At 45.2% G+C, this 71,721-nt stretch overlaps 1 protein-coding gene and 1 long non-coding RNA gene across 2 annotated transcripts; one reads left to right on the top strand and one right to left on the bottom strand.

Annotated features, from left to right (window-relative positions):
* The first annotated feature begins 15,611 nt into the window (after positions 1-15,611).
* On the top strand, positions 15,612-28,019 carry LOC111751497 (uncharacterized). Its single transcript, XR_002786604.2, has 3 exons — positions 15,612-16,000; positions 16,896-16,971; positions 25,832-28,019. It is a non-coding gene; the product is annotated as an uncharacterized LOC111751497 (long non-coding RNA).
* FHAD1 (forkhead associated phosphopeptide binding domain 1) lies at positions 24,425-66,616 on the bottom strand. The gene is made up of 15 exons (XM_064281324.1): positions 66,424-66,616; positions 61,556-61,663; positions 57,259-57,366; positions 53,580-53,687; positions 48,103-48,276; positions 44,889-45,114; positions 43,231-43,330; positions 40,637-40,743; positions 38,942-39,101; positions 37,390-37,522; positions 33,685-33,814; positions 32,712-32,839; positions 26,306-26,401; positions 25,686-25,906; positions 24,425-24,956 (listed from the first exon to the last, which is right to left on the bottom strand). Exons 1-15 carry the CDS (start codon positions 66,568-66,570, stop codon positions 24,758-24,760), a joined length of 2,145 nt encoding a protein of 714 aa, XP_064137394.1. The 5' UTR covers positions 66,571-66,616; the 3' UTR covers positions 24,425-24,757.
* Positions 66,617-71,721: the final 5,105 nt, after the last annotated feature.

Raw genomic sequence — 71,721 nt, 5'->3', positions numbered from 1 at the left:
CTTAACCTGTCTATAAACCAAAACCAAGCCCAGTGTCATTGAGTAGATTCCGACTCATAGCAACTCTATAGAACAGGGTAGAACTGCCCCATAGGGTTTCCAAGGCTGTAAATCTGTATGGAAGCAGACCGCCACATCTTGCGCTTGGTGGAGCGGTTGGTGGGTTTGCACTGCCAACCTCGCGGTTAGCAGCCGAGCGCTTTAACCACGGCGCCACCAGGACTCCTTAACTTATCAAGCTCTCTTTTTGTGGTTACCTTGGATACTATGAAACACCACAATCTTCTTTCAAATTAGTTGCACGTGGCCAACTGGATGTGCTGGAGAAACCAAAGCTGAGCTTCTTTTCTGCTTCTGTTAAGTCACAGGCGGTTGCAGGGCACTAGTGAAACTCCTAAGACGTGTGTGTGTGTGTGTGTGTGTGTGTGAGTCAGAAATCAGCAATGCTTCTGCAACGCCCTCCTGGATCCGTTCCAAGGATGTGATAATACATATAGCTGAGTGTGATTTTTATCCACGCACCAGCTATCCTGTGAAAGCAGGGTGCTCCTACAGTCAGACAATCAAGACATGTTTATTAAGTGTGTTGGGCACTGGACAGTCATCCTGGTCGTGGGCAAGGCGGGGGTGAGTTGGGGGGTTGCATGGGCCAGCCAGCTCGAGGAGTGAGATTTGTTGGATCCCACACTGGGAGACTGAGAGAGCCTACAACTCTTCCAGCTGAATCCCCCTCTGACTTGGACCCAGCACTTAACACAACCTGTAATGACGCTGTTAATAAAATATCTCACATCCCCAGAGAACCCAAGTTTCCTGAGGGAAGAGACCTCTGTCAGGTTCAACTTTGAATCCTCAGAGCCCTGCCCAGTGTGTGGCTTGAGGAAAGCGCTGGATAAATATTTGTCGAATGAACATGTGGCCTAGCTCTGGGCTGGGGACAAACTATTTTCTCAGTGTCCTCTCCAGAGCATCCTGTGGCCCATTTTTAGGTCTCAAGGTCACTGCTAAGAAAAGGAAGCTGCTAAAGTGACACTTCTATGCACCCACATGACTCAACACAAAAGTTAACAGGAGCTCTTAAAAAACAAGCCTCTCAAGTGTCTGTGTCCTATCTCCTCTGAGGACAGCGTCAGCGGCATCAGATAGGGATCAGGCCCGGGTGACCTGCTGGTCCTTGGGCATCAGTATGGCCCAGAGGTCATTCAAGCAGCTCTTTGCTCAGCAGAGAAGGCAGAAGGAATAGATGGAAGGCACGTGGCCTCTGCACAGTGACTGAGAACTTGAGAAACTGTAACAGTAACGCATAGTGGACCAATGCAGGGATATACAAAGTCAGTTTAAAGAACTAGCATGGTGCCTAGGCCAGGGACACCTGACCTACAGTGTTAAGTGAAGAAAGCAAGTGACTCTCAGAAAGGGGTCAATAAACCAGGATGCTTAGAGGAAGGGGCGTGTCATGAAGCCAGCATCCATTCAGGCTTGGTCCAGGGGAAAGCAGGTCTTCAGACCCACTGTTGAAGCTCTCCCTATTGTGAAGATGCACCTCTCTGACAGTGAAAGGCAGTGTTGTATAATGGTTAGAAGCTGTATTTGAACACCAGCAGGGTGACGTTGGCCAAGTTACTTTACTTTTCTAGCCTCAGTTACATCGTCTATAAGATGGGGCTACCTATCTCCTTCCTCACTATGAGTGGGAATTGACTCGACGGCAACGGATTGGTTGGTCAGTGGGATCTCCTTCCTGAATACTTAAGAGGATTAAACGAGAAAATTTATATAAAGTGTTTAGGGCGAGGTGTGCACATAATAAAAGCTCCAAATGCTCTCAGTGATGAAGATGACGATAATCTGGCTTCCCGATAGTCATGTGGTAGGCAATAACCATGCCGATATTAATAGTCTGGTCTAGATGAGAGTTTACATGGGATTGGTAAACTGTGGCCTATGGGTTATATCTGGCCCACTGCCTGTTTTTGTAAATAAAGTTTTATTGGAACTCAGCCACGCTCATTCATTTACATATTGTGCTACAATGCCAATGTTGAGTAAAGGCAATAGAGACTGTATGGTCTGCAAAGCATAAAATATGTACTATCTGACCTTTTACAGAGAGTTTGTTGACCCTATTCTCATGGATTAGTAGACAACTAGCTGGTTCCTGGACTTCACTTTGGGAAGCAATATATGGGAGCAGTCAGGAGTAGGACATCTGAGCTCTGACATTTGCTCTGTGACCTCGGGCAAGTTGCTTACCTCCTCTAGACTCGTTGCTTTCCTAGGTAAAACAGGAGTGATGCACACAGTGAGGGTTAAGTGCGATAATGCCTGGACTGTGCTTAGCACACACCTGAAGGCCAGTCAGGATGCTATACAAGGTAGTTACCATTATTAGCTATTAAACTTCAACAGTTGAAAAGCACATGCAAACTCCGGGAAGAGGGTCATCACTGCATGCAGCTCTCTCTAAAGAGCCCCCTGCAGTTATGTGAACGTCACACACCCAGAGGTAGGTAAACCAACTTCTTTCCAGTTAGAGCAGCAGGTCAGAACATGAAAAGACAGGGGAGCGATGGTCAAGGCCATCAGTGTCTGGCACACAGTTGTTATTAGTTGCCATGATGTTGGCTCTGATTCATGGTGATCTCATGTACAACAGAATGAAATGTTGCCCAGTCCTGTGCCATCTTCACCATCTGGCACATAGTAGGTACCCAATATTTCTTGTCTGATTGAAGGCTTTGCTTAACCAAAAAAGCAATTTATCAGCCAAAGGACACCATTGACTTCTATGATGGTAAGACCACCGTTAGCCAGAGGATGAAATTTCTGCCCCTAATAATTTTTTTTTTTTTAAATAATTTAGGGTCTAAGGAATGAAAGCAATATGCTAAAGGTGAAAGGAAACTCAAAACAAGGAGCCTGCTAACACTTCTCATTATAGGAAGGAGGCATTGCAACAGATTCCTGGGGAACAGATGGGCAAAGAAAAACGTTTAAAAACAAAAGCAGGCACATAAGGTCATATATTGGCCCAAAATAACTTGGGACACTGAGCGGACGGATGTGAGCGGCACATCTTGATGGAAATGAGGCCAAGTTGATATGCTGAAATAGTCTACCCTCAGCGGGCACCCTGACCCCTGCTTCAGAAGGGCCCTCGGCAGGGAGAAGAGGAACACATTAGCATCAGTAAGTTTTGGGTTTCCTCTGTCATTTGCATATTGCATTCATTCCTCAGACCCTAAAAAATTGGAAACCATTCTACTTACCAGGAGCACACTTTGGAATTCAGATCCAGAAGCTATTTTTTTTTTTCTCCAGACATTTCATGACTCTAGTTTCCACAACAGCAGGCGCTGATGAAGCTGCCAAGTTGCAAGAGAAGGGCACCTTATCGGCAAAGTCACGAATCCGAGAATCCAAATGGTCTGCCATTGGCAAGGGAGGAAGGAAGTTGTCTGCCTTAGCTTCTTGGGGAATCAGAAGAAGATTGGGAAGTTTTGGGGGACTGCAGGTATGTTGTACCTTGGTACAACCCCAGGGGAAAGTTGTTGGTAGCTTCTCAGAATTACCAGTGGGGTCTGTGTAGCAGAGTATCTTAGTAAAGGCCAGTTTGGTTGCAAATAACAGAAACTTAAGCCAGCTGAAGCAAAAATGGAAAATCTATGGGGAAAGAAAAGTCAGTTCCCGATTGTTTAAGTCTGACGCTTCTGCTTTGTTTGCCCCTTGATTCTCTGAACTTCTTTATTTCCTTTCAATAAACTCCCCTTCTGCTTGTTAGCCACAGTAGGCTTCTGTTGTTTGCAACCAAAGAATGAGTGGTTTGCAACCAAAAAATAAGTGATACAAAGGGTCCCAGTTGGACCAAAGGGCACGAATTGGAACTGACTCTCACAGGGAAAGGAAGTAAGAACCAGAAAGTCATGAGGAATCAAGGTAACTGTTTTTCCTTTTGTGTCAGTTGAGAATGCATTTAGCTTAAAAAACGGAAAACCTGTTGTGGGTAGAATGTAAAAAATTGGGGTCCCTCCCACACTTACTCTGGCCATGTGACTTGCTTGGTTCAATGGAGTATTAGCAAACACAAGGTAGACAGAGACGTGAAAATTTCTTGTGCATTGGGGCTTGCTCTCTCCTGAGGTACTTGGGAACCGGTGACCACCACCATGTGAGTGACCCTGGTCTAGCCTGCTGGGTGATGAGAGACCATGTGGAGCAGGGAACTGTCCAACTGAGAAAGATCTAGACCAGGGTTTCTCAACCTCAGCATGACTGACATTCCGGACCAAATGATTCTTTATTCTGGAAGCTGTCCTGGGTATTGTAGGATGTTTAGCAGCATTCCTGGCCTCTACCCACTAGATGATAGTAGCACCCTCACCCCCAGTAATGACAACCAAAAATGCATCCAGACATTGTCAAGTATCCCCTGAGGGGCGAAATCACTCAGGTTGAGAACCACTGCCATAACCCACTTGCCTGCCAATGACCAGGCATGTAAATGAGGCCATCTCAAACCATCCAGCACCAGCCAAGCGAGCCCAGACTGGCAAAAGTGCCCAGCTTGACCCATGGACTCATGAGCAGTAATAAATACTCGTTATTTTAAATCACTAAGTTTTGGGGTGGTGTGTTCCACAGTACAGATGGATATACTTGACCACAGCCACTTAAATAGGTAGAGATTTATTTGTCTTACACGACCAGAAGCATAGAGGTAGGAAGTTCAGTCAGGGTGCAGAGCTAGTGATGCCATCAGGACCCACCCAGGTCTCTCTTGACTTTCCACTTCATTGTCCTTGGAAGGTGAGCTCGTTCGTCCTCTTGTTTGTTGCCTGATGATCCCCAAGATGGCAGCTCCAAGTCTGAGCTCCAGGAGTGGAGGGGAAAAAAAAAAAAAAAAGCAAAGGGCAAAAGCTTTTCCCCAGGGAGGCCTTACTTTTTATTCCAGGAGGATACCCTCCCCAGGAGCTTCCACTTATCTGTCATTGGCCAGCCCTAGCTGCATGGGAGGCTGGGAAATCAAGCAGGTTAGTTTTCAGCCTACACAGTAAAGAGAGGACTAGGCAGCTTGTGAATGGCTTTGGGGCAGCCAAGCTCCAGTATCTGCTGCACTGTCTCTCTGGGGTGCCATGGCTTTTTGTCTCTACTTGTTACACATGTACTGCGGCCTTCTCTCTTTTTGAAGTCTGGCTTTGTTTCTCTGAACACAAGGGCCACCCCAGTCCTGGAACTGCATCAAGACGCTCCAGCACCACTAAAGACCTGAGTGGCATACCAGTGTCCCACTCCCAAATACCAAGGACAGAGGTGCTGAGTGGCTCATGCTTGAGTTAGGAGAAAAATCTGATTGGCTTGGCTTAAGACGGATATCTACCACTTAGCCAATCAGCTATGACCACGAGATCAGCGTACGTAGGGCAAACCTCAAAGTGGATGTGTATCCTCAGAGAAAGTGAAGTGACACTCACGGACTACCTAGTTCAAGGGATGTAGAAAAGAAGTTGCCATCCTGGTTGTAATGCTAATATGATAAAAATTAACATAACCTTTGAAAGACCTAAAATATAGTGGCATTATACAGGCATTACATTTAATTTACGCAGATTCAAACATACGTGCTCAACAAGTAAAGTATTTTTCATTTAATTTGGCTCCAAACATGAGCCACCTACCCAAACTGCTGTTTAACCAAAGTGATCTATTCCAAGACTGGAGGGTAAATTGACTTCTTTGGATTTGGGGGATAGGGCACGGTATAAATAATTTAAAAAACCTGTGCTTTATGGAAAATTTAAGGGGTTTTCAAGAGTATTTCTGAGGTCAAGTAATGTTCACCTTCCTCACTGACTTCAAAGCCTAACTTTGTGTAAGATATACTTTTACTGGAGTGTTCCACAGAGAGTTTCTTTTATTTTCCCTTACTTCTAGTCCGTATAAAGAATACATTTGGTTTTGAAATATCAAAATATTTTTATTGTGGCTTTTAAAAAATAAAGGTAAATGATATTCACGAATTCTGGCTCTTCCTCCTATTTTGTTTGGCCATCCTGGCCATACAAGAAAGGTAGTCAGAGGAGGAATGGGTGGAGAGAGGACAGAACATGGGAGAAGCAGAGAGTGGACAAGGAAAATAATGGCCTCTCCAAACACTGTAGAGGAGGAGTGTGCACCCCTGGGCAGTGTCTGCTCTTTGGTAATTGGGAACTTGCTTTGTCCTTATGGTCTCGGGGCTTCAACTATTGGGCCACCTTGGTGTAGCAGAAGGGGCAGTATGAGTTAGAAACCTGGGTTTAAGACCCAACTCTTGAATTTACTAGCTGTGTAATTTTGGGCCAGCCATTTAACCTCTCTTGGTCTCAACTTCTTCATCTGTGAAATGGGGAACATAATACTATTTATATCTCAGGGTTTAGGGAAGGATTAAAAGAGAAGTGTTTTGAAAACTGCAGGGTGCCACATAAACATTAGCCATCCTTAGGGAAGTGATAAAACTGATTGGCATTCTAACTATTATTATAATACAATCAAATGTAATTGCAGGGTACTATGGCCTTGACAGCCCCAAGATTAGCATTCTGTCCTGTGACTGCAGTACAAGTCTTGAGTTTTCTCAGAACTTGGTCTTGGACTTGGGTCTTTTGGAGCTCCTTGGAGGTGTGATGTTTGGGTACATCATGATCCAAACATGGAGCCATGTAAATTTATCTACTGATGCCTAGGAGTCTGGGTTACAAACTTAAATATATTCTTCATATGCATGAGTGTATATACACTCATAGATAACATTTTTAAAAAGAACTCCTCTCCCCACATACTCCAAAATACTGTATTGTACAAAATACCAGTCTAGAAAGCAAAACTCTAGGCTAACAATCGTTAAAGTCCTATAAAAGCATCTTAGTATTTTGACACAAAGAGTCAACCTGACTCACAGAGGATCACGGGAGGCTCGGTGGGATGATGTTTCCCTAGTTCCTTCCACCAGGCTTAGCAAACAAGAGATTCTGGCTAGATTTGCTCGCTGGTGAGTCTTTCTTCAGCATCTCCCTTTCTTGGTCCATCTTTGGGGTAGTTTTCCTGGCTCCAACCTTTAACAAGCAAGAGAAACACACAAATTCTATAATTGCAGCGAGAAGCCCAAAACGTTCCCAGCAATGGCTTTTTTAGACAAAATAAAACTTTTGTTGTGAAGTAGGGGGGAAAAAAAAAGAACACAGAGATGAGGAAAAAGATATAATGATTCATTACTAATGCCTACTCAAAGACAAGCATTATTAGTGTTTTGGCATATACTCTTCCTTACCCTGGTGACACAGTGGTTAAGAGTTATGTCTGCTAACCAAAAGGTCAGCAGTTTGAACCCACCAGGCGCTCCCTGGAAACTCTATGGGGCAGTTCTACTCTGTCCTATAGGGTCGCTATGAGTCGGAATCGACTCAATGGCAATGGGTTTTTTTGTTTCGTCTTCCTTATCTGCATATATATTTATTTATATTTTTGCAGTCTAAATTTCACTTTCTCTTTTTACAGTTTCATGGTTTTGAAATCAGGGGCTTCTTATGATGGCTACATTCACGTGATGGAGCTTCTTTCTCCTGAAAAGCTGTTACTGACTTGAATGTGTCTTATGTCTCTGATGTCTCAGAAGGAAAAAATGAAGGCTATTTGAGGGGTTCTGTCTAGCCTTCTGCTTACCATGTTACCCCTTCGCACCCCAGGAAGGGCCACCTGGCTGCCATATGGGTGACCCTGCCCCTGGCTAGAGTTGATTGGATACTTGGCATGAGCTGAGCTATTAAGATGATCACTCCCAGGTCTTGGGGTTATGGGCTCTGAGATGCTACTCGCCCCCTGGGCAGGTCCCTTGAACTGGGGGCCTGTGAGGTAGTCCCTTCCTGTCACATGACTGGAGTAGAAAAATCAGATGTGTGAAGAGATGCAGAGGACATGTGGCCTGTGTGTGTGTGTGCCTGTGTGTACACGCACGTGTGTGTGTGAAGACGGTGCATGGCGTCTGACAGCTGACCAGTTCTTTTTTAAGGCCTCATTCCCTTTTGGCCCTTTTAGCTTTTAGGAGGCACCACTCCTATATCCTTATAATAACCTCTCCTTCTTCCTAAGTGGGTTTCTGTTATTTATAACCCAAGAATCTCACAGGCTCTGTACATAACATAGCTACTATTGTAACTTGCAGGTTTCTTTCCTACAGGGTTTAAATGGCCAACTCTATCTCCTAAAGACTTTTGGTTCCAACCATTAGGACCTTGAGGGGAAGAGGACATGGGGTGTGGAGTTTGAGTTTCAGCTCTGCCACTTCTATGTGACTCTTGGTTTCCTCATCTGTTAAACAGGGATCGGGATACCTGTCCTGTCTTCCTCAGCAGGCTGAGGCTAGATTCTGGGAGAACTCAGTGGGAGGGGCTGTTAGGACCAACTCTTGAGCAATTTTGACTTTAAGACAGGCTTAGAAATCACCTTGACTGCATTTTGAGCCTGAGTTCAAAGTCAATTCAGGGTGGGAAAGGCTAAAATCTCTGCATTAGCCCACAAAGTAAATACTGGTTGGAACGGCCAGGGAGGAAGAAAACGCAGCACATTTGGAAAAACTTTCGCTTCTAAACAACTTTTCCTTTATTTTCCTTTTCAGATGGTTCCCAAACTCCAGTGTCTGGGCTAGGTGTGGGATTGCCTGTCTGAGTTGGAGCCAGGGAGTTTGTTAAAAATAAATTCCCATGTGCTCTTGCCCCCCCTTGCCCCCACCGCCCCCAGGAATGCCAGGAGTTTGGGGTGGGGAGCATCACAGAGCAAGCTTAGATTCACTATTCAGAGTGACAAGGGAGGGGATAGCAGAAGGCCAACAGGCTGGCTGACCTGGAAGAAGATGAGGCTGGGGAATGTGAAAATGCAAATGTTGTGGGCAGGAAGGGCTGGGGAAACCTCGCAGAGTCCACCGTGAAAAGACAGCCACAGCTGAGCTATTCTGACATTCGGAACCATGAGCCTCACCCTTGGAATGAAAAAGAGGGATTGAAGCCGGTCATTTGCTTTTTGACACCCAGGTGTAAATTGCTCGTGAACTGCCCTGTCACCCTGCGCTGGGCCACCCCATGCACAACAACATCTGACGTTATGATCCATAGGGTGTTCATTGGCCCATCTTTGGAAGCAGATGGCCAGGCCTTCCTTCCTAGCCCATCTTAGTCTGTAAGCTTCGCTGAAACCTGTTCATCATCACAGCAGCTCAGGCCGTACTGCAGTGGCTATTTCTGGAAACTGCAAACTTAGGCTCTAGAAAGGCCCCAGCTCGCTCCCGCACAACCTCAGGTCTCAGTTTAAACATCCCTTCTTCAGAGGGGTCTCCAGTCCCCTGGGCTGGGGGTGGGGTCGCTGTGAAATATGCTCCCTAGTTCACTGGCCTTTGCCCTCAACACTTTGCATGATGAATTATTTAATTAATTACTTGTATTTAATTTTTTAAAAAATGTCCCAAGAATGTAAGCCAGGAAAGCAGAAATTTTTGTCTGTTTATCACTGGTCTAACCCAGTCTTTCTCAATCTTTTCTTCATTATCGTCTCCGACTCATAGCGACCCTATGGGACGGAGTAGAACTGCCTCACAGGGTTTCCAAGGAGCAGCTGGTACGGTCAAGCTGCCGATCTTTTGGTCAGCAGCTGAGCTCTTAACCACTGCGCCACCAGGGCTCCCTTGCCCCCCTTAAGGAGCCTTTTTACTTTGGACATTTCATCAGGAAAGACCAATTGCTAAAAAAAAAGGACAGCATGGTTGATAAAGTAGAGGGTCAGTGAACATCAGGGACCCTCCATGAGATGGACTGACACACTAGCTGGGACAATAGGCTCCAATATATCAAAGATCATGAAGATGACAATCTTTAGTTCTGTGATATATAAGGTCACTGTGAGTTGGAGCCGACTCGATGGGACTAACAACAAGAAGGAGCCTTTTTAGATATTTTTCTCTTAATTGTTCCCCATGTCCATGAAATTTTAATATCACAGATAAAACTGTATGTATATCTATGCTTTACACATAAAAAGAGTAGGGTTTTTTTTTTGCCCTCTCAAGGATGAATTTTTGCCCCTGTTGAGAAGGCATGATCTAACCCCAATTCCTGGGCATTACCAGCCACATGGTAGGCTCTCAATAAACATTTTTTGAGTGAACGAAGGCAGGGATAGTGTCTTTTTTTGCTGAATTTCCATCCCTAGGGCCTAGCACAGTATGTAGCCTAGACTAAACCAAAAATCAAACCCGTTGCCATCAAGTCGATTCTGACTCATAGTGACCCTATAGGACAGAGTGGAATTGCCCCATAGAGTTTCCAAGGAGCGCCTGGTGGATTCGAACTGCCAACCTTTTGGTTAGCAGCTGTAGCACTTAACCACTACGTCACCAAGGTTTTCAGCCTAGAGTAGGTACTCAAAAAATATTTGTTAACTAAAAAATTTTCTTCTTTGGTATACAACCTACAATCAAACGTAAAAGACTGTTAGCCGCAGCATACCAACAATCATGAAGATGGTGCAGGACTGGGCAGCGTTCTGTTCTATCATATATAAGGTCACAATGAGTCGGAGTTAACTCAATGGCAACTAGTAACAACAACAACAAGCTGCAAAGGAAAAAAAAATCAATGGATGGCATTTTGGAAGGCATAAAACAAAAATCTGCAGGGCCTTAATAAGAAAGGAAATCCTAGTTCTGAAGCTTGCTAGATAGAGAGGGAGGCTCTTTTATGAGTAGAAAAGACTGCAAAGAGCAGATTTTACAAGTCCCGTCTTTTCCAGGGGGTCACAATGATGACATCACTTTGAGGGCTCAGGGCACAATGTAGAGGAAGAAGACCCCAAACTATACTTTTTGAGGAACCTGGAGGAAATCCTTCTGTTTCAAGGAGATCCCAGACACCAAACCTCTAAGCCTCAGCTGGAGAAGATGGATGAATTGAAGGTCACTCTTTGCTCTTAGCTTAAGCACCATCTGACCCCCATTCTATTAGGCCCAGTAATAATATCAATAATACCAGGTGCTATTGAGTTGATTCTGACTCATGACAACCCCATGTGTTACGGATTAGAACTGTTCCACAGGGTTTTCGAGGCTGTGACCTTTCAGAAACAGATTACCAGGTCTTTCTTCCGGAGGAGGCCTGAAATTCCAGGAGGCTTCATATCTCAGAGAAGCACAATATTCCCAAGCACAAGCCCATCCTGATATCTCCTCTGTCATCTTAAATCCCCAGGTGGTTCTCAGCCAAAATCTAGCTGCTGGGTGGTTTCCTTCCGCTTCCATTTCTCCCATGTGCATCAATGAATAAGCATCAGACCCCAAACTCATTCCCACTGCAGAGTGGCAAAGGTCTCAGGTCTAGGGGGGCCTCCAGAGGCACTCTATCCTCCTAACATCCTGCTTCTCAGCAGAAACGATCTTCTAGTCTTAGAACAAGGTGGTTGGTTGAGAAGAGGCTTCTGTTTTTCAAAATGTTGCTTGGACATAGAATATCTTCGGTTTTTCCAATGATAATTTTGTCTCAGAACAAATTGTGGCTTTTTATCTAACTCTAATATATCTCCCCTCTCTTAGATTCATCTGAAATGTGCTGGCTTTCAAGCTTCCTGAGAGTTCTCCTCTACTTTTTGCAAAGTGGGAATATAAATTGGGCCAATTCCAGTTCCAGGGTAGAATTGAGAATGGCAATGTTTCAACAGGCTTAAGATTTCCTAGGCTTGATTCTCAACTCGTAAGAAAGAATAAATATTCTAGGGGATGTTTCCTTGAAATCCAAGCGAAATGTCACCTGAGGTGTATCAGGTTTATTACCCCTAAAGGAGGGTAAGTTGCACTTACCTGCAGGGCAGGTCTGCATTTGAATTCAGCTCTTCTACTTAGCTGTGTGGCTCTGGACAAATTATTTAAAGTCTTTGAGCCTCAGATACCTCATTGCAAGTTGAGGATAATAACAATACCCACCTCATAGGGCTGTTGTGAAGATTAAATGAGATAATGCGTGTCAAGTGCTCAGCTCTATGCCTGGAATATACTAAGTGCTCAGCACATAATAGATCTGGTGCTACTGTCCGCTGGGTTTCCCACTGATGTTTACTGTTGAGGTGCAGTGAATTACTTAATATGGTCCTTTTAGCTGTGCATGGTCTTAAAACTCCCACACAGTGACTGGGTGGCACTACGTAAATAAGGTGCATGTGGCCCACTAAGGGGATTGAACAGCTTGCTAACCATGCAAATAAGGTGCATGGAACTATTGTGGGGGTGGGGCCATGCAAATAAGATGTATGGAATCCTAATAAGGGAATTGGTCAGTCTTGCCATCCTGTTAGACTTAAAAGAGAGCCAATCTCAGAGACTAGAGGGGGGACCTTATTACCATCAAGAAAGAAGAGCCAGGAGTGGAGTGCATCCTTTGTTCCCAAGGTCCCTGTGCTGAGAACCTCCTAGACTCAGGAGACAGAGAGAGCTGGAACAACCGGAGATGGCAAGAAGCAGTGGAAAGCACGGCAGGATCCAGTGGCAGAGAAATGACTGCAGCAGAACTAGAAGGCTGATGGGAGATGGCATGGTGGGCTTCCTGACCCCCAAGCGAGGTAGCTACAGTGAGCATGCAAACCCACAGAGCAAGTGAGCTGAGAACCTTCGGGTCTGAGGTTTCCTGGAGGAGTGGGGTGCCTCTGGGTACTTCCTGGCAGAGCTAAAGAGCTTTGTGACACTTGCCCGAGCAGGGGAGAGGCCAAGCTGAGGGGGCCGAGCAAGGATGGATTATCGAATAAGGTAAGCATGTACTTAGGACATCAACAAAACAGGGGAACCAGTTGTCCAAAGCAAAGACCCATAGATGCCAATTAGACAGGACACAAGGAAAAGCAAGTGCCACAGTGGAAGGGAACTGGCAGGGCACTAAATGACATTGATACCAGCTTCAGTGTGTGACAGTGTACCACCAGAAACAAAGTTCATGCTGGGTCATGAGGGGGCCCACACACAAGGCTGTATAAGCTAGGAGGACCCTATTACTGCAACACTGTCACTGGTATCTGTCTCCTACAGTCCCTTCCTGCATAACTGAAGCGGGTCTCTTGGGAGTATACTATTTCTTTCTAATACACAAGAGGTGGAGGTGTGCTGTCGAGTCAACTTGCTACATCCACCAAACGTGCAACTGGATCCAACATGAGTGGTTACGGGGCAAGGACAGATTATATTAATAGATAACAGGTTTCTGATCCACTTTGAAAGAACAGTTTTGTACATCCACGTCTGCTGGTCCAGCAACTCCAGCCAGGAGGGCCAACAATGCTCTTTGCCACGATACAAACGTAAGGTATACTCTTGCACATGTCCTGATAAACAACCAATGGGAACTCCAGTCCCAGATGACACACAAAAGTGAGGGAACTCGAGTAAGTCAACCATTGCAATGAATTCAGTCGTTATTTTTTAAGTGTATAGCATTTATGTACAGTTATGTCCTAAGTTTTGTAAACAATAATATTTATAACTTTAACCTTAAAATTATGTTTGGCATACACACAAATGCGATCTAGCATACATTTAATACAATACTAACATAGCAAACATCCAAAAAATACTGGAAATATTAATATTTATCTAACATGAAAAGTTTTAATTTACGTAGAAAGTGAGTTTCATTTTTTATTGTCTGTTGTGTGGGACACAGTGCTTGATATTACTCTCTACATGCTAATAAATTATATATATATATATCCCATTTGGATGCATGAGTGAACAGAGGAGCGAGCACCACAGATTATCAGTGTTTAGAGCCCTCACGTGTCTTAATCTGCTCCTGGGGCTCAGAGAGGAAGCCCATCCTGAGAGGGCTGAAAGGAGCCTGTCCCAAGGGGGCTGAGAGGAGACTGTCCCAAGGGGGCTGAGAGGAGCCTGTACTCAAGGGGCTGAGAGGAGACCTGTATGGTCCAGAGGAGCTGAGAGAAATGTCTTGAACTGAAGAAGGGGGCCTTTGCCTACATGCTTCCTGATCTTGATCCCGAGTTGTAACCTGTTGATCCTGATCCCAGATAGTAACCTGGTACTCCCCTAACAAACCCCATAATCTTGAGTATTGTCTGTGAGTTCTGTGTGGCCATGGCAATGAATTACTGAACCCAGCAGAGAAGTAGAGAATGCCATGGGAGGGGTAGCTGGTGTTAGAATTGGTAAAAAGGTTGGAGGGTAGAGACAGGCTTGAGGAATCAGCCTTGGGGTACTGATCTTGATTCTTCTCCATCCTTGTGAACTTGGAGGAAATCAGATGCCCCCGACGTCATGTCATTTTTACAACTGCTTTCTCTCCCCTCTTTCTGGCTCACCTGGAAATTTGAGCTCTGCATCTTGCTCTTCACCATCTCTACAAATATTCGTCTCTTTAATACAGAAAAAATAATGGCAAAATTTAGCTGATATTTCTCTTTGCCTATTGAATCAAAGAAAAAATGGATTTTCCTCAACTTTCAGAGGCTACTCATTTGGAACGTTGGGCCTTGTTAGGGGTAGGGAGTGAGAATGTGGGTCTGCAGGGAGAACGGTTTCGGGGGCAATGGTACACTGTCCTGCTGAGTCTCTTGGAATCCCTGCTCCAGATCCCAGCAGCAGAGGAGGTTGGCCAACTGAGGGTCTGTGAGAAACACCATATGCTCCTTGGAGGACAAATCTGCTTTAGCTAGAAGCAGAACCTCAAAGAGCAGGTAGAAGAGGCTGCAGACCTCCAGTGGCTTCTACCTAAACATCCCAGTGGCCTGAATGTATGAGACCCACAGTGGCTGAACTCTCAGTCAGGGACTGCAGGGATGCCTGACTGGAAACCACCATCACCCCAAATCTGGAGCGTGCTTTTTCCCTGGGGTTTGATTTATAGATGCTGACCTTATTATCCTCTGGGCCCTGTCTTTCAGGGACCATTCACTGAAGAAAAATTGTTCCCTAGGCACTGGGGATACAACAGCGAATGAGAGAGCTGGGACCTCCCTCATTGCCTGACACTGAACCAGGTGAGTGGGCAGCAGTGTGGGCAAGAGGATGTTCTCAGAGAGCCCTGAGCTTTGGCTGGGGTCACCAACCTGATGCCTATAGGGAAGTAAAAGAAGTGGGCTGGTAGGGATGGCAGCAAACCAAGGAGTATGGATCTTCTCTAAGGGGGCCAGAGGATGGTGATCTTGTGGGAATGTGGGCCTAGTGTCACCAGATTTTCCAAATCTCTTAAAGAAGCTGGAATCCAGAGTGTGTCATGAAAATGCACTATTTTGAAATGTTACTTAAAAAAAATAATCCCATGAGCCAAATGAAATACATTTGTGGGTTGCCATTTTATAACATGTGCCTCTGAGCCTGACCCGTGGCTTCCAGTTGGTTCTCAGTAAATATTTGTGGGTGGGGTTGCCAGAGAAGATACAGGATACCCAGCTGAATTTGAATTTCAGAATTTAGACAATTTCTTTAGCATAAGTTTATCCCATGTAATATTTGGGACATACTTATACTAAAAAAGTATTTATTATTTATCTGAAATTCAAATTTAACTGAGTGTCTTGTTTTTTTAACCTTAAATCTGGCAACCCTATTGGTTGGGATTACCAAAACTCAGAATAAGGTTGTCTTTTGGGGCAGGAGCGTAGGTGCTTGTAAGTCTCTTCCACTCTCACAACAGGATTCTATTTCTATCCCTAGCAGAACTGTCCTAGAAGGCTTATGGGCCTGTATTTAACTGATACTTGTCCTCCAGGCATTTTTCATGGAGAAGACCTTAAGCCTGCAGCCACTCAATATTTACCACAAACTCATTTGAAAGAAACTAAGTTTATAAGATAGTCACCATGCAAACTCTCAGACATTATAAAGCAGTGTTTTTGTTTGTTTTTCAGTAGAACCCATTATCCAAGCAAAATCCCTTGAGGAACCTGGCATATAAAACAGATAAAGGGGAACTGCTCTGGTGGAAGCAGGGTACGTGTGTGGATGTTCATAACCACACCCTTCTATGGAACCTAAGGGCTCTAGGGAACACTAGTTTGAACATTGCTCCAAAATACATTCCTGGATTAAGCCTGATCAGTGGACAGTGAGTACCACAAGGGCAGAGTCTGTCCCCAGAGATGCTTCTACTGAACTTTACTCAATTCACCGGGATATGATGGCATCGGTCTGCTAAGGATATTCTTAGAGATGTTGTATATTCTGTCACACAGTGTCCCATCCAGGGAAAAATCCAGTATAGTCTTTGTTCTAAGAACACTTCTGAGCATCACATCCAATGTATCTCTTGGACACTGTGAACCATGGACCAAGTTGGGTTCTCCATTTCTCATTGGCTGCCAGGAAGCTCGGAGTCAAATGCACGGCTCCCCCTTGGCACGTGTGGAGGTCATTACAGTTGGCACTTCCATCCCCATTCCTGGCTCTATTTTGTACCCATCTTTTTTTTCCTTCTTTCACCCTGCTTATTTCATTCTTAGAGCAGGGAGCCTTTTACCTGGAGTTCCCCCAGCCCTCCCTTCTCCCCTTGTTCTTTTCATATGACCTTGTCTCGAAGTCTTCAGATCATTTAGTGCCTAGGATGGTTGCTCCATTACCCAAAATTACACTTGCATTTCCACTGTGCCTTATTGTACCTCAAAATACTGGGTTGGCTGCTTGCTTGTCTTTGGGGCCATTTGTTCAAATTGCAGGTGGGGGAGCGGTGGATGAAGGGAGAGAGTGAGTGTGTGTGGATGTTCCTTGGGGAGCACAGGTTGGCAATTACATGCCATAAGCTCTTACCCTTTGGAAATACTGGCTCTACTTTGTGCCTGGTTGCAAGATTGACAAACCACTCCATACCTGCCTCTCTTTCTCTTTGAAGGAACAGTTGCAAGATGTTGATTCTTTTGCATTTCTCTGTTGGTGATCCTCTAAACGTTCCTGAGTGAAAATATCAGGTGAGTAAGAAAGTGTTTAGTGTACCCTTACTTGTTCAATTCTGTGATACCACTATGGGGTTTCTAGCAGTCGTTGGGATTCACTGGGATTGGTGGGCAGAAGATGGGAGGGGGGCTCAGGGTCTTTTTCTTCAGCCTCATCTACCCCTACACTGTACTACCCTTACCATATTTTATTTCTTCATCTTTTTGTGGGCCCAAGGGTACCAGCCCCGAGCCCCCCACCCATTTGCATCCTATGCAACATCTGTCAATTTCTACTCTTTGGTCAAAAACATTCAAATGACACTGAGGAAGTGAGGGTCTTATGAATATCTGGGAGCAAGAGAATCTTGGAAAACTGTGAGTTAAATAGAACAATGATGATGATGGTATAAAAGCACCTGTCGGATAATCTTGTTCCCCAGGTCATCTGCTAAGGGTTTTATATTCATGCTACCATTGAATCAGACCCTATGAGTTAGGTGCCATTTTAATTCTTATCTTCAAGGGGAGGGATCTGAGGTAATTAAGCAGAGGGAAAGTTAGGGGCCCCAGCCCCCAGCTCCAGCCGAAATCCTGGGTACAAAGCTGTGGCCACGCCCCTGGCCGGGTTTGATTGGTGGGAGCCTGAAGGAGTGCTGAGCTCTTTCCTCAGCCAGAACTAGCCATACACTTCCGCCTTTCTCACTCTTCAAACCCTAATAAAGGGCTAAGAAAGGGCTTGCATGCCTCTGAAATAGCAACTTCTGTGCATTTAAAGATCTATTGAAAATTCCAGTCTTGACCTATTCACAAAAAGCATCAAGCTCTTTCTTGGCTGTAGCCCTAGTGTTATTCACCAAACAGAAAAGAGAGCTTTACAAAAGAGCTGCCAGCTTTAAGAGGACCAGGGAAGAGGTCTTAGGGTTTGCTGAATACATCAGCTGGCAGGAAGCTCCCTGAAAGAGATACAAGACTCACCCCTCACCCATCCATGGGTTGCCTTTCCCTCTTCCATAATAACTGAGTAACCAAGTGCTTGCTACATGCTGGGCACTGCATACACTGTGTCACTTAGCCCTCCCCACGGCCCCTTGACGAAGATCAAAGACCCCAGCCTCCATTATGGATTATACCTTAACATAAAGAAAACACAAATCCTCACACCTGGACCAATTAGCGACATCAGAGTACGGTGAAAATATTGAAGTTGTCAAGGATTTCATTTTACTTGGATCCACAATCGACGCCCACGGAAGCAATGGTCAAGAAATCAAACTATATATTGCATTGGGCAAATCTGCTGGAAAAGACCTCTTACAAGTGTTAAGCAAAGACATCACCTTGAGGATTAAGGTGTGCCTGACCCAAGCCATGGTATTTTCAATCGCAAGGTATGCACAGGCTTACTTGTGTTTACTTACTAATCTGTAGTAGATGTGGCGAAACCCATGTGAAATTGCTCACTACAGATTAGTAAGTAAACACAAGTAAACTGGTGTGTACCTTGTTTCACGTAGGTTGGTATGTACGTTGCTTTCTGGTTAATTCACCCATGCTCATATGCACGAGAAAGCTGGACGATGAATAAGAAAGACCCAAGAAGAACTGACGTTTTTGAATTATGGTGTTGGCAAAGAATATTGAGTGTACTATGGGCTGCCAGAAGAACGAACAAGTCCGTCTTGGAAGAAATATAGCCAGAGTAGTCCTTGGAAGCAAGATTGGCGAGACTTCATCTCATGTACTTTGGACATGTTATCAGGAGGGACCAGTCCCTGGAGAAGGACATCATGCTTGGTAAAGTAGAGGGTCAGTGGAAAAGAGGAAGACCCTCAGCAAGAGGATTGACACAGTGGCTGCAACAATGGGCTCGACCTTAGCAATGATTGTGAGGGTGAGGCAAAGCCAGGCAGTGTTTCGTTCTGTTGCACACAGGGTGTCTATGAGTTGGAACCGACTTGAAGGCACCTAACAACAACAACAACTGTCCCATGAAGTAAGTCCTGTTATCATTTTGTTGTTGTTGAGGAACCTGAGATACACAGATACACTTACTGAAGGTCACTCAGGGACAGAGGGGGGCTCAAACCCCACTTTGTTTGACTCCCCAGTCTGCCTCTTAACTCCAAGACACACTGCTGCCTTTTCTAGTGATGTAGTAAGTACACTAAACTGAACACAGCCTGGGCCACTGTCACTGTCACATTGTCACATGGAGAGACGGACGGGCCTAGAACATTCCAGAATCAGAAGGCCAATGACCACAAGGGTCTCTGTGAATGCCTGGTACAGAGGTTTTCCCCAACATTTTATATCGAGCCTCATTTTCACAACCATGTATGGAAGCATGACTTGATTCTAGAAAGCTCTGCTTAGTAATGAGTTGTTTAAATATTAAAACTTCATTGATTGGTGGGGGATGGGGTGGTTCTGAGGCTCAATTATGATTTAATAAAACTCTAAGGTGAGTAATTTCATTTCAATCATCCCATCTTTATGAAGGATAAACAGTTATAAAATTTTATGACTTCGAAAAAATAAGGCTCCTTTGTAAAACTCTTTTTTTTTTTTTGAACTTCCATTTTAAAACTGAAAATATACTCCCAGGAAGGAACTGGTAACAAGATAGATACATACACATTCCCTTCAGAATCATGTAAAACTTTTTTTTTTGTAATTCAAAAATAATTTTTATTTTAACTAACATGATTGAAACAGCGACGAATACAAATGCCACAAAACTAAAAGCGTCCTCCCCACCGCCACCCGCCTGTAAAACTTTAAAATACCCATCTATATCTGGAAACCCTGGTGGCGTAGTGGTTAAGTGCTACGGCTGCTAACCGAAAGTTTGGCAGCTCGCATCTACCAGGCGCTCCTTGGAAACACTGTGGGGCAGTTCTACTCTGTCTTACAAGGTCTCTGTGCGTCAAAATTGACTCAACAGTGACAGGTTTTTTTTTTTTTTTTTTTTTTGATATCTATATCTATCTCCATATATCTATATCTCTCATCTATGTGTCTATCAATCTATCAATCTATCTTCCTGGCAAACAGGAATTTCTGACAAGCCTTAAAAGCAAAATTGAGCCATGGAATGAAAACCCCAGGAGCAATGGTGAATGGAGTAGGAAGGGACACCTCAGCAAGGGAGATGAAGAGAGAACACGGGCTGGGAAGGCAGGAGATCTGGGTGGGAAGCCCATTTCTGCCGCCAAGTAGCCAGGTAACATTATCTCCCCCTCAACCTTGGTTTTCTCATCTCTCCAGTGGGCCAACACTTGGAAGCATCTCTCTCAGGGCTGATGGGAGAGACGGCGTGCGTGCGGAGAGGCGCAGGTCCCTGCCATTGATGCCCATTCAATAAACAACACCATCAGTGTTGCTAGGATGGTGGTCATAGTTCTTATCAAATCTTCCCCAAATTGTTAATCCCACAAGTTTGAAAGTTCCCAGCTCTGGCTGTTGTATTTCTGGAGACCCTTGAAACAGGTTTAATGCGGCCTTATCAGATGCTTCTCCCATTGAGGGATGCCTAGCGCCAAGCAGGCTGGCACAGCCCCTGCATTGTGTAGGAAAGAGGCGGTTCATGAATAATGCATCTGTAGCCTGATTATGTAAATCCTTGGGTCTCTTACATCTTCAGCCAGCACATGACAATGGGCTTTTGGGGGCCCTTTGCTGTCCTGTTCTGGGGTTTGGTATCTCTGCTTTGGGGACTAGCTCGCCAAGGCGGGAGGTGGGGTTCACCTAGGGAAGGAGTGGACCCTGCAGAGGTCACATCAAAGGGGAAGTCAGACCTCTTTTACTACCCCAGCTCTCCCTGGCGGCAGGTGCTCGGTGTGAAACTGTCCTCTGCCCAAGGCAGCCCCGTGGCACAGGCAGATGGAGGCCTGTGATGTTTAATTCAGAGCGTGAGTGCTAGAAGGGCCTCAGAAGCAGGACACTGCTTTCGTTTCTGGGGCTGGAAGACAGGGAGCCCGTCCTCTGAATGGAGGGCAAGGTACTGCAAGGAACTCGCCAGACCAGCGCCTCTGGCTGGGGAGGGCACCCTTCTCTGGGGGCTTGGCCTCCTTAGTGCTCATGCAGGCAGCATACACACACTCACACACGTGTGTACACGCACACACTCAAACATGCACACATACACTCAAACATGCACACATGTGTACATACTCCCTTGCACACATGCCCACACACTGCCCATTCATACACATGCACACACAGCCACATACACTTACATGCACACATGCCCGTGTCAGAAAAGCTAAGAGTTACAAGGAGGACAATTGAGGTTAACCCAGCACAGAGCACAGGTCCTAGGCTCAGAGAGAGCTGGGGTCAGGGCCCAGCTCTACCATTTATCAGTTACTGTGTAGAGGTTTGAGTCCAACCAGGTGCACCTCAGAAGAAAGGCCTGCTGATCTACCTCTGGGTAATCAGCCACCGGAAGCCCCACGGAGCACAGCTCTCCTGTGACACACATGAGGTCGCCATGAGTTGGAGTCAACTTGATGGCAACTGGTGCTAGTGGTATTCGTGTGAACTTGGGCAAATCACTTAGTTCTCTGAGGCTCCGTCTCCTCATCTGTAGAATGGGGATCATTGTACCAACTAGGCAGGTCTATTATAGGCATTAATAAACCTGATCATGGCTGCAAAGCATGGATGGAGCCCAGTGTCTGCCTCTAGATGGTTCTGAGACATGGTGGTTATTTTCCTTGTTTGCCTGATCCCAGCCGTGAGATCTGCTCTACCTTACGCAGGAGTCAAGGAAAAGGAATGATTCTGATTTTACTTAGAAGTCACCATCCCAGTGCCTGGCACCAAGTAGGCCCAAAGACACACTTGTCAACTGCAGGAGTCGATGGATATAGGTGTCAACTGCAAAGCAGACAAGAAAGCCCCTCTGCTGACCACGTGCACAAGGCTGCCAGAAGCTTCTGAAGTTGTTTGGGTACTGGTCCTGCATGCCTCACTGTGGGGGAAACTTTTTAGGAGGGACTCTTCTGGGTCTGAGGCAGAGCTCACTCAAGACCCCGCAAATGCAGGCAACTGGCAAGGGAGAAGAGCAGCATCCACCTGCTGAGCACCTTCCAAGTGCCAGGCCCTGGGCGGGCTGCTTTAGAACAGCACAGGCATTTCTCATCATCTGAAACCATATGGCTCCTGAGTTCAGACAGTGAGAGTCTGCATCGTGGGGGATACCTGCATTGTATCTAATCCTTAGAATAATGCTGCAAGGCAGGTGCTGTTAGCTCCCATTACAGAAGAGGAAAGCAAGGCCCAGAGAGGTGAAGAGACTTGGGTGAAGTCACACAGTAATTCGGACACAGAACTGACTGACTCCTGTGCCATGTAACAGGTGAGATACCAGGGTGGGGGCTGGAGGTGGCTTTTTTGGCTGGGCCACCAGCTTTAGTCTGGAATCTTGGTTTCTCAAGCCAAAGCTATTACAACTCCATGCCAGGAAGCACACACATCTCTTTGACTGTTTCTCATCTTCATGTCTGTCCTCTGTGGTTCTTTCAGCCCGGAATGTTCACCTGACCATCCCTTTGGAGGGCAAACTCCAACTCCCCAGATGTTCTAGGCTGAGATGAGTGCCCTTCTGTGGCTCACATAGCTCTAAGCATCCTTCTAACAGAACACTTACCCGTTAAATCAGCCTGAAGTCAGCTCTTTGCCCGTCTGTTTTCTACTAAAGCATATGTTCTCCAAGGGCATCCATCCATCTGCCCACCCACCTGTTCATCCACCCAGCCACCCAGCCACCCATCCATCCATCTTTTTATCTATCATCCATTCAAAAAATATTTATTGGCATCTACTGTGTACCAGACACTCAGAATAGTGAACTCAAATCCCTGTTCTCAGAAAGTTTATTCATCTATGTATCCCTGGCACATGGAAGAACAGTAAGTATACGAATAATAAACCAAAAAACAAAACAAAAAACCCACAAACTCACTGCTGTCAAGTCCATTCTGACTCGTAGTGACCCAAAGGACAGAACAGAACTGCCCCATAGGGTTTCTAAGGCTATAAATCTTTATGGAAGTAGACTGCCACATCTTTCTCCAGTGGGTTTGAACTGCCAGCCTTTTGGTTAGCAGCTGAGTGCTTAATCACTGTGCACCAAGTCTCCTTATATGAGTAATATCCACTGTCATGGATTGAGTTATGTCCCCTGAAAAATGTGTGTATCAACTTGGTTAAGCCATGATTCCCAGTATTGTGTGGTTGTCTTCCATTTTGTGATTGTAATTTTATGTTGAGAGGATTAGGGTGGGATTGCAATACCGCCCTTACTCAGGTCACCTTCCTGATCCAATGTAAAGGGAGTTCCCCTGGGGTGCAGACTGTACCACCTTAAAAGGAAAGGGAAGCCAGCAGAGAGTTGGGGACCTCACACCACCAAGAAAGCTGCACCAGGAGCTGAATGCATCCTTTGGACCGTGGGTCCCTGTGCCTGAGAAGCTCCTTGACCATGAGAAGATTGAGGACAAGGTCCTTCTTACAGAGCCGATAGAGAGAGAGAAAGCCTTCCCCTGGAGCTGATGCATTGAATTTGGACTTTTAGCCTACTTTACTGTGAGGAAATAAATTTCTCTTTGTTAAAGCCATCCACTTGTGGTATTTCTGTTATGGCAGAACTAGATGACAAAGATATCCACAATTCAAAAAATGTACAGATGAATACCATAAGTCTCATAGAGGTTAAGAAACCTGCCTAAGGTCACACAGTAAGTAGTAGAGCCAGAGCCTAAACCCAGGTCTGTCTGATACTAAAGCTATTCTGCCACATTCCATTGCATCAGTAAATGCGTTCTGCAGTACCTCGGCCCTCCTTGGGCCACATTTCGCTATTTCTTCTTTTTTATTTTTATTGTCCTTTAGATGAAGGTTTACAGAACAAACTAGTTTCTCATTAAATACTACACATACTGTTTTATGACATTGGTTAACCACCCCATGACATGTCAACACTCTCCTTTCTTAATTTTAGGTTCCCTATTACCAGCTTTCCTGTCCCCTCCTGCCTGCTGGTCCTTGCCCCAGGGCTGGTGTGCCCCTTTAGTCTCGTTTTGTTTTATGGGCCTGTCTAGTCTTTGGCTGAAGGGTGAACGTCAGGAGTGACTTCATTGCTGAGCTGATAGGGTATCCGGAGGTCATACTCTCAGGGTTTCTCCAGTCTCTGTCAGGCCAGCAAGTCTGATCTCTCTTTTTGAGTTAGAATTTTGTTCTATATTTTTCTCCAGTTCTGTCCGGGACCCTTTATTGTGATCCCTGTCAGAGCAGTCAGTGGTGGTAGCCAGGCACCATCTGGTTGTAATGGACTCAGCCTGGTGGAAACCGTGGTAGATATGGTCCTTTGGACTAATCTTTCCCTTGTATCTTTAGTTTTTTTTATTCTTCCTTGCTCCCGAAGGGGTGACGCCAGTGGAGTATCCTAGAGGGCCGCACACAGGTTTTTAAGACCCCAGACGCTACTCACCAAAGTAGAATGTAGAACATTTTATTTATAAACTATGTTATGCCAGTTGAGCTTGATGTTCTCTGAGACCAGGGTCCCCACAGCCCTCAGACCAGCAATTCGGTCCCTCAGGAAGTTTGGATGTGTCTATGGAGCTTTCATGACCTTGCCTTGTACGAGTTGAGCTGGCTTCCCCAGTATACTGTACTGTTTTACCCTTCGCCAAAGTTACCACTTATTTATTGTCTATTTAGTGTTTTTCCATCCCCGTCCCGCCCCCTCCCTCATAACCATGAAGGATTGTTTCTTTTGGGGGTTATTTCTAACGGGAGCTGAGGGGCAGCCTCAGAGGTTCTGCTCCAAACAGGTAGCTCTCACCTTCTGCTGCCTGATCGCCCTATTGAGCTTCTTCTCCTGGCACAGCTGTTGCTCCGTGCGCTCCAAGGCCTCCTTTAGTAAGGCCTTTTCTTCTGCCTCTTTGTAGATTTCATCTTCCAGCTTGGCCACCTGTGACTGGTACACCTGAATGGACACTTTGCTCTGCCTGGGCATACGGGAAAGACATAGTCTCTTTTCTCCTTATCTTTCTCATTTATCAATATCCCAAACCTGGGAGACCCTCAAAATACTTCCATATACACCTAACTTAATGGTTTTATTAGGAGCAGAAGGGAATAAAAAAGAATTTGGGGAGCAGAGGGCAGAACAAATAGTTAACTAGCAGGATAAGTTTAGCCCGAGGGTGGTAAAGGATGTGAAACCCTCCTGCCCGACTTCCAGAAAGGGAGGCAGGGACACTGTTGAACATGTGATGGGACTATTAAAAGTACAGAAATGGTGAAACGGAAGTCAAGATTCACAAAAGGCTGAGCTTCTTCATTGAGAATGCAGAAAGGAGAGAACTGAATGCTTCCATGACCACTTTCTCATGGAGAGATTTGCCTCTACCAGGCCCTCACCATTGCCCCTTCCCAATATTTTAGTTATGCCGCTCTAGGCTTTCTGTCTTCTGCCACCAAATGAAAACCAGACCCGTTGCTGTTGAGTCGATTCCGACTCATAGCGACCCTATAGGACAGAGTAGAGCTGCCCCTCAGGGTTTCCAAGGAGTGGCTGGTGGATTCGAACCGCCAGCCTTTGGTTAACAGCCAAGTTCTTAACCACTGTACAACCAGGGCTCCATCCTCTGTCACAGTTCTAGGTATTTGCTGCTGCCCTGAGGGTTAGTCAGGAGAAGGAACACTGGGCCTTTCGGCTGGGCAAGGGGCTGTACCTGAGCTGTTCGATGTCTTTCTCATAGCCTCTCAGAAGCTCCTCTTTTCTCTCTAGCCGGTTCTTGAGTTGGGTGATCTTATCAAACACCAGCTCAAGGTCCCTTTGTCGAAGCTGGTTTACTCTCTCCCTTTCTTTTGCGGACAGGTACTTCATGGACACGTGGCCTGACATATCCTTGATGTTCATCAGACTCCCGAGTGTTTTACTCATGTCCAAGTACTGCAAGGCAAGTGCGCAGATAAGAGGTACTTCCTAAGGTGTCTTATTCTAGCTCATTCATTTTCTGCACTTGCAGAGAACAAACAAATGCTCTGGAAATGATTGCAATTGGGGCATTTATGCCACTAATTTTCCCCAAAGCCATTTACACAATGCCTTTTCGAGAACCGAGAAAAAAAAAAATGACAACAGATATAAATATTTATTCTAACAACCCAAATTTTTAAGGAATTCAGTTATGCAATTTCTGACCCATGCTGGGATGGTAGATGGGTCTTGCAAAGCTATTGTAACAGGTACATAGGTATATAAAGCTTAGTTAAACTACCCCATGGTGAACACTGACTGTAGGGGACCCAGGCTTTGGGCAGAAGGGGCGCGGATGGGATATGTACATACCAGTTTTTCACTGAGATCCAAAGCCTCAGATGCATCTGTTTTCCCTGACTTCTCAATGGTCAGAATGGGCCCTGAGTTGGAAAGGCCATTTTGAGGCTGAAATAAAAAAGAGATAAAAATTCTCTCTCGGCATGCCATCATGAATTCCTATAACCAGAAGTCAAAACATTGCGTTGTTATGGAATAGTAACTCAAGAGAATTGATTTTCATTTTGGTTTCCTGACTATTCAGTCCGAATCTGATTTCCTTTCTCATCTGCTCTCTTAGTTCTGTGTTCCCACCCTTCAGAGTACCACTCTCTGTTTGAAGTTATACATCACCTGTCTCATTCTTTGGTCACTGACTGTCTCCCCTTCTAGGAGGCATTTGGCAATATCTGGAGATAGTTTTGGCTGTCACAACTGGATGTGGGGGTGTGCTACTGGCAACTGGTGAGTAGAGGCCAGGGATGCTGCTAAACATCGTACAATGCACAGTTAAGAATTGTTGTTGGGTGCTGTTCATCAATTCCGACTTATAACGACCCCGTGTGACAGAGTAAAACTGCCACATAGGATTTTCTTGGCTGTCTTTCTCCCGCAAAGTCACTGGGTGGGTTTGAACTGCCAACCTTTTGGTTAGCAGCCGAGCGCTTAAATGTTGAGCCACCAGAGCTTCTAAACCCAACCAAATTCGTTGCTGTTGTGTCCATTTCCACTTACAGAGACCCTACAGGACAGAGTAGAACTGCCCCATAAGGTTTCCAAGGCTGCAACGTGTACGAAGCAGACTGCCACATCTTTTTCTCGCAGAGTGGCTGGTGGGTTCAAACCTCTAACCTTTCGTTTAGCAGCCGAGCGCTTAACCACTACACGACCAGGGCTCTTCACTAGTTAAGACTTATCAGGCCCAAAACATCGATAGTGCTGGGATAGGTAAACCCTGCTTTAGATAATAGAAACAAGGACCATGCTATGCTGCTCTTTGCTCACTATCTCACCCCTTGTGCTTAGCATGGCACCTGGTACGGAGTGGCACACAGTAGGCACGTTTGGGGAATGAATGTATGAAGGTTAAATAGCAAAATCCCCCTTTTATTAAAGGAACCACATCTTTATGCAAAGGAAATTATGCCCTCACAAAATGTGGCTAAATGTTCTCCTAATGCTGGAACCTGGTGGATGAGCCTTGCTTCAGACCTGCCCAGAGACAAGGCAGAGTAACGCTTACCGCTGCGCATCCACTAACACGCTGATCAGCCAGCTGGCTGCTGAGAACCTTGACCTCCTGCATGGCAAACCCAACATACCAATCAAGGAGTCTGAAGGACCACAAATAACCACAATGTTGTTGTTGTTGTCAGGTGCTGTTGAGTCGGTTCCAACTCATAGAGACCGAAACACTGCCCGGTCCTGAGCCATCCTTAAAATCATTGTTATGCTTGAGCTCATTGTTGCAGCCACTGTGTCAATCCACCTCGTTGAAGGTCTTCCTCTTTTCCACTGACTCTGTACTCTGCCAAGCATGATGTCCTTCTCCAGGGACTGATCCCTCCTGACAACACGTCCAAAGTATGTAAGACGCAGTCTCGCCATCCTTGCCTCTAAGGAGCATTCTGGCCGCACTTCTTCCAAGACAGATTTGTTTGTTCTTTTGGCAGTCCATGGTATATTCAATATTCTTCACCAACACCACAATTCAAAGGCGTCAACTCTTCTTCCGTCTTCCTTATTCACTGTCCAGCTTTCACATGTATATGATGTGATTGAAAATACTATGGATTGGGTCAGGTGCACCTTAGTCTTCAGGGTCACACCTTTACTCTTCAACACTTTGAAGAGGTCCTTTGCAGCAGATTTGCCCAATGCAATGCGTCTTTTGATTTCTTGACTGCTGCTTCCATGGCTGTTGATTGTGGATCCAAGTAAAATGAAATCCTCGACAACTTCAGTCTTTTCTCTGTTTATCATGATGTTGCTCATTGGTCCAGTTGTGAGGATTTTTGTTTTCTTTATGTTGAGGTGCAGTCCACACTGAAGGCTTTGGCCTTTGATCTTCATTAGTAAGTGCTTCAAGTCCTCTTCACTTTCAGCAAGCAAGGTTGTGTCATCTGCATAACGCAGGTTGTTAATGAGTCTTCCTCCAATCCTGATGCCCCGTTCTTCTTCATATAGTCCAGCTCCTATGATTATTTGTTCAGCATACAGATTAAATAGGTATGGTGAAAGAATACAACCCTGACGCACACCTTTCCTGACTTGAAACCAATCAGTATCCTCTTGTTCTGTCTGAACAACTGCCTCTTGATCTATGTAAAGGTTCCTCATGAGCACAATTAAGTGTTCTGGAATTCCCATTCTTCGCAGTGTTATCCATAGTTTGTTATGATCCACACAGTCAAATGCCTTTGCATAGTCAATAAAACACAGGTAAACATCCTTCTGGTATTCTCTGCTTTCAGCCAGGATCCATCCGACATCAGCCATGATATCCCTGGTTCCATGTCCTCTTCTGAAACTGCCCTGAATTTCTGGTAGTTCCCTGTCGACATACTGCTGCAGCCACTTTTGAATGATCTTCAGCAAAATTTTGCTCACGTGTGATATTAATGATATTGTTCTATAATTTCCACATTTGGTTGGATCACCTTTCTCGGGAATAGGCGTAAATATGGATCTCTTCCAGTCAGTTGGCCAGGAAGCTGTCTTCCATATTTCTTGGCATAGACGAGTGAGCACGTCCAGCGCTGCATCTGTTTGTTGAAACATCTCAGTTGATATTCCATCAAGTCCTGGAGCCGTTTTTCGCCGATGCCTTCAGAGCTGCTTGGACTTCTTCCTTCAGTACCATCGGTTCCTGATCATATGCCATCTCTTGAAATATCTGAATATCGATTAATTCTTTTTGGTATAATGAGTCTGTGTAGTCCTTCCATCTTCTTTTGATGCTTCCTGTGTCGTTTAATATTTTCCCCATGGAATCCTTCACTATTGCAACTCGAGGCTTGAATTTTTTCTTCAGGTCTTTCAGCCTGAGAAACGCCGAGCGTGTTCTTCCCTTTTGGTTTTCCATCTCCAGCTCTTTGCACATGTCGTTATAATACTTTGTCTTCTCAAGACGCCCTTTGAAATCTTCTGTTCGTTCTTTTACTTCATCAATTCTTCCTTTTGCTTTAGCTGCTCGATGCTCAAGAGCAAGTTTCAGAGTCTCCTCTGACATCCATCTTGGTCTTTTCTTTCTTTCCTGTCTTTTCAGTGACCTCTTGCTTTCTTCATGGATGATGTCCTCGATGTCATTCTACAACTCGTCTGGTCTGCGGTCACTAGTGTTCACTGCGTCAAATCTATTCTTGAGATGGTCTCTAAATTCAGGTAGGATATACTCAAGGTCATATTTTGGCTCTCGTGGACTTGCTCTGATTTTCTTCAGTTTTAGCTTGAACTTGCATATGAGCAATTGATGGTCTGTTCCACAGTCGGCCCCTGGCCTTGTTCTGACTGATGATATGGAGCTTTTCCATCGTCTCTTTCCACAGATGTAGTCAATTTGATTTCTGTGTGTTCCATCTGGCGAGGTCCATGTGTATAGTCGCCGTTTATGTTGGTGAAAGAAGGTATTTGCAATGAAGAAGTCGTTGGTCTTGCAAAATTCTATCATTTGATCTCCGGCATTGTTTCTATCACCAAGGCCATATTTTCCAACTACTGATCCTTCTTCTTTGTTTCCAACTTTCCCATTCCAATCACCAGTAATTATCAATGCATCTTGATTGCATGTTCGATCAATTTCAGACTGCAGCAGCTGATAAAAATCTTCTTTTTCTTCATCTTTGGCTCTAGTGGTTGGTGTGTATATTTGAATAATAGTCATATTAACTGGTCTTCCTTGTAGGTGTATGGATATTATGCTATCACTGACAGCGCTGTACTTCAGGATAGATCTTGAAATGTTTTTTTTTTTTTTGACGATGAATGTGACACCATTCCTCTTCAAGTTGTCATTCCCAGCATAGTAGACTATATGATTGTCTGATTCAAAATGGCCAATAGCAGTCCATTTCATCTCACTAATGCCTAGGATATCGATGTTTATGTGTTCCATTTCATTTTTGAAGATTTCCAATTTTCCTTGATTCATACTTTGTACATTCCAGGTTCCAGTTATTAATGGATATTTGCAGTTGTTTCTTCTCATTTTGAATCATGCCACATCAGCAAATGAAGGTCCTGAAAGCTTTACTCCATCCACGTCATTAAGGTCGACTCTACTTTGAGGAGGCAGCTCTTCCCCAGTCATCTTTTGAGTGCCTTCCAACCTGGGGGGGCTCATCTTCCAGCACTATATCAGACAATGTTCTGCTGCTATTTATAAGGTTTTCACTGGCTAATGCTTTTCAGAAGTACACTTTCGTGTCCTGCTTCCTAGTCTGTCTTAGTCTGGAAGCTCAGCTGAAACCTGTCCTCCATGGGTGACTCTGTTGGCATCTGAATACCGGTGGCATAGCTTCCAGCATCACACAAGCCCCCACAGTGCGACAAACTGACAGACACATGGGGGTCTGAAGGACCACAAATAACCACAATAAATCCCCTTAAAACCAAATGGGGTTTTAAGTGCTCGCATTTTTAGCCCACAGCATTTGCTGGCACTGTGCTGTCAACAGGTAAGACCAGTGGTTTTGGAAACTTAATTACAAAAATATCAAGGTCCCAAAGTGACCATGATAGAGAGATGAGAATAAAATAGAGTATTTGAAGATGACAATGAACAGATTTGCTGCAGAAAGACTATGAAATGCAGTTCAGGGTCTCCAGCTCCCCTCAGCTGTGTCCTCTTGACCCCCTCCAGCATCTCCCCTCTTTTCTTGAAGGTGGCAGGACTCCTGAGGGAGGGTCACTCAGGAAGAGTCTGGTACAGGATTCAATCACACAGTCTCCATCCTCTACTCTGCAGACTAGCCGGGTGGTAGAGACAGACTGCCAGAGACACAGTCCTGGCCCCATCATCCACTATCTATGTGACCATGGTGATGTGTTTGACTTCCTGAAGGCTTAATTTTTCTTATCTGTAAAGCAAAGATAATAATAGTAACTAGGACAGATGCCTGCTGCAAGGATTAAATGAGATAATGTGTGTAAAGGGCTTAACTCAGTGCCTAGCATACAGCAAGAACTCAAGAAAGGTCAGCTATTCCTCCTCCTCTCCTCTTGCTCCTTCTCATTTCTTTTCTTTCTTTTGGTTTTTATTACTGCAACCTTGGAGGATTGAGGTCTTATAAGACAGTTGGGAAGTTTTTTGCCGTGTGGTGTCAGTGGTGGGATTAGGGGTCCTCACCAAGAGGAAGGTAAGTCTTGGAGGCAAGGCCAGTCTAGGAGTCCCCTGACCTCCTAAAGTGGATATTTTCCCTCCACTCACAACATTGCAAAGTGAATGTTTGGTTTTCTAAAGAAAACCAACAAATTTCCTAAGACCCACATCCTATGCTCTAGCAAATATCTAGAAAATTGTTGGAGGGAATGTTGGGACAGATAAAGTGGCTCCGATATTCCTTTTAAAAGCCTGTGTATGGTTTAGATCTAGCTGTGGCAGTGAGCACACGCCTGTCGGGTCCTGTATCTGACGCTGACCTGAGCTGTCTATTGTCACGGGTCAAACAAACACCTCGTGAAACACCCACTTAGGGCACGAAGGTACCTTCAACTTAACAAGTGAGTCACTTCTAAATATGCTGGTAAATAAAAAAACTGTATGTCCTTAAGGAGGGAACGTTTTCTTGAATAATAATATTTAAAAAATAATATTTAATAATTGTAGCTGTTGTTTATTATGTGTTAACCATGAGCTAGGCACTGAGCTAAGCACTTTATATAATTATCTCTAATTTTTTCATCATCATTTTACAGCTGGGGAGTGGAGTCCCAGAAAGGTCCAGAGTCTCGTCCAAGGCCACACAGCTGGCAGAGCTGGGATTTGGACACAGGTCTCCTTGAGCCTGGAACCCATGTCCTCTTAATCATGGCTCCCTCCTGCTGCCCATTACATGTTTATGTTTTTCAGTTGATGGTGAAAAGCAAATTTTAGGCAAATTCATGGCCAGATAAGTTACCCTGTTGAACATTTTCTGCAGCATATAATGCATGATATGAAAAGAGGGGCTTGCCATTCTTTAGAGATTGACATGGCCCAACGTCAATGCTGTGTAAAATGGAAGACCACTTTTCTATTCAAATATCAGACAATGGGTTGGGCAAGGGCACCAAACAGTCAGTATAGACCCCAGCCCCTCAGGGAGGACCTGGCCCTGAACCACTGATAGCATGGCCATGCTAGGGCACACTACTGGCATCAGCCCTCATGCCCACCCTCTGCACATGTAGCCACTGCAGAGGTAGCTGCGACACCCAAACTTTCTTTAGATTTGGTTACCACTCGGTTCTCTATCCTTGAGAGACTTGGAAAATCAGGTCTTGTGTCCAATAATATTTTCTGGACATTTTTTTCCATTCTGGGAGTCTTTAATTCTAGAAATGATTCATCCAGTTGGTCCTTATGATCTACAAGAGAAATAATTTAGACTCAAAAGCAAGGCTCAGTAAGAAATTATTTCATGTAATAATTATAGCTAATGCTTAAAAAAAAAAAAAAAAAGCCAAAACCAGTTGCCCTCAAGTTCATTTTGACTCATGGCAACCCCATTGTTAGAGCAGAACTGTGCTCCTTGGGGTTTTTGTGGCTGTGACCTTTCAGAAACAGGTCACTAGGCCTTTCTTCTGAGGTGCCTCTGGGTGGGTTCGAACCACCAAATTTTCAGTTAGCAGTCAGGCGTTTACTTGTTTGCACCACCCAGGGACTCCTCTCCTCTAAATAGGGTATTCTAAAAGACTCCCCAATGTCAATTTTTGAACAGTGTTGGTCCATGACAAAGTCCCACCAGGCAAGATAACAAGCCAGGGAATTTTTTATAAAATCTTGTTTAGTATCAAGGACTGTACTTGACTCTGAGAGCATGTCCCACACATCTTTTTTGTGTTATATTGTCCTTTCTGTTATGAAATACTGGGGATACAGGATGGGAGTTCTGGAAAACCTGTCAGTCCTCAGTGTGAGCCTCTAGAGACTGGTGCCCACTGCTCTGAGCATGAAGAGAGAATTAAAAAAAAACAAACGAACCCATTGCTGGCCAGTTGGGTCCAATTCATAGCAATTCTAGAGGACAAAGTAGAGCTGCCCCATAGGGTTTCCAAGGCTGTGATCTTTTTACGGAAGCAGGCTGCCATATCCTTCTCCCATGGAGTGGCTGATGGGTTTGAACCTCCAACCTTTTGGTTAGCAGCCAAGTGCTTAACCACTGTACCACCAGGGATCCTCAGAGACAGAGAATAGGAACGAGGAAACTTACTTGGCGAGCAGGCCTTCTCAAGTTCTTTAATTCGTGCTCGAAGTTCAGATAAGGCCTTTTTCTGACGCTGAATGACTTCCTCATGTCGGGACCCTTTGCATTTGGCTCCCAGATCACTGAAGGATTGCTCCTGTGGCCAGAAGGATCCAGACACCAGCTTTATTAGGGAATAGAGTATTGCTCTTATATTCAAAGACATGGGAACAATTTATATATAGCAGAAACTTTGTCACTCAGTACCTTTGAAAATATCATAAGAGGGCTCAGCAGAAAAGGAACTTAAATTCTCATCTCAGATATAACATTGCATCTAGGAAGATTTCCAACTTTCCTACCTACTTACCATCACTGTAAATTAAAGATCTCTGCTATGCTCCCACTCCATGTTTCATTTATTCTTTCTTCTGATACTCTTCTAAGCCTGGGTTTCCTTTGTTGTCATTCTGGTCTTGTCTCTGAACACTCAGACCAAATTCTACTTCAAGAGGGGCATTTGCAGATAAGAACACATGATACTTCCTATAATGGGTAATAAGGATGGTTGCCTCATATTTTCCAGGGAAAGCTGATAGACTGGCTCTTGGCTGGTCTTGAGAGTAGAAAACCGCTGGGAGTTCTGGAGCCTCTAGAACAGCGCTGTCCAACAGAACTTTCTGCCATGATGGAAATGCTCCATATCTGTGTCATCCAAAATGGCAGCCACCAGCCCCATGTGCCTACTGAGCATTTGAAATGTGGCTAGAGCAAATAAGGAACTGAATTTTTACTTTTATTTAATTTGAATTTATTTAAATTTAGTCACATGTGGCTGTTGTTTGTTGTTAGGTGCCATCAAGTTGGTTCCAACTCAGTGATCCTATATACAACAGAATGTGTATAACATGTGGCTAGTGGACACCGTGGGACTAGATTTGGGTTTATGAAGGACACAGACAATGAAAGGGGCTTTTCATCTTTTAAGGGTCATGCACTTTTTTTTTTTAACCCTACTGAGATTCAGAAGAATGGAGGGTTCTTCCTCCAGAAAAATCCGTACACACACATACACAATTGCATACAATTCCTGGAGGTTCAAGGACCCCCAGAAGCTCATTCAAGGACTCCAAATTAAAAAATGCTTCTCTAGGGTAAACATTCATTCATTCATTCCTTTCACAAATATTTACTAAGCAGCCAAGAGAAAGAGGTGCTCCGCTCCCGGCTGCACTTAGTAGGACCTCGCTTGTCCTCGCACCCTGGCTCCAGCCTATTTTCAGGCTGCACGGTCTGCTTCCAAGTTCTATGCTGGCCTTGCTCCTCTCTTTGAAAGCGCATGTTTTGCCCTGGGAATAAATCATCTGAAATGCTGTGTGTATGTGTGTGTGTGTTAGACTGTGTGTGTGTTTGCCGAAGTGTGAAGAAGTGGGCAGGAGCTACCAAGTTTTGGGGAGCGGTGGGACGGCCCCAGCAGGGAGACTCGGTGACAGCCTTTAACTTTGCTGGAGAGTGCGCCCAAGCTCAATGTGACCCTTATTCATGACCGCTCTGGGAATTTATTTATTTAGAGAAGAGAGATTCTTTCTCATACAACTCTTAAGCCCTCTGACCCATGCTGGCTTAGAAAGCAGGAAGTGGCCTGAGTGGAAAGCATTCTGAGAAGGAACAAATCCTTTTTTTTTCCCTTTTATCTTGCAGCCTCCCTCCCCCATCCTCCTCATCTAATCCCGCCTCATCATCATTAAAAAAAAAAAAAAATTTTTTTTTTTTTTTTCATCATAGAAGCTAAAAATCACAGCCTCCCAGTTCAACAGTCATTTCAGTCAACAGGTGCTGAGTGTGAACGAGATTGGTGTGAACAGGGACCCTGTGAGACTCCCCCTGTACCCAGCACAAAAAACCAAACCAGTGGCTGTGGAGTTGATTCCGACTCATGGCAACCCCACGTGATTCAAAGTAGAACTGTGCTCCGTAAGGTTTTCAAGGCGGTGATCTTTCGGAAGCAGATTGTGAGGCCTTTCTTCCGAGGTGCCTCTGGGGGGTTTTGAACTGCCAACCTTTTGGTTAGCAGTCGAGTGCTTAGCCATTTGCGCCACTCTGGGACTCCAGGGCCTAGCATACAACAGACACTAAATAGTTGTTGAATGACTGAATGAATACAGGCCAGGTCCTGTGCTAAGAGCTCCAGAGTCTAACAAGAGTGACCCAGGTCCCTGCCCCATGTACCTTCTGGTGGTAAAGACCCCCTGCTGCTCTCTCCCGGTTGCCCTGACAACAATGAGACACTTCTATTACAGTGCTCTGGACAGTGACTAGTGCCAAAGACGGCCGGCTGAATCTTGAAGCCCTTTGTTTCAAGCTGTTTGAGGCCCTGGCTCTCTGCTGTTTGGCAGGGGAAAGACATTTGGAGAAAGCAGGAAGGCAAGTTGACACATTTGGCCCTGTTTCCAACTGAAAATCCAAAGCCTATTACTGAAATGCCCTGCTCTCTGGTTTCATAAAGCTTTTCGATTTACTTACCAAGGGGAAAAGAATATCCCTGGACTCGAGGAAACCCAGGGCTTTGAGGAACCACCACAACCCACAATTAGCCTAATACTAATGATCAAGAGTACCACAGCCTCAGCCACAAGAAAAGGGTATCAGCTTTGAGAACTCCATTATGAAGGCTCTTCTTACTCAAAGACACATTTCCTGTTTGATGCCTAACTGGAACTTCCAGTCATGCAAAAGTTTCTAGGCAGGTGCACAGAGAGAAATCACCATGAAGCAGCCATGGCCTTTTGGGAAGGCGGGTTGGCTGTGTCAAGCACAATTTAGGATGTCCTTTGGAGCCCTGGTGGTGTAGTGGCTAAGAGTTTGCTGGTAACCAAAAGGTTGGTAGTTCAAACCCACCAGTTGCTCCTTGGAAATCCTATGGGGCAGTTCTCTTCTATCCTATACGGTCAGTCACTGTGAGTCAGAATCGACTCAGTGGCAATGGGTTTGGGTTTTTTGGCTGGATCCAGTAATTTCACATCTAGAAATTTGTTCTATATATGTGCAAGGACATTAACTGCAGCATTGTGCAGAAGGAAAAACAACATTTAGGTCCATCAGTAGGGAACTGATTGGATAATGGGACATGACGGGATTCTATAGAGCCATTTAAAATAATGAGGTAGGTCTTTCTATACTGACTTAACAAGATGCCCATTAAATGGTGTTAAGTGAAAAAAAAGTTGCAGAATATACGTGGCTTGATACCATTAATTTTGTAAAACTTTATCTATTAAATAAATATATGTATGTATGGGTTCTTCTGGTTTGTGTATATAAATAAAATTTATTTTTCAATAACCCCATGCAGTGGGGACTGTCATTACACCCACTTTCCAGACAAGGAAACTGACGAAGAGTAACTTCCCTGAGGTTGCAGAATTTCTAAGTGGAAGAGTTGGGATTTGAACCCAGGCAGGCTGGATCCAAGCCTGATCCTTCAACCACTGCACATTCAGGGTTGTATGTGCATATGGGAAAGGTCTCATGGGACACATGTCAAACTGTTGACAGCTCCAACCTCTGGTGACTGCAAGCAGAGAGGTCAGGCTTTTGCTTTTTACATTTCATCCAATCAAACAATACTTTTGGAATTGAAAATAAAAATGTTTCTAAACAAGGAAAGAGAGCTAACATGGGCCTCTTTCTTCACATGTCCTTCCAGGTGCTCAGAACTGGGTGGTCACGTACCTCTAGGCCACCCAAGAAAATACCCGTGTGGATTGGTTCCATCTGCACCGAGATGTCACACATCTGGGCCGTATTCCTGGGCTTCTCGTCCTTCTCCGGACTCAGCTGGAGTTTGTGCTTCTCTTGGGAAGCCCTAGGGCAGAGAGGAGGAGTCACTGGGCAGCAGGATGCCAACAGAACAAGGTTCCAGAACCACAAATTACCTTTGTGTCCACTGGCAAAACAGGAAAGGGAGCTCCGTTTTACAAGTAACTGATTCTTAGAGTCTTCAAGTCTCCTGCACCAGATTTCTAGGGAATCTGGTTTTAGGGGACTTAGGGGATAGTAAGGAGTGCCAGTGGTGCAACAGTTAAGCAAGTGCTTGGCTGCTAACTGAAAGTTTGACAGTTCAAACACACCCAGTGGCTCCTTAGAAAAAGATCTGGCAATCTGTTCCTATAAGATGACAGCCTAGAAAACTCTATGGGGCAACTCTGCTCTGGCACATGGGGTCACTATGAGTTGAAAATAAACTCAATGGCACCTAACAACAACAACAACAGAGAATAGCAGCCAGAGCTGTAGGCACCAACCCTTGCCACCTACCCTGGGTATGTAGGACACCTGTCAGAGATTTACTGAGGTACTTGCTGTGTATCTGCTATTTCTAACACTTTATATGTGTTAACTCGTCTATGTCTCGTAATAATCCCATGAGGTGGGGACTCTCCTTGCCCCATTTTACACACAAGGAAAGAGGCACACTGCAGTATGCTCAAACTCACGGAGCTTGGAAACGGAGGAGGCTGGCTTTGAACCCAGGCACTCTGTATCTGCGGCCTGTTCTTTTAACCTCTCTACGAATCTGCCCTGGCCATGTCCACCAGGCCCACAGAGCTACAGGATATACAGGAAACATCAAGTTTACTCAAATGTTACTCTTGTGTTACAATATGGATAAGCTCTGGACAAAATGCAAAATCATATGTATTTCTTAGACAAGGGACATGGGACAAGCATGGCATTTTATACTTATTTTAAGCTGACCTCTGACACTCCTAGTTTGTTCATTTCAATACATAAATAGTTGATTTTCAATGAGTATTTATTAAGTTCCCTTTATGTGCCAGGCCAGGCCCTAGTAAGTGCCAGGGAGTTAATAATTGGCCAGGTCAATGAGACCCTGTCCGTAGGGGCGTGGGGGGCAGACAATTGAAAAGGCAACAGTAACAATGCCATGTGGTGAGTGTTAGGTTAGGCAGAGTGCAGGACTGAGGGACCACAGGAAGAGCAGGAGCCCTTGGCCACGTTTGGTGAGGAGGGGTAAAGGAGGGCTTCCTGGAGGAAGTGGCATTTAAGCTGAGATCTGTCATCTAGAATATTAGACAGGAGTGTTTGAGAAACATAGAACTAAGCAAAGCCCTGCTTTAACTGATGAGACTGTGAAGCAATGGAACAACATATTCATTCACTCACCTGCCCAACTAGCATTGACTGAGCCCTCTCCGTGTGAGGCTCCCCAGGCACTTGGGTTTGCCAGGACTCCCTATGCCATGTGCACCTTCCCACACACCTTAGCGCCTCTCTGAGGGTCTCCAGCTCCCTGTCCTTCTTTTCCACCAGGCTGGTCAACTGCGCCATCTTCTCCTTAAGCATACTCAGCTCGCTGCTCTGTTGCTGGACCAGCTGCATGTTCCGCTCCAGTTCCACCTTCTGCTTCTCGCTGAGCTCCCCTGGGAGCAACATGAAAGCCCGTGAGAGGGTCTCCTGACTTGGGTCTCTGCTAGGGCCACAGAGCTTCTGCCAGGCCTATAAGAACCACGACGTAGATCCACCCTCCAGGAATTCTGAGGGGCTTTAATATCAGCCAGGAGGTCTGCTCGTGCCTTTGCTAATAACAGCACCACAACTCATGACCATTGCCTTTTCATGAGTGCTTTCTCTGTGGGGCACTGTGCACTCCTGCCTTACATGCTTGGTCAGGCCCAGCCCGTGTCCCTTTGGTATTTTCCAGCATCCTAAGGCCTCTGGAGCCTGCTCTGCTTGTGTGTCTGCCAGGTGAAACAACTCCAACCAACGGCTGATAGAAATTGGTGTATACATCCCCAGCTCCCTTATCCCTCAGGTGGGGCACCTGGGAGGTATATGCTCTACACTGTTCCCCAACATTTCCTAGCAGAATTCAGCTCCAGTTGCCCACTGTGGTTACCTAACTGATAACACACCCTTTACTTGCTCTCTTCCCTTTCCTATTTCACTTCCTCTCTCCCATACTGCTGTTTCCTGGACTTATCTCTTATATAAACTGCCTGCACTGGAATTTTGCTGTCAGGGTCAGGTTCTAGGGGAACCCAAAGAAAGACACCTGCCTTACCTTGAGTCATCATACCACCTCTACACCCCCATTTTACAGATGTAAAAACTGAGGCTCAGGGAGGTAAGGTCACTTGCCTAAGGTCATGCAACTAACAAATAGCAGATCCAGCATTGGGTCCAATGTCTCCTGACTCTAGAACTGGAAATTGTAGCCTCTGTACTATATATTTGCATACCTTAGTATGGAAAAATCACTCTTTGAAAAATTCATCCATAAATAACTTAAAGGTATTAATAGGAATAGCCAGACAGAGAAAATACGAAGGTTTTGGGATGCACAGGATTTGAGATGGGGACAAGATAAAAGACCCTTCCTCTCCGTCCCTCCACTTTCCTAAACCTAGTTATATCTCTTGATGCCTGCCTATGCCTTTTGGCTTGATGGAGGCTAGGGATGGGAAAGAGAAGATGGCAATAAGCAAGAAGAAAGGAGGCAGAAATAAAAGAAGAGCGAAGTAGGAATTTACTCTTAAGCCAGAGTTGTTTGTGTCCATCCAGAAGAGAGAAGAGCTCATAGTTATTTCACCCCAACTCTAGAAGGGGAGGCATGGGAGGGCCACCTTGCCCTTGGTCCCAGAGCTAGTGAGTGCTAGGCTTGTGCAGGCTGCCCTGCCCCAGTTGGCCTGGGGTTGCTCTCCAAGCCTCTGCTTCCAGAGGCAAACTCTTGGGGGTAAAGGAGATTCTCCCTGCAAAACAAAGCTTCGCCTCCAGTCCTCTGGACAACTTCCGTTGCCTTGGTGAGTTGCTGACCCTGAAAGACGAGTGCACTAGCTGTACTGGAAAGCAGGTCCACCGGGTGTTGAGTGCCAGGGCTTTCAACTCCGAAGCCTTGTTTCTCTCCTCTCTTGTAGAAATAGGTCAGGGTGTCGAGAGACACAAAAATGGCACAAACCTCTCAAATCTGACATTCGGCCATGAGCTTCGGTAAGGTCTTTCCTCAACCTCACGATGACCTCCTGCTGGGAGAGGATTTCCTTCTGAGCAGTCAATAAATCTTCTCTGAAATGCACAAAAATAGGCAAAGTCAGCTTAACTTCATCTGCGTGGTTTTTCTGAGTGTCTGGAAGCGGCCAAGTACAAACGCAAGGGAACCTCAGCGACGGCCCATGTGAACCAGTCACAGAAAGGGGGATAAGGACAGTTTTTAAAAATTCTTAAAGCAAAAATTCATTTTGGTGTACCTTCAGTGTTGCAAATACTTAATGCATACAGCTGCTAATTGAACGGTTGGAGGTTCAAGTCCACCCAGAAGTGCCTAGGACAAAAGGCCTGGTGATCTACTTCCAAAAAATCAGCCAGTGAAAAGCCTATGGAGCAAATTTCTACTCTAACACACGTGGAGTCGTCTTAAGCTGGAATCGACTCAACAGCAACTGGTCATTTAAAAAAGACATCAAGATGGAACAAAAGATTCTGGCTAGGTTTGGTTCGAGGTTGAAATATGACTTGTATGAGGGTGATGCTCCTTACTGCTCGGGCATCTGCAGACATGGACTGATATGCTTGTGGGCTTTTGATCTTTGGCTGAAAGAGGAAGGAAGACTGTGTTTTGTTGTTCAGGGATACTTTGAGGATGGGGAAGAAGAGAGAGGACAACAACATGCCTTCCATTCTCTCACCAGCCAAAACCAGTCACCCAGGTGTTTCCGACTCATGGTGGCCACATGTGTGTCAGGGTAGAATCGTGCTCCACAGGGTTTTCAATGGCTGACTTTTCTGAAGTAGATCACCAGGCCTTTATTCCGAGGTGCCACTGCATGGACTTGAACCTCCAACCTTTCAGTTAGCAGCTGAGTGTGTTAGCTGTTTACACCACCCAGGGACTTCATTCTCTCACCAGTTTGTTAGATTCCTAATGGAGAGAGGTGGGGCCAGAAGGCAAAAGAACAGGGTTCATGAAACCTTGGTGGAGGTGTGGGCTTTGGGGCCCAGGTAACCAAGTGGAACACAGGGATAGTGAGATGGGGACAGCTTTCCCCACCACCCACTATGCCCCAGAGAGCAGGACGCATTTGATCCACAAAGCTCGGGTTAGGTGACAGGAAGGATGGCTATGCCCAGTGGAGCAGTGGTCCATGGGAAGGGGGCCCCAAAGTAAAGGCAGAGGGAGGTGCCTGGATGGGGGTTAAACTGGAAGAATGTGGAAACGTGGTTCTGAGCAAGCATGAGAAATCGCAGCCCTGGGGAAGATACTTCATGAGTGTGTTTGTGTTGAGGGAGAGGAAAGAGCTGCGATATTGCTTGTACAGAAGTAGGTAAAGAGCCTCAGGCTTTGGGCATATATTAACGTCACTCCATTGGAGCTCACAGGCTTCTGAAATCCAGGCTCGGCTCTTCCTGTACAGACTTTTGAGGGCAAAGTGTGTGTTTATTATGAAATAAAGCAAAATACTGGCGAATTGCATCTCGAAAGGAAGTACTGGTGATCACTGGAATGGAAATAAAATAAATGTATGTGTGTGTATATCTGTGTGCATCTATCTGTCCATCTCTCTCTCTCTCTCTCTAATCTTGGCTATACCTCTTCCATCTTGAGGATGAAACTTTAGAACTCAAGTGTGTATACAAGAAAGAAGACCAGAGAAGGTTCAGGTGGGTGCTGATTCTTCTCCAAGTCAGAGATGCTACACCTTTAGAGAGAGGTCTTCTACCAGGAGAACAAGTCAGTTGGCAAGTTTTCAAAATATGGAATGGAATGGAGGCTGGTATCTTTGCCTTTTGGATTAAAACACCTGTAGTAAGTGGAGTTTAATGCAAGGATCGGGCTGGGGGTTTGTCTTCTTCAAGAAGCTTTCTGAATACTTCCTCTGCACTACATTAGTGCCTTCTTGTTCACGTGCTGCTTTGCAATGGTTTGCGGGATATTTCCCAGCCATAGGTTTTTTTCTGCAAATTGTCAGTTCCTTGAGGCTCAAGTTATAGGCTCATCAACTCTCAGGATCAGGAGGGACCTTAAAGGTCATTTAGTTCAACCTCTTACCTGACGTTGGAGTCCCCTCTCTGGAACCCCATGCCACCAAGTGGCCTCCGTTGTTTGAACACTCTACCATCTGCTTATAATGCCTAGGAATAGGCTTGCCTTTAGCAGGTACTTAGGAATAATAGCTGCTAATGGTAACAGCTAGCATTTACCCAGCGACTTCTGTGCGCCCTTACATCTGGACATTCCCATTTTACAGATGAGGAAGCTAAGTCCCAGAGAGGTGACTGTGACTTGCCCAAGGTCACACAACTAGAAAGTACTGGAATTGGGATTTGAATGTAGATCTGCCCGGATTCTTCCAGAACCTAGATCTACCCAGATCCTTTCTGACTTGCTAAAGGAATCGAGAACTTCAAGCAACCGTGAGAAGTCCCCAAACTCAACTTCCCTTTTTCACGTTCTGACAATATGGCCAGAAGCAGGGATTTGGGTTTGTATGCTCTTGCTCATTTGGCAAAGCGGTGAGGATATTCTAGTGCTCACACGCTCTCCGGGGTACTCACATCAAGTGATCGCACACATCTTCTTTGACATTGCTCTCCGATGGAGGTGCTGCAGGAGGGTCTGGCTGTATTTCCTCCTTTTGAAATGTGCCAGAGGAACCTGCAAGTGTTAATATGGTCCTCATACAACTGATGCTGCGCTTCCCTGTGCTTATATACACACCTGTGTTTCTCCCAACTTATAAACCCTCCCTATGCCCTGCAGCCCTCTCCACCATGAGACCCATCCTGCGTTCTGTGCCATAGGCGGGAGGCTCTCCCCAGGCAGGAGGCAACGCAAACTTTTCAGCTGCTCTATGAGGCAGGGAGTATTAACTCTGTTTACAGACAGGGAAATGGGTGCAGGAGTAATAATGGAACCTCCTGGGGACCACTCAGCTAAACTGGTAAGGGGTGACACCAGGGTTCGGATGCAGCTTCCTCTGCCCTCGCCTTAACCACTGAGTTACATGCCTGCCCTTCTTTCGCCTTTCCATCCAGACAGGAGTCTTGAACGAACACTCTATGTCCAGTTCTCCCCTGTCCCTACCTCCTGCTCATTCGTGAGCCTGCTGTCTTCTAGTTTCTATCCTCACCACTCAGTCACACGTTCATTCATTTATTCATTCAACAAACACAGAATGCTTGCTTTATGGCAGGTACTGGTCTAAATGCTGGGTGACAAAGCTGCCCTTCAGGTCCCACCTTAAACACCCTCCCTCTGACTTGGACCTAGGTCAGGAAACTCAAAGTGCCTTTGTCATGGTGCCCTGTTCATCCTGTTATTACACAGGTCATGCGTCAGGGCAATAATTTAGTTAACTAAAGGAGCCATGCCTGGCTGTCCATCATTGAAGCCTCAATGGCTAGCATGAGCTTGGAACATATTTGCTCAACTGAAAAGTATGAAGTGAATGAATGAATGAATGAGGTAAGTCCTGACGGCTCACCAACTGAGCTCAAGACCAGGATTGTGGTTCTCAACCAGGGGTGAGTTTGCTCCCCTGGAACACTGGACAATACCTGGCGACATTTTTGATTGCCACAATTAACAGGTGGTAGAAGCCAGGGATGCTGCTAAACATCCTACAATGCACAGGACAGCCCCACAACAAAGAATAATCTGGACCAAAATGTCAATAGTGCCAAGGGCATGAGGGTCTCTACTTCGAGAACTCTTTTCCAAGGGCTCAGTATCTTTGCAGTAAGATGCACCACCTTGGTCATTCAGGGCTAATAAGTGCTTGTAACCCTGAGTTCTTTCTTCAGCTCCTTTGGGTATATTTTTTAAGGTACAAATCCTGGCTGATTATGATGGTGCATTAGTTAAAGTCACAAATTGCTGATGGCAGAGAAGAGCCTTTGAAAGCCCCTAGCACAGGAGGTTTTCATGTGGAAAAGATGACCCCACTCCATGCTGCTCTCCGCATTCCTAAAGGCCCTGGCAGCCTACACATCTCGCTGGCTCACTGGGTTGGCACAAAGCACTTCTCAAGTTATTACTTCTGTTCAACCTAAGCCAGAGGGGGGGCTTCTAACACTGTTGTGTAACAGGAAGGAAAGGAGGCCTCCTTTTAAATGAGGCAGGGCACCAGCCTATCTGCCAGCCTATCGAGACCCACAGGGCAATGAGAACTTATCCCTAACACTAAGCTCTCCTCCGAGTCTCTCTGGCCTACCTGGGTCATTGTCCTTCAGAGCTGCAATCTCGCCTTCTATTTTTTTATGGTGTTGTGTCACTTTTTGGAGTCTTTCCTCGAGACTCACAATCGTCTGGGAGTGCTGTTTGATTTGCTCCTTATATTCCGCAATTTCCTTCTCAAATCCGTGTTTCTGTGACTCCCGCTCGTCCTGGAGGGCCTTTATCGTCTGCTGTTGCAGCAATGTTCGCTCCTCCATCATGATCTGGGAGAACAGGGAGCTGGATTAATGTGATATTGGGAGCCGGCTATGATGACAGTCACAGTAACAATAATACACCCCCTTCTGCTCCCACATAGGATTTTCCTTTAGAAGGAATAAAACCAGAATGCTCCTTAGAAGCGAGGGTGGTGAGACTTTGACTCACTTACTTTGGACACATCACCAGGAACAACCAATTGCTAGAAAAGGACATCATGTTTGGTAGAGAGTCAGCAAAAATGAGGGAAACCTTCAACGAGATGGATTGACAAAACAGCTTCAACAACCGACTGAAACATATCAAAGATCACGAAGATGGCGCACGACTGGGCAACATTTCCTTCTGCTATATAGAAGGTCACCAGGAGTCGGAACTAACTCAGGGGCAATTAACAAGTTCTGGTCTCTCCCACCCAGGTGCTAACCTCAGGGCTTTTGTATGAGCTGTTCCCTCTGTCTGGCATGCTTTCTCCCAGATCTTCACTCCTTTTCATCCTTCAGGTCTCAGGTCTGACGTCACCTCTTCAGAGGCTCTCCCTACACCCGTCTAAAGGAGAAGCCTGAGGCACCTACTAATCCATCGTCTTGTTTTGTTTCTCCTGAGGTGCATATCACCATCTGAAATTATCCAGTTTCTTTATTTCTCACTCCCACTAGGACATAAGCTCCATGAGAGCAGAAACTGATCTTTCCTCATTTACCACTATACCTACATCTAGATTAGTGCGTCAGTGTCTTGGCCTAGATGCTTACTGAACAATTGTTGAATTAATGAATGAACAACATAATAAGAAAAAACAAATGAATTTGTACTTCTTAAAAACAAAAATCACCAATGAGTCTAAATGGTGAAATCTCCTCAGAACCTTTCTCATGACTACCCTCTCCTTCCTGAGGCTCTCCTTGGTGTTTCCATCTCAGCGCCTCATCCTGTCTGGCCTCCTGCTGCTCTGACAGCACCTTCTCTGGCTCCCTCGATGCCACATTCCTGTCCCAATTCCTCATTGATATGTTGGGCCTCAGTCTCTGATCTTCTCCTGATGGGTAAATCCTTTGCCCAAGAGCTCACGCATGGCCAGGGTTTTACCAATCACGCCTACAGGGTTGTCTCCCAAACTTAGACCTCTTGTCTTGCTTTCTCTCTCAAACCTGCTGTGCCTCCAAAAGTTTGGAGATTTTTGAACTTTGATACCCTACTCTCATCTTGGTCTGAACTCATCTTCTCCAAAACGAACCCCTGCCCTGACCTCCATATGTCCACCCACATTTCCATCCAGATGCCCTCATCTCCCCAGTGCCCTGGCTTGAAGGCTGCCAGCCTCCTTTGGTGCCTCCCTTTCTCGGTACTCATGTCCTGTGAGTCACTTATTAAGTCCTGCCATTTCTCTTGCAATTACTTCTACAGAGATTCCTTCCTCCACACTCCTCTGCCCCTCCAAGAGTCCAAGACCTGATGTTTCTGGACTAAAGCAATGGCCAGCATGTGCCGCACGCACCCCAAGCCGGTCTTTCCAACCGCAGCCCCTTTCTCCCAGCTACTTTGTGCACTTCTGGCATCTTAATCCCCCTTACCTCCTCACCCACAAACCTGCAGGTCAATGTAGGAATGACCGGATGAATGCAATATCAAGTCCTGGTTGTGGAGGGCGTTGAATAGCAAGCTGAAGTTTGTTTTTTTAAATAATTTTTATTGTGCTTTAAGTGAAAGTTTACAGATCAAGTCAGTCTCTCACACAAAAACCCATATACACCTTGCTACACACTCCCAATTACTCTCCCCCTAATGAGACAGCCTGCTCTCTCCTCCACTCTCTCTTTTCATGTCCTTTTTTGCCAGCTTCGAACACCCTCTACCCTCTCATCTCCCCTCCAGGCAGGAGATGCCAACATAATCTCAAGTGTCCACCTGATCCAAGAAGCTCAGTCCTCACCAGCATCCCTCTCCAACCCATTGTCCAGTCTAATCCATGTCTGAAGAGTTGGCTTGGGGAATGGTTCCTGTCCTGGGGCAACAGAAGGTCTGGGGGCCATGACCACTGGGGTCCTTCCAGTCTCAGTCAGACCATTAAGTCTGGTCTTTTTGTGAGAATTTGGGGTCTGCATCCCACTGCTCTCCTGCTCCCTCAGGGGTTCTCTGTTGTGTTCCCTGTCAGGGCAGTCATCGGTTGTAGTGAGGCACCATCTAGTTCTTCTGGTCTCAAGATGATGTAGTCGCTGGTTCATGTGGCCCTTTCTGTCTCTTGGGCTCGTAATCGCCCTGTGTCCTTGGTGTTCTTCATTCTTCTTTGATCCAGGTGGGTTGAGACTAATTGATGCATCTTATATGGCTGATTGCTAGCATTTAAGACCCCAGACGCCACTCTTCAAAGTGGGATGCAGAATGTTTTGTTAATAAATTTTATTATGCCAATTGACTTAGATGTCCCCTGAAACCATGGTCCCCAGATCCCTGCCCCTGCTACACTGGCCTTCGAAGCATTCAGTTTATTCAGGAAACTTCTTTGCGAGCTGAAGTTTTAAAGTATTATCTTAAAGTCTGGAGATGTGCATTTGGGGACTGTGGGCTTCCCGCCTATACCTTGTCTATACTCACTGATGACTAAATTTCGGGGCTCCTCAGTCCTTCTCCCTGGTCTTGTGGGGACCCTCCATTACAACTCCTTAGAATACCCTGGAGAGAGGGCACCTCTGTTTGTCTTTTCCGCCAACCAGTGCTTCTCAAGTAGGGGGTGATTTTGCTCCCCAGGGGACATTTGGCAGTGTCTGGAGACATTTTTGGTCTTCACAACTGCCGGCTGACAGTGATAACGGCATTTAGTGACTGAGGCCAGGGGTGCTGTTAAACTTCCTGCAGGGCACAGGAGCACCCTTCACAACAAAGATTTATCTGGTCAGAATATCAACAGTGCCTGGTCTAAACCAAGCATTCTCATGATATCATAATCTTGCTTCAAGGAAAACCTTTTCCAGTCCCAGGAAGGCACCACTTACCATCTTTGTCTTGGTAGTTTCCAGTTCAGCTAATGTCTCATTTACTTTGATTGTGAGACTCTCTACTTTCAGACTTTCAGCCACCTTTGTCTTCTGAGTCTCTTCTACCATGGCCAGCGCCTCATTTAACTTATTATTTAAAACGTCCTCTTTTTGTACTTTCAGTGCTATTTCCTAAACAGACAACAAACACCAAATTGGCAGAAATGCCGGGATAAACCTTTACCCCATCCCCTCCCTTTAAGAGTGGAGGTGAGCTCTATGCTGTTATTACGCTGACGATAGTAATTTAAGTGCAAAGTCCATGCTTTTTCTGGAAGGTTCCAATGATTATGGAACACTTCTTTACATTCAGCTGAAATCTGTCTGCTTGTGATTTCTGGGCTCTGAGCTCAGTTCTGTCACCTCACTGAGTTAAGTTTTATTTCTTTTTTACGAGACAGCCTTTTAAATATTTGAGGAGGGCTGTCATGTCTCTCACTAAATCTATTTTCCAGGATGAATGTGCCAAGTTCCTTCAACCCTTCATCATGGGATTTGCCTTCAGGACACTCCTCCACCTTTCTCTATAGCTTTAGCACTGAGATCATCTCCCCTTCCAGCCCACTGGACTCCAAAGGCCTTGTCTTTGCATATCTTACTCTTCCTCCTGGAACTCATTCTTCCAGTCTTTGGTTGTAAAATTCTGCTCTCCTCCTTGAGTCCTTCCTCAAATAATGTGGTGTTCGGGCTTCATGCAGGCTTCATGGGTGAGGGGCTTTCTGAACATTATTTAATCCAATTTAAAATGTTATTGGCATGAGGGAACTGGGTACTCTCAGACTCTGATGTTGGCAGTGTAAATTGGTATCACCTTTATGGAGGGTCATTAAGGAATGTGTATCATGACCCTAAGGGGACAGTGGTGGTTCAGTGGTAGAATTCTCACCTTTCATGTGGGAGACCTGGGTTCAATTCCTGGCCAAGGCACTTCATGCAGAGCCACCACCCACCTGTTAGTGGAGGCTTCCATGTTACTATGATGCTGACCAGGTTTCAGCGGAGTGTACAGACTAGGAAGAAAGGCCTGGTGAGCTGCATTTGAGAATCAGCCAATGAAAACCTTATGAATCACAATGGTTTGATTGCAAACAATTGCGGTGATGGCAGGGAGTGGGCAGCATTTTCATTCTGTTCTGCATGAGGTCACCATGAGTTGGGGACAGGGGTGGATTATCCAATAAGCAAGGTAAGCACAGTGCTTACCTTGCTTACCAGATCATCTGTAGTGAAGATTTTTACATTTTTTCACCACATCAAAGATTCTGCTTCTGGGTATGGCTGGCATCTGTCTCTCTCTCAACCCCACAGCACCTTCCTACAGAATCGAAGTCTCTTTTCAAATTTACAGTCCCTGACGGGGACAGATGACCCAGTAAGCAAGGGAAACGTGGGCATACTTGTGCACGTTTTCTAATCTGTAGTCAACACTTTCACATCTCTGATGTGGTGCAACCCATGTGAAATAGTTCACTACAGATCAGTAAATATGCACAAATAAGCCCGTGCTTACCTTGCTTACTGGGTAATCCACCTCTGGAACCAAACAACAACAATCATGAGCCTTGAACGTATGACACGGGTACCTTGTGACTCAACAATTCCACACCTAGGGATTTATCCTGAGGATGTAACCAAGCATGTGCACAGAGATGGAGGCCCAGGGTTGTTCAGCCAAGCATTCTCTATACAAGTGAAAAGTTGGAAACAGCACTGGTGCCCAATCATAGGGGAAGTAAACAATAAACGGGGGTCCATTCAACAGAGGGCAAATCCAGGCGCTCCTTAAATGGCAGGTCATGATAGAATATTCAATGGCATGGGGACATTTTTATAAATACTATGACACGGGCACATTTTTATAATATACTAAGTTTAAAACACAGCTTCCAAAGCCCTGTGTCCACTAAAAAAGCATGGTAACAAATCAGTATTTATCGACATCTATAATAATGATCAGGGGCCCTGGCTAAAAGTGGTTAACTTTTAACAGCGGTTAAAGTGATTGGCTGCTAAGGGAAAGGTCGGTGGCTTGAACCCATCAGCTGCTCTGAGGGAGAAAGATGTGGCAGTCTGCTTCCCTAAAGATTTACAGCTTTGGAAACCCTATGGGGAAGTTCTACTCTGTCCCATACGGTCGCTGTGAGTTGAAATCAACTCGACGGCAGTGGGTTTGGTTTGGAATGGGGTTATAATAATGACCAACATAAAGATGTCCTGGAAGGAATGACATCAAAATGTCAATTGTGGTAACTCTGCTTAGTGGAATTGCAGGTAGTTGTTATTTTCTTCTGAGTGGTCTTCTGTATTTTTCAAACTCTCTACAATACATTGATGTTCCTTTTAGAGCACATTAAAAAAAAAAAGGAAACGGATGATTTATGAAAAAATAAGAGAATTGTTTTCATCCTGCTCTTGCTGAAGGCCTCACCTGTGAGTACCTTCATCCTCTTTGTATCTTCCTTGAACTCCATCTGATTCTTTTTACAGTCTTAACATCACTATTAGCGTGGAGAAATTCTAATGAGGCCCATGTGCAAACTGACCTAAGGAGATGCTCATTAGCGACACTGGCAGGCATCCCACAGAGCAACCTGTCACACACATTTCACAGTGAGATGTGCCAAGATTCCTGGAGAATCCCTAGCAAATTTATATTGTTTCTTTGATGGGCTATGCAGCTGCCCAAGGACAGAGTTTGTTGCCTGGCATTTTTGCTCCTTGCCAGCTTCTCAGCTGCTTACCCAAGGACAGGAGACCAAAGTTCGTTGTTCCCATCAGTCTCAAATTATTTTTCTTCACCTGATCTCTCTCCTCTTTCACTTATACAAATCCTATTTTTGCCTGTCTAGGTAAAATCAATGTTTTGATTGTTCTTCTGTGTATCCAAGAAAAATAGAATGAAAATAAGCAACTCTACATTGGGGGTTGTTCCTTGAGCTTGCATTTCTTCGGTCTCTCCTGGTGAATGGAAAGTCCCTGGGGTGGAGTCCTCCTCCTCTTCCTCCCCCTCCCACCTATGCCTTCTCCCCACTCCCCCTCCCGCCTACTCCCCTTCTCCTCCTCCTCCTCCCCCCCTTCATCTGGTGTGATGCTGCTAGTCTACCTTGATGGTTGCTGCAAGACCCCACCTTCTGATATCTCTGTTGTTCTCTGATATCACTCTTATTCCTCTGCATTGTTGAGGATGTTGTTCTTGCATTACTGAGTCCTCTATATGACTTGGGAAAGATTGTCTCTGGGTCTAGTACCAAGAATGGCTCAATTTCCATGAGCAATTGGTCCATTTTTTATCCAGTGAGCTGCATTATCAACTGGGGTTTCCTTCTCACTGTAACGACTAGAGTAAAACTTACGATTCATTCATTGATTTCATCATACATATATATATATATATTTGCTTTCAACTCATTCCTGATCCATTTTATGTCCCAACTAACCTACTTTTTAAATTTTAGTTTCTCCTTTTCTCCTAACCCTAACTGATGTATTTCCTGGAAGATCCGTGGTAAATCATTTGGGGAAACGAGGCTGCATGTAGCTAGATTGCTCCTCTTTGGCTCTCTTCCAGCCTGCAGAGTGGTGCCCTGTATATAGGAAGCCCTCCCTAAGTATGTCAGCCCTGAGCTGACAAGTCTTCCATCACGTCACTGAGATTCAGGTCTGTTGCTTACTGACACCATTCTTCCTAGAGCAGTGGTTTTCAGAGTGTACCAGCATCACTTGGACTGTTATTGTTCGTTGCCATCGAGTTGGCTCGGACTCATGGTGACCCCGTGTACAACAGAATTAAATGTTGCCCGGTCCTGCACTATCTTCACGATCATTGACACGCTTGAGTCTGTTTTCACAGCCACTGTATATGTTGAGTTTCTTCCAACCTAGGGGGCTTATTTTCCAGCCCTATATCAGATGGTATTCTTCTTCTTTTCTTTTTAAATTTTGCTTTAGGTGAAAGTTTACAGAGCAAATTAGTTTCCCGTTTGATGGTTTGTACATAAAGTATTTCATGACCTTGGTTTTATTCCTCACAATGTGTAAGCACTCTCCTCATTTTTGCCCTGGGTTGCCTGTATCCTTTTGTGGTGATTTTCTACCTTTTCTTGCCTTTTCGTCTTGGGCAGATATTACCTTTTGGATCTTGTATAATTGATTGTTCTAAGGAGCACACTCCTCTCGGGTGTTACTGTTTATCTTATGGGCTTGTCTATTGTTTGGCTGAGAGGTGGTCTCTGAAAATGGCTTCAGTTCAAGAAACAGACAATATTGTTGTGATCCACAGGGTTTTCATTGACTAATTTTTGGAACTAGATTGCCATGTATATCTTAGTCTGTCAGTTTGTCATATTGTGGTGGCTTACATGTTGCTACGATGCTGGAAGGTGTGCCACCAGTATTTCAAATATCAGCAGGGTCACCTATGGTGGACAGGTTTTAGTGGAGCTTCTAGATGAAGACAGAATCATTTAGATTACTTGTTAAAAATGCAGAATCCTGAGTTCACCCTACACCCAGTGAATCGGAATCTCTGGGGGGTGAGACCCAGGAAGCAGACATTTAAAGTAAACTCCTGGGTAATTCTAATGCCTGACAACATTTGGGAGCCGTTCTCTGAAGAAAATGTGTCAAGATTGATGTGAATAGAATAAAGGATGTTTTTAGACCCATCTATTCTTGAAAAGCCTTTCTAATCATATTTACCTGTATTGAAATTTAACCCATTATTGTCAGGTTGTGTGTTTGTCACCTGTTTTGGCTTTGAGATGCTGGACCGTGTGTGGGTGTATGTCTATGTGTGGTGTACCCTGCACCGTTGGGACCCAGGAAGGGTGAATTATGCTCTATTGTTTGTAAGACACCTAGGACAGGATCACGTGCAAAAATAACCTCTACTCCTACTGTGTCTGCTACTCCCAGTAATAGCAGTCGATGCGTTTTGATGATGAAGGGGATGACGATGATAACAAGTTCTGGTGGGAAAACTGACACCAAGGTGCTCAGAAATTCAGGCGTTCACATCCTGACATCTCCTTCCCCTCCTCCCCCTTCCCAGGCATCTCAGCCCATACAAAGCGGAGCTATAATAGACAGAGAGGCATGAGGAATGCAGTCAGATAGTCTTGGGTTCGAATCCTGTCCCTCCACTTACTGGCTGTGAGCTCTTAATAACAATACGAGCTGCCAACACACAGCATTCACTAAGTGCCACGTACTTGGCTACATGTTCTTATGTGCATATTAGCAGTCAAGTCTCACAACAACTCCATGAGGTCAATCTATTAGCATTATCCAAGACACAGAGATGGTAAGTACCTTGCCTAATGTCCTACAGCCAGAGAGTGGCAGAAGCAGGATTTGAACCCAGGCTGCCTGGCTCCAGAGCCCTGCTCTCAACCACATTGTTGTCTTCCGCGTCCTTGCCTCTTTGAGACTCATACCTCTTTCTGCTTGGTTAAGTGGTTCTCCAGATCTTGCACTTTTTTCTTTTCCTTCTCTATGGCCTCCTTCGCTTTGTTTTTCTCGTAGGCAATGCTGGTCTCTGCAATCTGGAAGTCAGTGACAAGTGGTTTGAGGGTGTGGGCACGGCAAAGGAAGGGAAAGGACACCACAAAGGGAAGCCAGGATTAGTAAGCGTTGAAACCAGTGAGTCAGGGTTTGGGAACAAGAGCATAAGGAACAAGATGCCTCTTAGAGAGAGGTGAGATTCTCAGCATGCTTGCCATGGTGGAGAACTCGGAAGTCATGTCTTGATTAGTCATACACATAGAAGTGAGAGTCATTCATCATTCTGGATTTCCGGGCTGGTGCTCAGGAAGTGACTTGCTGGTGAGCGCTGAGGTCAAGTTGTTCAGCTCTGAGCCTCTGACTGACCTGGCATGTGTCGGCACCCACGTGGCCTTTGTTGGGAAGTACCTGCCTTCTTGGGAGGTAGGGACTGAAAGCCTAACCTGGGGAGATACCTCCTGTCCCAGCAGGCCTGGTACCTGTGACCTCAAAGAAGGACATGGATCTCCCCAGTCTACATAAGGCTTGGGCTTCAAACAGCCATGCCCAGGACAGATTGGAACTGGGAACACATAACCCAGAGGCGTGGTGACAGGGAGTGGGTTGGAGGTCCTGACTTGGCCCCCAAAGTCTAGGGAGGTAAGTGGCCATAGTAGGGTTGAAGAACTTTATCTGCAGCTCTTGAAATGCTTGCAATTATACCTCCACACAAAATTAAAGTTCACAAGACAATTTTTTAAAAAATATATGTATTAGTGGTGATCGTTGCACAACACGATTAGTGTGATTGGTGTCACTGAATTGTACATGTAAAAAACTGTTGAATTGGCAAATGTGTTTTATATGTATATATATATTAACGTACAGACAAGAGGCTGGAGGGATACGTACCAAAATGTAAATCATGGCTATTTTGGTGGAGTTGGGATTATAGCAACTCATATTTTGTTCTTTTCACTAGTCTGTAACTTCTAAATTTTCTTCAGTGAACATGCATTGTTGCCAAAAAAAAACCAAAACATTACTTTTTTTTTTTTTTTAAAGAACCGCTGTTTTTTTATCATGAGTGCTAAAGCTGGGTGGTGGGAAGGTTTTAATGAAGGGGCTGGGCGAAGCTTTCAGAACGCATGTGACCCTGGAGAAAAGACTACGTTTCCAACAGCCCTGACGTTTTAGCGGAACGTCCTCGGCCCTCTGCCCACCTCACCTGGCTCTGCACACCATTCTCCCTGCCCCACCTGGACTCGCCCTCACTTGGGTATCTGGGCATATGTCACTGCCAAGTCTTTGCTTGAGGCTGCCCAGCCCCCACCCTGCCAGTTTAGGTCCTGATGGCCATCAGAGGATCCTCCAAGCCCCTCCTTCTCACAGTCCCTTCCCATACTCCACAGTGAGGAGTGGCCCCTCTCTTCTCCTACCATGCTGCTTGGAGTCTTACACATGAACGCCATCATGATGATAATCACTGTTCTTTAAAGGCTTGCTCTGTGAGGACCCTGTACTGTGTATTGAATGCATAGGCACCTCTAATCTGCAACCCCCAGATAGCGTTTGTACAGTTATCCCCATTTTACAGATGAGGAAGTGGAGGCCATAAATGAAGCAGTGAGAGGTCAAGTAACATCCCAAGGTCACAGCACTAGGAAGCACTCATACCAGCCAGTGGCCCTGCCCTAACCACTCCAGACTCAGGCCTCTGGACCCTGACTTACCTGTCCTCCTGATTCAAACCCTACCCCGCCTGGAGGCAGAAGACCCGTTTATATGCTTATACCTTGAAAAGCACAGAGCCAGCCATACTACCTGGCAGCAACCTGACTTTCAAGACCCCACCCCCAGCCCATGCGTATAAGGGGTGCTCTGAGGACAGCCTGCTGACCACATATTTGGGTCCCATCCCTTGACAAGGCTCACTCTGGGTCACCCGCTGGGTGGGTGCTTCAAATGCATGAACACATGGATGTCTTACACCTGACCTCTGAGGTGGTCCTGTTACCACATCCATGTTACAGAGAAGGACCAGAGAAGGCAAGAGACTTGCACAGGGTCACACAGCATATTATCACTGAGCTGGGATTCAAACCCAGAACTGGCACTTTTTTTTTTTTTACTCCCTCCTTCTCAGCCACACCTTGTCTTGCCCACTCTATCTCCCTCCTGCTTGCTTTCCTAACCCCTCATTCGGCATTCTCACCCTGCTTTAATTTCATCCACTCACCTCTCCCCCCACTTTGCTGGCTAACTTTTCACTTGTTCCATGTTACTCAGTGGTACACTCGCCCTCCAGACCTTCCCTAGGTGGCTTCTTCTCTCCTCCAGATCTCCCTCAAATGTCACCTCCTCAGAGATGCCCTCCCTCACTGCAATGACTCTCTAACCCATCCCTCTGTTTTATCTTCCCTATAGCCCTGGCCCTGGCAGCTCTCAGGGGTTACCTCGTGTGCATGTTTTGTGGTTGTCTGCTTCCCCTACACTAGAATGAGAGCTCTCGGGGAGCATGGCTCTGGAATGTCTTGTTCACCACAGCATCTCTGGCACTCAGAACAGGGCCTAGCACATGTGGGTGCTCAGTAAATCTTTGCTGGATGAATGAATGAGACTGAATTAAACAAATCATTAGACAGCTAGCTCTGTTTGTGAACTTCCCATGACAGCCAACACATGTCTGTCTGTACCACCTTTGTCCCTGGAGCCGGGCTCATGGAGGGTCATTGTGGGTCATAAGCACATGTCCTCCTGGCCTCCAGGCTCTGAGAGTCCTTCTTTGACTTCCAGACATGAACTGGGTGTCCAGACTGACCTGGAGTGACATCCCTCTGGCTTGGTCTGGGTCTGCCTTTCCGAGCAGCTCCAGGTAGGTGTGCCTGGTGGACCCAGTCCCCAGGCCAGCCAGGAGTGAGCAGATGGGTGCAGGTGTCCCAGCTCTGCCTGGGCCTGGGCTCAGGGACCCTTCCCCAATTCTGTCCTCTCTTTGAGGGTGCATTTCTTATCTATTCCAGAAGGCACTTGCTTATTCCTCATGCTTACTTGATGTGACTGCAGTGTGATCTTGTTATGTACCTGTCTACTCCGTCTGACTTTGCAACATCTGTGTGTCTTACCCATCTGTCAGTCAAGGGTGGGTCTGCTTGGGAGACCACGAAGCCAGAAGGCCAGAGCCAGAGGGGTGTGTTCCCCCGTTGTCATGCTGAGTCATGTCATAAATACCTCTTGACGATGAGAAGGAGAATGCTGGCTGAGGGATGGATCTCCAGGCTACAACCAGGGCCTCTGTTCTGGGGCCAGCTTTCTTCCCTATGTAGCTGAGCTAATAATAGCAGGAAACACTTACAGAAGGTCAGCACATACAAGGCACAGTTCTAACTAAACACACTCTATATATTAACTACTTAATCCTATGAGATAGGGATTGTTATCATTCCCATCTCACAGATGAGGGAACTGAGGGATAGAAGGTAAACAACCTGCCCAAGATCATATAGCTAGTAAGTGGCAGATATTGAGCACTTCAAACACATGCGTAACCACCATACTATATATATCAGGGCACAAAAACATTGCCTCATCTGGTTTTGGCTGCCACGGCCACTTTGATCTCTCTGCCACTCATACCTCCTTCTGTTGGGTTAAGTGGTTTTCCAGATCTTGAACTTTTCTTTTTTCTGTCTCTACAGCTTCCTTTGCTTTCCTTTTCTCATGGGCCACGTTGCTCTCCAAAACCTAAAAGGCAATGACCAATCCTTTTGGTTGCCTGCACGTTTAGGGGGGAAGCTGCAAATAATGATGATGGTAATGATAATGGCTAAAATGCCAGGAACGGTTATTACGTACCAGGGATCATGGCCAGCACTTCACATGCAGTATGACATCGACTCTCACAGCAACCCTATCAGGGGTGCTGTGAGCGGCCCCATTTTATAGATGAGGAAACCAAGGAACAGAAAGTTTTTTAAAACTCCTTTTTGCTGCAAAATACGTAGTATTTCAGCCATATTATGGAGTCCCTGGGTGGTACAAACGGTTAACGCACTCAGCTGCTAAACAAAAGGTTGGTGATTCGGATATACGACGCTTTGCAGGGAACTGAAGGCCCGAAGTAAGAGCCGACATGTAAACATCTTCCCACTCTGGATCAGATCAAATTGCACAGGTTTTGCCAGAGGTCTCCAGCTCAGAGGTGTGCCGGAAGAAAGGCCTGGCGATCCGCTTCCAAAAAATCAGCCACTAAAAACCCTATGGAGCACAGTTCTACTCTGACACACAGGGGGTGAAAGAAAGAAAACTGGTGAGTGGTCCAAGGTCATGCTGTTCGTTAGCAATGAGGTCGGGACTTGAACCCTCCACTGAGGAAACCCATTGCCTATATATAGAGGCCTCAGTGGGTTTTTTTTTTTTTCAGTAAGGAACCGCCAGGCAGAGGGAGCCAGGCCTGTCTTGTTACCGCTGTGCCAGGCAGCCTCTCTGTGAAAAGGAGCATCTCATTAATAACGGAATTTCACATTAATGACACAAATCTCTTCAAATGAATCAGGTTTCCAAAGAGGGCAGTCCACTGGGTTAATATACCAATTTCTAGAAGGAGGAGACAAACCTTCATAAATGATGACCCAATACAGCTTAGGGAAGAAAGCGTAGTTAGTATCTGGTGCCCCAATCAAGGAATTTTATCTGGGAAGTCACTTGCTGATAAGCTATTCAGCTAAATGGCTTAACGCAAATGACCAAAGGGTATGAACTGTGGGCAAGGCCCCTGTTCCCAGTCAATGCAAGAAAGGGCATCTCAACTTTCCAATGAGTTGTGTTTTAAACAGGGGGTTGACTTTCAGATATTTGAGACGTGGAGCATGGTTTCCATTATAACCAATGGTTAGGGTTTCAGACTAGCCCACAAAAAGTATTTAGTTCATAAAACCAAAAAAGCCAAACCAGTTGCCATTGAGTCAATGCTGACTCATGGTGACCACATGTGCGTCCGAGTGGAACTGTGTTCCGTAGTGTTTTTAATGACTGATTTTCCAGAAGCAGATAGATCATCAGGCCTCTCTTCCGAGATGCCTCTGGGTCGACTTGAACCTCCAACCTTTCAGTTAGCTGCGGAGCACGTTAACCATTTGCACCATCCAAGGACTCCATAATATGGCTGAAATTATTATGTATTTTGAAGTGAAAGTAATTTAAAAAAACACAAGGCAAAAGCCACAACATCCTGCTGTTCTAATGCCAGCCCTAAACAAAGCAGAAAAGCTGCGACATCGGGGGAGTTTAATGTTAACTTTGAATGTTTGAGGCAGGTTTCAGTTAAGATATTTTCCTGTAAATTATGAAAGAGACTTCCGGGCCCTTTCCAGGACTTACAGTTGGCTGCCCTCCAACTGTTCTCCCGTCTAAACTAGACTTCCCTCAGCAGCTCCCTGCAGCTCCAACAGGCAGCACTACTAGGAGGAGTCTATGTTTGCATTCCTCAAGGGTCCTGACACCCTCAATGGCTTTTCTCCACAGTGCATAGGCAGGTGGTGGGCATTAACCTTTAGCATTCCCCGAAAACCCGAATTATGACCCAGTGATTCTGTGATGCTTAGATTTGTCCGATAATGTGGTGAAGGGTCTAATAAAGAGAAAGATCAAATAACTGCTTGAGGTTGAATGAAGTTTGTGCCTGGGATGGCTGTCTCCAGTTCCCCAATGGGAAACCACAGGGAGGTCTGCCTAAGGGCAAGGGGGCTGACACTTTAATAGACCTGGGGTGACCTGGCCATAAGCCCCCTCTGCAATCGGGCTGTGCCCCCACCATGCAGCATCCTTAAATCTCTCTGCTGAAGTCCCCCATGACCTTGGAATCTCTAAATTCAAGGATCTTTCCATCTGCATGCTGTTGACCTCTCAGTGGCATCTGGCTCCAGTAACTCCTTGGAAGACCCTCCTCCTCATCTCCACCTCTGGAGAGGTAACTCGGGGCAAACCTCAGTGATAGTGTTTACAGAGAGCTGCGGAGCACAGATATATGACGCTTCATGGGGACCTGGAGACCTGAAAGAAGAGCCCACATGTAAACATCTTCCCATTCTGGATCAGATCAAATTGCACAGGCTTTGCCAGAGGTGTCCTTATTTCGCCCTCAGTGATGGATGGGCAAGGCTTTTACTCTGAGAGGATGGAATAGGGCTGGATAGAAAACCAAGTGCCTAAACAGAAGTGGAAGTAGTAGTGATAACAATAACAAAGCCAAAACCAAACCAAACCAGTCGCTGTCGAGTCGATTCCAACTCATAGTGACCCTATAGGACAGAGTAGAACTGCCCCAGAGGGTTTCCAAGGAGCAGATGATGTATTCGAACTGTCGACCTTTGGGTTAGCAACCGAGCTCTTAACCACTTTTCCATCAGGGCTCTGATAATAATAATAATAAAATAATAATAATAATAGCTACCATTTATTGTGGACTCTAATGTACCAATAATCGTGAAGATGGCACAGGACCAGACAATGTTTCGTTCTGTTATACATAAGGTCACCATGAGTCAGAGCCAACTTGCAGCAACTAACAACAGCCATTTATTGAGCGATAATTCTGAGTCAAACACTTCCTTGTACCTCATCTCTAATACTCACAGCCACCCTCTTATGTAGGCAGGTGTTGACAGACCTGCTGCAGCCTGTAAGTGGCCCAGATAAGATTTGAATCTGTGTTTCATCTGGCTGCAAAGTCTGTGCTTCTCACTCCTTTGTGCTGTATCAGGGTTGAGGGATTCATGAAATCATCCATGAAATCATCTGAAGGTGATCACAAGCTAAACACAGTCAACAATGTAATGGAGAGTTCCTGAAAGCTAGTATGGGCGCATCAATAGAAGTACAGCATCTTTAACAAAGGAGGGGAGAGTCCTGTCTTACGCTGCCATGGCTGGAGAGCTGCGCTCTGTTCTGGCTGCCACACTTGAGGAACAAAATAGGCAATGGGCGGCAAACTCAAATACCTATAGGGGCTGGACAGATGCCAAAAATGAAGAGGGCTGCATATAAGGCAATAGAGAATGGTGAGGGCTATGGCAAACTGCTGCTACTTGGTTCAGCTCCAGTCCATTTTTACCAAGTGGAAATGAAGATCCGATTTTCTGCCTTTTCAAGAGATGACGACAATCTGGATTTTTAAACAAACTTTGTGGACTGAAAATAAAATACTCCGGGGCCAAAGAGAACATGTCTATAGGCCCATTACAGCCAGGAGGCTCCCAACTGGTGAGAAGAGAGCAGGTCAGAGGAGAGGACCAAGCCCAGGCTCCAGTCCTGGGAAGCATATAAGGAGAAACAAGGGGGATTTGGGCCTGGAGAGGAGCAGGTGTCTCTCTCTTCAAATATCTAAAAGGCTATTACACAACGGGGAAGTGGCTATAACCTGCAGGAGCCCAGGAGGCCAGTACAGGACTCATACCCCTCTGGGGAGAATGGTATCAACCTAAGAGAAGATCTTCTTGCCAACCCAAGGCATCCAGACTGAAATGGACTGCTCTGGGCTGTAGAAAATTCCTTGTTGGTAGAGTCGAAAGCTGTATAATTTTAGGATGTAGTCTGAGAATTCGTGCCTCCCTGAAGTCCCACAATTTGGTAGTTTCTCCTTTTCTATGTTTTGGAACACACCCTCCATGCCACCAGCCCGACTTGTCTCCCAAACCTTGTGACTGTATTTTACACTGTTGACAATTTTTTTCAATGGGTTGTCAAAGCTACAACTCTAGGATCCTCTCCTTGAGTCTCTCTGCTTTCTAAAGAAGCTGAGCCCACTCAAGAACGAACGACCCTAATAAAGCTTGGCCATGCTCTACCCTCATCATCTGTGGTTCTGAACTTACTTCCATAGGGACCCCAAGCCAGATACGGGCACGAGCCGACTCTGCCTCCCTGAGCTGCGTACCTCCTTCTGGTGGGTTAAGCTATTCTCCAGCTCTTGGGCTCTCTTCTGTTCTTCCTCTAATGCTTCTTTCGCTCTGGTTTTCTCATTAACAATGCTTTCCTCCAAAATCTGAAAGGCAATGACTGTTGTTTAACAGACACAGTCACCATGGCAGGAGTTTAGAATCTCTGCCAGGTCCTGCATGGATTAGCAATTCACTCCTCACAACAGCCCCATTGGGAGGCTGTGGGCAGCATGGCCTAGAGGGTAATGCATGGGGGCTGGAGTCTGACAGTGGGCAAGTGAGAAGTTACAGAAGCCTCGGTTTCTTTATCTGTACAATGGAGACAATAACAGTACTTCCTGCACTGGGTTATTGTGAGGAATATATGGGATGATGAATGTAAAATGCCTGGTTATAAATGATAACCATTTATTAATAAGGATTAACCATTTCTTTTATCATCCCCACTTTACAGATGAGGAAATAGGCTTAGAGAGATAAAGGAATCTGCCCAATTTGCTAGTAACTCACCTGAACAGGGATTCAAACCCTGGTCCATTTGACTCCCCAGCCTGTGCTCTAAACCAGGTGTTGACAAACTATGGCCTATGGGCCAAATACAGCCCATTGTCTGTTTGGGTGAATAAAGTTTTATTGGAACACATCCATGCTCATTGTTTATGTATTGTCTGTGGCGGCTTTTGCACTACAACAGCAGAGTTGAGTAGTTGTAACAGAGATCCTCTAGCCCACAAAGCTGAAAATATTTACTCTCTGGTTCTTTATGGAAAAAGTTTACTGACTAAGCCATTGGTGTGTGCACAAATCAGGTGTTGTTAACACTTCATAACAAAGCAACAATGTTGGATTTGAGAAAATAAGAATGGACCTAGAATTTCTTACCACTGAAACAAAGTCTTCAAACAAGTTCATGAGAGAGAGCCTGACTAATGAGCTTCAACAAGGGTGTGGTGAAGGGTGTGATACGGTATGAGGAAGATCCACTTAAAATCAGAGCATCTGGCACTAAAGTCTGAGAAGGTGCTTTCAGGTCAGCCCCTAAGGGCAAGCTGATCAACGTAAGTGTCTAAGGAATGGTAATCCTTGACAGGAGCAAAAACGAACATGAGCAATCTCACCTTCTGTCTGGATACGTACCTGGCATTGCTTTCTCTCTACATAAGAGGTAGCATGAACTGAGATTTGTTGTGCTTAAAAGAGGACCCTGAAGAGCCATGGGGCAGTGGTGGTTCAGTGGTAGAGTTCTCGCCTTTCATGCGGGGGACCTGGGTTTGATTCCCAGCTGATATACCTCATGCGCAGCCACCACCTGTCTGTCAGTGGAGGCTTACATATTGCTATGATACTGAACACGTTTCAGCAGAGCTTCCAAACTAAGATGTACTAGGAAGAAAGGTCTGGGGATCTACTTCTGAAAATTGTTGTTGTTGTTAGTTGCCGTTGAGTCTGTTCCAATTCATAGCCACCCTGTGTACAACAGAACGACGAAGCACTGCCTGGTCCTGCACCATCCTCACAATCATTGCTATGTTTGAAACCATTGTTGCTGCCACTGTGTCAATCCATCTCACTGAGGGTCTTCCTCTTTTTTGCTGACCCACTACTCTACCAAGCATGATGTCCTTCTCCAGGGACAGGTACTCTTGATAACGTGTCCAAATTACATGAGATGAAGTCCCATCATCCTTGCTTCCAAGGAGCACTCTGGCTGTACTTCTTCCAAGACAGATTTGTTCATTCTTCTGGCAGTCCATGGCATGAATTCAGTATTCTTCACCAACATCATAATTCAAATGCATCAATTCTTCTTCAGTCTTCCTTATTCATTGTTCAGCTTCGCATGCAGATGAGACAATTGAAAATATCACGGCTTGGGTCAGGCGCACCTTAGTCCTCAAAATGACATCTTTGCTTTTTAACACTTTAAAGAAGGCTTTTGTAGATTTGCTGCTTCCATGGGAAGCATGGAAGTGGATTGACAGTGGATCCAAGTAAAATGAAATCCTTGACAACTTCAATCTTTTCTTTGTTTATCATGATGTTTCTTATTGGTCCAGTTATAAGGTTGTAAGGATTTTGGTTTTCTTTCTGTTGAGGTGTAATCCATACCGAAGGTTGTACTCTTCGATCTTCATCAGTAAGTGCTTCAAGTCTTCTTCACTTTCAGCAAGCAAGGTTGTGTCATCTGCATAATGCAGGTTATTAATGAGTCTTTCTCCAATCCTGATGGTGCATTCTTCTTCATATAGTCCAGCTTTTCAGATTATTTGCTCAGCATACAGATTAAGTTTAGTGAAAGGATACAACCCTGATGCACACCTTTCCTGATTTTAAACCAGGCAGTATCCCCTTGTTCTGTTTGAACAACTGCCTCTTGGTCTACGTACAGGCTCCTCATGAACATATCTAACGTTCTGGAATTCCCATCCTTTACAATATTATTCATAATTTGTTATGATCCACACAGGTCAAATGTCTTTGCACAGTCAATAAAACACAGGTAAACATCTTTCTGGTATTCTCTGCTTTCAGCCAAGATCCATCTGCATCAGCAAAGATATCCCACATTCCACGTCCTCTTCTGAAAATCAGCCAATGAAAACCGTATGGATTACAACATCCCGTCCACAATCATGAGGGTGACGGAACATTTCATTCCATTGTGCATGGCTCACCATGAGTTGCTATGAGTCCTGGGCCAACTGTATGGCAGCTAACAACAACTTAAGAGCCAGCATTAGACACAGTCTCTATCAGGAATGATGTCATAAATACTGTATACCATCAATGGAAAACTCAATCCAGAAAACTAAAAAAAACAAAATCAGTTAGAAAGCTGATGCGGAATGGGAGAAGTTACTCAGAGAGGAGTGAGGGAGTAGCTGGAGAGTCTTGTGATGATTTCTAGATTCTTTCTGTTCCCTGCCCCCTCTGTTTAATGGCACTGGCTTTTTCTGTTTTGCTCTTCAAAATGTACCCACCCTGACTGACAGCTCTCATCAATAATACTGTTGTGCAGCTCATACATGATTTTGGTCCCATGGTTCTTCCTTTTTAATATTCTATTTGACAAAAGGCTGAAAGGGAAAGAAGCAGGGAGAAGAGGTAGAAGCTGGAGAGAGATTTCTTGGGGTCACTGGACACAAATCAGTAGACAGAAATGGAAGAGGCAGAGGCTTGGAGAGTGAGCGTATGTGACGGTGAAAGACAGCCTGAGTTGGAAGTGGCTGAGCCACGACCAGTGAAAGATGGTGGAAGTGATAGGGCGAGTCCTCTGCAGGGGCAGAGGGGGGTACTGGGGAATATTTGGGGATCCAGGGGATCTGGGCACTGCTGTCTTGATGGGAGTGGCATGCTGATGACCCTCTGCATCCACCCACAACAGTGGCTAACAACCTTGGTGGTATGCTGGAATCACCAGGAGCTTTTACAGATCCCAGTACCTAGGCTGCACCCTCACGCCTGTGAGACTGGAACCTCTGGGGGTGGGAGTCCGCATCAGTATTTTTAATCTCCTACATGATAAAAGTGCAGCCGAAGTCAGGGACCACCGAGTTACAATGATGGCAATGAAGGTAGTTAAATTCATGGCAAGTCCCTGAGTATCAAAAAGGGCAAACCCAAGACAAGGATGGGAACTGGTTTGTTAATTGCAGATTCCTGGCCTTGGCTAGCGATTCTGGTTGAATTGGTCTGGGCTGGGGCTCAAGAATCTGTAGTTTTAACAAGTGTCCAAGTGGTTCTTATTGGGCAACTTTGGGGAAACCTCCCTCTAAGACTGGGCGAAGTTTCGTTTTATTTATACATAAAGTCACCATGAGTCAGAGCCGACTTGATGGCAACTAGCAACACCTCACTATTGAAAATGTTGTCTTTGGAACTGTAGTAGTAGCACCAGCTAGGAGCTTGTTTGAAATGCAGAATCTCAGGCCCCGCCCCAGACCCAGACCTACTGAGTCAGAATCTGCATTTTAACAGGATCCTCAGATGATTCATGGGCACCTCAAAGTTTGAGAGGCGTTGCTGTAAGGCTAGAAACCATCTGGCCTGGTTTCTAGAAAAGTAAGTGGCAATTTTGGCCATTTGTTTTCCCTGCTGTGTTTAAAGAGAAAGCAAAGGGCTGACGTACTATGAAACCAGTCTTACACTTAGAGAGTCTGTCAATTACAAACCAGGGCCTGCAATAATGACCCGGATGTGTAAAGACAACTGCAATATATAAACCAGTAAGGTACCGTTTCCAGACATTTCAGTGTTGTTGTTGCCAGTTGCAGTCAAGTCAGTTCCAATTCATGTGTGCAGAGTTGAACCGCTCCGCAGGCTGTGACCTCTCAGAAGCAGCTCACCAGGCCTGTCTTCCTAGATGGGTTCCAGTTGCCAACCTTTAGGGCTAGAAGTGCTTAACTATCTGCACCGCCCGTGGACTCCTCTCTCAACTCCTTAGACATTTCAATACTCCTGCCCTTTCATGTTAGCTTTGCTCTTAATTTTAGGATCCAGGCTTCAGGTTAATTCCTCAAAACTCATCCACCCTGTTGCAGATGGCAGTGGCATTTTGCTAGAACAGTCCTGTGGTGTGGTTGAGCTTGTCTCCTGGTAGCTTTGTTCTAGCTGGGTGGCATCCAAGACTCATTTTCTGCTTTCCATAGATTTTGAAATGTACCTAATATATATTTAATAAATTCCTTTCCGCTTAAAAACAAACAAACAAAAAACCAGCCACCCTGTTTAATTACTTTAGTTCCATAGCACCAAACAAGGTGTTGCTGAGACTTTTCTATCTAAGTACATGCCCCTAATTTCTAATAGAAAAAGTAACCCCATTGGTTTCCAGTAGTAAAGAAAATGACAGGGGCCACCTTACCGCCTTCTCTTCCGTTAGCCGCTTGATCCTGGCTTTCAGCTTCTCCTCCTGCTCAAGCCTTTCCTCTGACAGCTTCTCCTTTTCTGCCAGATGCTCCCGCAGCTTCTCCTGCATCAAAGACTGCTGCATTTCCTGGAGACTGTCCATCTTGATCTGAAATGAGGAAACTGGAGCTGATGAGGGGCAGGACTAACTAAAGGGTCATTTCCACATTTCTTTGCAAGCTGTTTACCTTTGGGGAGAGGGACAAAGGTTTATACAAAGCTTTCTTAAAAACACAGAAAAATTATGCTTAAGCTAGTTACTGGCAGGGAAGCGGTAGTGTATAGAGGTTAAGAACTCAGATCCTGGATCTAGACAGAATCCTGGCTCTGGTTCTTTCAAGATGCTTCACTATCTAGCAATCAGCTAGGAGTCACAAGGCCTGGGCTTTTGCCTTGATTCTTCCACCAACTATCTGTGTGACATTGCAAAAGTCACCTAGCCTCTCTGGATTTCCGTGTCCATAACTATAAAATGGGGGGAATGAACTGGGTCAGGAGTTGGCAGATTACTGTCCCCAGGCCAAATCTGGTCCACTGCCAATTTTTTTTTTTTTAATTGTGCTTTAAGTGAAAGCTTACAATTCAAGTCAGTTTCTCATACAAAAACTTATACACACATTGTTATGTGACCCTAGTTGCTCTCCCTGTAATGTAACAGCACACTTCTCTCCACCCTGTACTTCCCGTGTCCATTCAGCCAGCTCCTGTCCCCCTCTGGCTTCTCATCTCACCTCTGGACAGGAGCTGCCCACTTAGTCTCATGTATCTACTTGAGCTAAGAAGCACACTCCTCACCAGTATCATCTTATGTCTTATAGTCCAGTCTAATCTTTGTCTGAAAAGTTGCCTTCGGGGATGGTTTTAGTTTTGGGATAACAGAGAGTCCAGGGGCCATGTCTTCTGAGGTCCTTCTAGTCTCACTCAGACCATTAAGTCTGGTCTTTTTACTAGAACTTGAGTTCTGCACCCCACTTTTCTCCTGCTCCATTGGGGACTCTCTGTTGTGTTCCCTGTCAGGGTGGTCATTGGTGGTAGCCAGGTACCATCAAGTTCTTCTGGTCTCAGGCTGATGGAGTCTGATTTATGTGGCCCCTTTTGTCTCTTGGGCTAATATTTTCCTTGTGTCTTTGGTGTTCTTCATTCTCCTTTGCTCCGGGTGGGTTGAGACCAACTGAGGCATCTTAGATGGCTACTCGTTAGCTTTTAAGACCCAAATGCTACTCACCAGAACATTTTCTTAATAAACTTTGTTATGCCAATTGATGTAAATGTCCCCTGAAACCATGGTCCCTAGACCCCAGTCCCTGCTACTCTGTCCCTCAGTGTTTGGTTGTATTCAGGAAATTTCTTAGCTTTTGGCTTAGTCCAGCTGTGCTGACTTTCCCTGTATTATGTGTCGTCCTTCCCTTCCCCTAAAATAATTCTTGTCTACTATCTAGTTAGTGAATACCCCTTTCTCTCCTTTCCCACCCTCGTAACCATCAAAGAACATTTTCTTCTGTGTTTAAACCTTTTCTTGAGTTCTTTTAACAGTGGTCTCATACAATATTTGTCCTTTTGCGACTGACTGACTAATTTCACTCAGCGTAATGCCTTCCAGATTCATCCGTTATAAGATGTTTCACGGATTCATCATTGTTCTTGAACGTTTCATAGTATTCCATTGTGTGAATATACCATAATTTGTTTATCCATTCGTCTGTTGATGAGCACCTAGATCGTTTCTATCTTTTTGCTATTGTGAATGGTGCTGCAAGTGAACATGGGTGTGCATATATCTACTTGTGTGAGGACTCTTATTTCTCTGGGATATATTCCAAGGAGTGGGATTGCTGGATTGTATGGTACTTCTATTTGTAGCTGTTAATGGAAGCGCCAAATCGATTTCCAAAGTGGTTGTACCATTTTACATTGCCACCAGTGGTGTATTAAGTGTCCCAGTCTCTCCACAGCCTCTCCAACATTTATTATTTTGTGTTTTTTGGATTGATGTTAGCCTTGTTGGGATGAGATGGAATCTCATTGTAGTTTTGATTTGCATTTCTCTAATGGCTAAAGATTGTGAGCATTTCCTCATGTATCTGTTAGCTACCTGAATGTCTTCTTTAGTGAAGTGCCTGTTCATATCCTTTGCCCATTTTTTAATTAGGTTGTCTTTTTGCTGCTGAGCTTTTGCAGTATCTTGTAGATTTTAGAGATTAGATACTGATCAGATTTGTTGTAGCCAAAACTTCTTTCCTAGTCTGTAGGTTGTCTTTTTACTATTTTGGTGAAGTCTTTGGATAAGTATACCTGTTTGATTTTTAGGAGCTCCCAGCTATCTAGTTTCTCTTCTGGTGTTTGTGTATTGTTACTAATGTTTTGTATACTGTTTATGCCATGCATTAGGACTCCTAATGTTGTCCCTATTTTTTCTTCCATGATCTTCATCATTTTAGGTTTTATATTTGAGTCTCTGATGCATTTTGAGTTATTTTTGTGCATGGTGTGAGGTATGGGTCTTGTTTCATTTTTTTGCAGATGGATATCCAGTTATGCCAGCATCGTTTGTTAATAAGACTGTCTTTTCCCCAATTAATGGACTCTGGGCCTTTGTCAAATATCAGCTGCTCATAAGTGGATGAATTTAAGTCTCAATTCTCAATTCTGTTCCATTGGTCTATGTATCTGTTGTTATACCTCCACTGCAAATTTTTGTAAATAAAGTTTTATTGGAACACAACCATGCCCATTTATTTACAAAGTATCTATGATAGCTTTCTCTCTACAGCAGCAGAGTTGGTGGGTTTTTGCCACCTGCTGTTCAGTTGACTCCGACTCATGGCAACCCCATGTGTGTCAGAGTAGAAATGTACTTCATAGGGCTGTCGGTGGCTGATTTTTCAGAAGTAGATTGCCAGGCCTTTCTTCTGAGGTGCCTCTGGGTAGACCCCAGCCTTTTGGTTAGCAACCAAACATAAAAATATACAAATGCAAAGGAAGAGTTTAAATGAACTTGGGGGAAAAAAGAAGTTAAAAGATTACCTGAAGTTCCTGGGTCTGGCTCATAACTTTCTGATAATGTTCCAGAAGATATTTCAGATACAAAGGCAACCCTTAAAAAGAGATGCAAGAAGGTAAGTATTGATTCTATTTAACTGCTTTACTTTCCAAATAATGCCTCAACAAAACTTGCAGACAGACAGATAAAGGCAATGCTGCCTTCCCATCAAGAAAACCAAGCTGCCATCCAACTCGCATTTTCAAAAGTGTTGGTAACTTACGCTTGGGCTCACATCTAAGTTTCCTTTTTTGGAGGTAGAAAATAAAAACCCATCAACAGAACATCTGTTTAATTGGTGTCTGCTGTGTGCAAAGCAGTGTGTTAACTGTGGAGAGAAGATATGAACAGGCCCATGTCCTCAGGACTTACAGTTTAGTCTGAGAGACAAGGTATAAATATACAATAAACCAGTTGCCTTGAGTCAACTCCAGCTCATGGCAACCCCGTGTGTGTCAGAGTAGACCTGTGCTCCACAGGGTTTCCAATGGCTGTGATTTTTTGGAAGTAGGTTGCCAGGTCTTTCTTCAAAGGCACCTCTGGGTGGGCCTGAAGCACCAACCTTTCAGTTAGTAGCCAAATGTGTTAACTGTACCACCCAGGGACTCCAAATGCACGATCAATCAGTACAAACACCAGATGGTGCTGAGTGGATTCTGACTCATGGCAACCCCATGCGTGCAGAGTAAAACTGCTCCATAGGGTTTTCAACGGCTGTGATTTTTTGGAAGTCGATTGCCAGGCCTTTCCTGTGAGGTACCTCTGGGTGGGTTTGAACTGCCAACCTTTCTGTTAGTAGTCAAGTGTGTAACTGACTGCACCACCCAAGGGACTCCAAATGCACAACAGAAAGCATGAAATGACTCCAGGCTACATGTAAGTGACTCCTGAAGGAGTGAGGGAGTGTGGGGGTCTCAGGGAGGGAGAGACCATCCATCAGGAGTGATCCCCCCAAAATGCTGAAATCCTAATGTGAATGTGACCTCGTTTACAAACAAGGTCTGTGAAGATGTCAACAGTTAAGCTAACATGAGGTCATGCTGGAATAGGGTGGGTCCTAATTGAATCGGAGTGGTGTCCTCTAAAAGAGGAGAAAAGACAGAGAAGATGGCCATGTGACATGGAGTTATGCTGCCACAACAATCTAAAGAACGCCTGGGCTTAACCAGAAGCTGGGAGAGACAAGAAAGGATCTTCTTCTAGAGCCTTCAGAGAGAATATGGAAGAATCGAGACACCCTGAATTTGGACTTCTAGCTTCCAGAACTGTGAGACAATAAATGTCTGTTCTTACAATGCCATCCATTTTGTGATACTTTGTTATGGCAGCCCTGGAGCACCAGGACAGCAGCTTCTTGGTGTCTTGGCCTCTCTGGAGTGGGTGTTTTAGGCAGGCAGAATTCAGAGTTCGAAGGGAGGGTGTTTCTGAAGGGGGGTGGTGGTGGTAGACTGAATAATGGCCCCCAAAGCTATTCAGGGCCTGATAATTGAAACCTGTGAATGTTATCTTATAGGACAAAGGGGACTCTGCAGACAGGATTCAGAATCCTGAGGTGAGGAGATTATCCTCGATTATCTGGATGGGCCCAATGAAATCACGGAAGTCCTTGTGTAGAGGGAAATAGAGGAAGATGAGACTACAGACAGAGAAGGCGATATAAGGGAAGCAGAGAGAGCTTTGAAGATGCTCTGCTACTGGCTTTGAAGATGCAGGAAGGCCATGAGCCAAGGAATGCAGCTCTCGAAGCTGGAAAAAAAAAGCAAACCTGTTGCTGTTGAGTTGATTCCAACTCATAAGGACCCTATAGGGTAGAGTAGAACTGCCCCATAGGATTTCCAAAGTGCCCTTTTGGTACAGTGGTTAAGAACTCGGCTGCTAACCAAAAAGTCGGCAGTTTGAATCCATCAGCTGCTCCTTGGAAACTCTATGGGTCAGTTCCACCCTGTCCTACAGGGTCACTATGAGTCAGAATCGGCTTGATGGCAACGGGTTTAATCTTTATGGAAGCAGACTGCCACATCTTTTTCCTGCACAGGGACTGGTGGGTTCAAACTGCCAGGTCTTCAAAGTTATAGGTGGGATGGAGGTAAGAGTAAGAGTTGACTGTTGTTGTTATCGTCAAGTCAATTCCAACTCATGGCAATTTTATGAATAACAGAACCAAATGTTGCTTGGCCCTGCTCCATCTTCATGATCGTGGGTATGTTCGAGTCC

The sequence above is a fragment of the Loxodonta africana genome, chromosome 3 (assembly GCF_030014295.1).
Source record: "Loxodonta africana isolate mLoxAfr1 chromosome 3, mLoxAfr1.hap2, whole genome shotgun sequence".
In the NCBI taxonomy this organism is placed as follows: Eukaryota; Metazoa; Chordata; class Mammalia; order Proboscidea; family Elephantidae; genus Loxodonta; species Loxodonta africana.
This window is presented reverse-complemented; position numbering and strand designations above follow the sequence as displayed.

Coding starts and splice junctions, on each gene's coding strand:
- FHAD1 (XM_064281324.1), bottom strand. CDS start 66,570: ATGGACAGTCTCCAGGAAATGCAGCAGTCTTTGATGCAGGAGAAGCTG. Junction 45,115..48,102: donor AAACTACCAAGACAAAGATG/GTAAGTGGTGCC, acceptor CTGTTCTCCCAG/ATCATGATGGAGGAGCGAAC. Junction 37,523..38,941: donor ACCCTCAGAGAGGCGCTAAG/GTGTGTGGGAAG, acceptor TCTCTGCCCTAG/GGCTTCCCAAGAGAAGCACA.